General features: G+C 40.8%; 2 protein-coding genes across 3 annotated transcripts in view; both read left to right on the forward strand.

Annotated features, from left to right (window-relative positions):
- LOC116827052 (protein SSUH2 homolog) overlaps nucleotides 1-7,068 on the forward strand; it is a 21,665-nt gene extending 14,597 nt beyond the window's left edge. For both annotated transcript variants that reach the window (XM_032784205.2, XM_032784206.2), the window contains 5 exons: nucleotides 1,829-1,914; nucleotides 2,962-3,054; nucleotides 4,434-4,539; nucleotides 5,335-5,442; nucleotides 6,513-7,068. In XM_032784205.2, the coding sequence (XP_032640096.1) occupies nucleotides 1,829-1,914; nucleotides 2,962-3,054; nucleotides 4,434-4,539; nucleotides 5,335-5,442; nucleotides 6,513-6,653 (534 nt within the window). In that variant the 3' untranslated portion in view covers nucleotides 6,654-7,068. The remainder of the gene's footprint in view (nucleotides 1-1,828; nucleotides 1,915-2,961; nucleotides 3,055-4,433; nucleotides 4,540-5,334; nucleotides 5,443-6,512) is intronic.
- Nucleotides 7,069-16,372: 9,304 nt separating this feature from the next.
- On the forward strand, nucleotides 16,373-49,760 carry LOC116827051 (protein SSUH2 homolog). The gene is made up of 12 exons (XM_032784204.1): nucleotides 16,373-16,458; nucleotides 21,337-21,435; nucleotides 23,004-23,085; nucleotides 26,899-27,028; nucleotides 28,658-28,718; nucleotides 30,176-30,300; nucleotides 31,033-31,095; nucleotides 33,079-33,164; nucleotides 40,305-40,397; nucleotides 42,051-42,156; nucleotides 43,207-43,314; nucleotides 48,881-49,760. Exons 1-12 carry the CDS (start codon nucleotides 16,431-16,433, stop codon nucleotides 49,025-49,027), a joined length of 1,128 nt encoding a protein of 375 aa, XP_032640095.1. The 5' UTR covers nucleotides 16,373-16,430; the 3' UTR covers nucleotides 49,028-49,760.
- Nucleotides 49,761-72,089: the final 22,329 nt, after the last annotated feature.

Raw genomic sequence — 72,089 nt, forward strand, 5'->3', positions numbered from 1 at the left:
CTACTTCACCACCCTCTTGGTGAAATAGATTTTCCTAATATCCAGCCTAGATCTCCCCCAGTGCAACTTGAGACCATTGCTCCTTGTCTGTCATCTGCCACCACTGAGCACAGCCTAGCTCCATTCTCTTTGGAATCCCCCTTCAGGTAGTTGAAGGCTGCAATCAAATCCCTCCTCACTCTTCAGCCGAACCTGCGAATGTGGCAGGTAAACAAACTGGCCCGGCCTGCCAGGGGCTTTCCCTAAACAAGCGTCATCCCAGGTTTGGGAAATACTGGTCTAGATCACTCTGGACTCTATCTCTACTCTCCAACATATCTACCTCTCTCTGCAGCTTAGTATCATCTGTGAACTTGCTGAGGATGCAATCTATCCCATCATCCAGATCACTAATGATGCCGAGATATTGGTAACAGTTAAAGAGATCCTCAACTGAGGTGCTTCCTTTGTAAATATCATCTCAGTATTCAACCAACCACAAAAAGAAGGGCTGCCCATCTGTAGCCACTATAGATGTCAATATTAATTGTTTAGCACAAGTCCCCTCAAAAGTTTTCCCAGGCTCTCCTATACAAATTTAGGATGAGAAATTGGTAAAAAAAATGAATAGAAATTCTGTTCTGTGGTATATAGCTGTCACAGCAGTTGTTGGCAGGGAAGTTCCCTTTTCCAATAGCTAAACCATTGTCACTGTCAGAGACATATGGGGTTTTTATCGGAGGAGCTAGTTGGATGACTCAAAGAACAGGTAATAGGATGCTGAGCTTTTCATCAGTTTGTTCTGGCTCAGTTCATTAGTAATGAGAATTCATTGTGATACAATGGCTGTTCACATCTGATCTAGCACCAACTCTCATCCTGCTTGGCAGTTTCATCAAAGAGGCTAAAGGACTGCTTAAGAATGGTGACTCCATAACTGCTCACTCTCATAGGTCAGTCAATGTGAGTAATATGGCAGTGCTTCTACGCATGCAGTATCTGTAGACAAAGGACTTGAATCTCCAGAGGATGCAAATTATAGGAGAAAAACAGGTCCTGCAGGTGGCAAGGGCTACTTTTATGAGTATCAGCAAGACTAGATAACTGCAAGAGTACTAAAAAATCCCCAAAATGAGGAGTCCTTGTGGCACCTTAGAGACTAACAAACCTTTATGGTTAACAAGGATGGAAGAACAGGTCTTGCTGGAATCTCTTTAATTTGTAGTCCTAATTCTGGAATCTGCAGGTGCTACTCAATCATGTTCAGGTAAGCATTGCAAAATTTGAAACTGAACAGACTCTACTGCCGTCTTCAGACACAGAAAACGTGTTATGAAAAGTTTCTTGCTAATATATTAGCTTGTACAGACTATAAAATGGATCCAAGGATGTGCCTACCTCATTTTAACAGTGATATTAATGAAGTGATGTCACTTACATAAGCAGCAGCATTAAGTTGTCTGCAATTAAATACTCTGCTGGATATGGAATCCTTACTGGAATATTCTGCATTAGGGGATAAATTCATCCCTGTATAGAAATCCAGCATGAGGCCTATGCATTACTTTCATTCCATTTAAACCTTCAAAGCTAGGATTTGAGTGGGACTAGCATGGTGCACGGATCTTGTGTGGGTTCTTTGCACAGGGATGAATTTCATCGTAGGTGCCCTTGCTGCATGGTGCATGGGATGAAATATTTCCACTTAGGTTACCCCGTTCTGAGCTCTAGGTACTTCTTTGTACTTTTGTTGTTGAGAATGTGGACCTGACAAAATGAAAAGTGAGAAGATCAAATTCTTGTCAGAGAAAAACATCTTTTTCTTTTCTTTTCACCTTTTTAAATGTAGAGAATATGTACAGCTTGTAATGGGACTGGCTGGCAAGACTTATCCAATCAGAGTTGTTTATTTTGCTCAGGTTCAGGAAAGATACGGTAAGAAAATACCAGATGCAATTTGTATTTCTTTCACAGCTTTTGTTGACCAGATAGCTCTTTATTAGGATATCATTTCCTTCGTGCTCTTTGAAAATGGGGATGAGTGAAATGGAGCCAGCTGAATAAGAACTTAACCAAACTACAGATCCAATTCAATGCTCATTAAAGTCAATGGGAATCTTTCCATTTATAATAACAAACATTTGCACCTTACATTCAAAGCTTGCAAAGCAATTTGCAAACATTCACTAAGACTCCTGTACAGTGCGGTAGGTGTTATTAATCCCATTTTATGCTGGAGAGACTAAGACACAGAGAGGCAGTGGGCCTTGTCCTTCACTACCTTGCACCATTTAAACTAGTGGAAATGAATACAAAATGGGTGTAAAATGGTATTCTGTACCCACTTTCTGCAAGTTGTTATTCATTTATGATATCATTTTAGCACATAAGGGGATGCAACCGAGATCTGGAGACCCATTGTGCCTCACTCACACTGTAGTAACACATAGTAGGAGACGATCCCTGGGCTGAAAACCTTACAATTTAAAAAGTCAAGTCAGATGACTGTTTTTCCCACTCCTTAGTGTCACATTAGAACACACACATGCAAATGGGTGATGTCCAATTAATGAACCCATTGAAATCAGACAGCCCATTGAACCGATCCACTTTTCTGGATGAAAATGAGGGTAGGTCTACACGGGGGGGCGGGGAAGGGTGTCGACCTAAGATACACAACTTCAGAGCTGAAGTTGGCATATCTTCTGCCGATTTACCTGGCCATGAGGACAGTGACGAGTCAACTGCTGCCGCTCCCCCGTCAACTCTGCTTCTGCCTCTTACCACGATGGAGTGCCGGAGTCGACGGTAGAGCGATCGGGGATCGATTTTATTGCGTCTACATTAGACGTGATTAAATCAATCCCCGACAGATCGATCATTACCCGCCAATCTAGCGGGTAGTGTAGACGTACCCTGAGAGTGCTATAAAGAGGCTTGTATGTGTAAAGCGAGTGCATAAATGTTGTATTTCTTCCATAGTTGCTTAGACTGTCATGGTGGCGGTTGGCAGAATTGCATCCATTGCTCTGGAAAAGGCCTCTTGCTATATCATTCTGAACTTACAATCACTTGGTAAGTTGAAATCAAATGAACACAGGGGTTTGTTAGACAGGAGGGTATACAGTTGTTGGCCATTCTCAAGCATGCTGATGTTACAGAGACAGATCCTCAACTGGTGTAAATGAGGGTAGATCCACTGAGGTCATTCCTGTGAAATGCTGGGCCATGGTTAGGAGTACTGACTTCATTGGAACCAGTCTGATTTACACCTGCCAGTTATATGGCCCAACCATGAGATCAGGGCTCCTGGTGATAGTCACCTCATTTAACAGAAGTGTTAACACAATCCTTAGAAATTGATATTTTACCTGTGGATTTGAAAGAAGGAGTGGGATTGAAATCCAGCTTTCACCTCTAGGAAGTATTATTTTGTAAGTTTCAAAAGTCACTTGATTATCTACTTTTAGTTAGCAGTATAAGAAATGACATAATCACAGTCCATGCTGAATGCATCTGGCACACAAATATTCAGAGACCTGGAGTGTTCAACTAGATTACTAGAACTTTTGGATCAAATAGAAAACTAAGGTCCCGAGCATTAGTGCCTATTAAAACTCTTTCGGTATGGTTAGCCGGAGCACCTTAGCTCAATGCCCAGATAGAATTCTGAGTAAACTACATTTCACCTCACTAACATTTTCTTGTAGTGGACCTGATTCTTGTTTACGCTATGATCCCTTTACCTTGCTCTAGCAAGATGAAGGGGCCTTAAAGTGAGTGTACATGTAATGTACACACACTTGACAGTGCCCCTAAGGTGTAAAGGAACTTTAGTGTAAATGAGAGTCAGACCCATCATCTTCCCTTTAAATTCTGATCTGTTTAATGTTGCTGTGCCTTGCTTGAAGGGTGCCTCTCATACCCCACCAGTAGTTGAATTCCAGTCATGGAAGAAACCATCTCTATATATCTTAGGCCAAATGGAAGCCCTCATTGTTTGGAGTTTGCACAGTGGTACACATTAATCAATGCAAAGGCAGAATTAAGGTAGACCTGGGACTGGCTGTGGCCCTGGAAATCTCTTCTCAGACAGTTTATTCAGGCCAAGGAAAGTAGTAACCTGAAGGGGGTGGTAGGATCTGAGACGTGAGCTAAAACATGTGAGGCACATAACCAAAGCCCAGCCCAGAATGTCCTCTAGCTACAAAGGCTTGAACTTGACAGATTTTGTGGGAGATAAGAGCAGGTCACAAAAGTTACCCCGATGGTTCCCCTCTCAGCTGTGGCTTTTCCGCCATAATCCTGTGTGCTTCCCAAGGCATGATTTTGTCCCAGGGCTTGTAAAACATGTTGAACACTATGGAGTTTGGTTGTATACAGCTAATCATAGCAATCGTAACTTTTAAGGAAGAGAAATAGAAACCAACATGCTCCCCCCATTTTCCCAACAGGAAGAACAACGTGGCTGAATATGTTGTTGACAAGAATTTTGGGTTTCCTATTTATCACCTGCAGGAAGTCACCGGGAAGGAAATATTTAGCGATGAAAATCAAGTGGTAAATAATGACACTATTGTGTTAAAATTCTTGTATCTCGAATCCACTGAAACTGCAGAGCACACTGCCATGTTTATGAACTAGCTCTCTAAGTACCAAGTAATTTTAAAGGAACAAAGAAGTAAAATTAATAGCCATACATTTTATGATAAATGTATAATTTCTGTAGGAGGATTTCACTGCATGTTAGTAAAAAAATGTGACGGCAATTTTCCAATGACAGAACAACACAGTAGCAGCCATTGCTATAGCATCATGTTACAACATTGGCAACATGCTACAGTCCAGTTAAACACTGGTGATAGCTATCAATACTTGTGGATGAGCAATAAGAGAGACAGGCCTGAACCAGAACCCTGGATCTGAACTACTAGGAATTTGGGGAAAGTTTGCATCCATAGAGGGATTTTACATCTCTGGCCCATTTTTTGTCACAGCACAAGACAGGGAAAGGAGTTCTCCAGAGTGGTTATTGTGCCATCTGAGAATCTCACTATCCTGTGCTGATTTAGCCAGCTGTAGGCCTGCTTTTTGCCAGGGATGTGAGGTGCTGCAGGACAGTCCAGGATCTGTATTTAAAATTAGATTAAAACTGATTTATCCCTTGAAGCACTGACATTTTGCCAGCTGCCAGACAAATTGATGCTTAGGAGGGCGTCGGCATTGTGCATGCAGTCTGTACAATGGGATAAAATTAAAACATACCCAAGGGACTACAGTTCTTTACTAATGATCTTTAACTGCATTTTGAAGGGTGTATAAATATGTCCTTCGTAACTGTCTTTATTTTCACAGGTGTATCCTATAGTGAATTTCCCTGAGCCAACCATTGATAGGGATTCAGAATCATGCATTGCACAACACCAAATGCAGTTTTCCTCCAACAGTCGTATATTGAGACAGGTAAGTAAGATGCACCAAACAGATGTGAGCTCATTGCCCCAATAAATGGGAGGCAACTGGGGGAGAATATTGTCTTTCTACTGCTAAACTCCAGAATATGTAATTTACACTTGTAAACTGGTGAAACAACACAGCAAAATCACACAAGGTCAGCCAGTCAGTTCCCTTTACTCAAGGAGAACTGTGCACCGTAATCTCAGAAAACAAAAAACACTCCAAAAACATCAACATGCAAAATGTTCTCCCAGTTCGAGGACTCTTAACTTAAATCTACAGCCCCACATTCAGAGACCAACCTTCAGCCAACCAGGCTTTCTGTTCCTGTTCTGGAGCTGTTTTACTGCACCTCCCTGCAACACCTATGCGAATGCAAGTTGCTACTAATTTACCATCTGCCTGGGAGGTTGCATCTTGTCACGTGTTTACCAGATCTCTGTTGCACGATTCTGATCTGACTTTCACTGGGAGTAAATCTATCAAAATCAAATGACGATCCATCATGTAAAATCAATGTAAATGATGCAGTCAGTTCCCAAGATTTTTTTTTTTTTTTTAATAAAAGGAGAGTCAGATGGGAGAAGTAAGTTCAAAGAAGTTTGTTTTACAGCAACTTGGGGATGGAATAATTTAAGTGGTATAAACCTGTACAATGAAATCCACTACTTCTAAATATCCCGGTGTGAAAGAAAGGTGTAAATATTTTGCAATCAAAGGATACTTGGGAAAGGAACTGAAATCATTCCAAGAATTCACTTTCACCATATGAATTCTGAGATGAGTGAAACACTAGGCACAGATAGACTACACCAGTGTTTCTCAACCACTGATCCTTGGTCCAGTGCCAGTTCCTGAGATCTTCTGTGGGCTTTGGATCAGGCTCCTTAAACCAAATAAGAGCCCGGTTGTGATCCACTTGCTCATGCTGAGTAGCATTTTACCTGGGAAGTGAAAGGGGCTATTTGTGAATAAGGTGCACCTCAACGTAAGCCAGGGCAGCAGGATCTGACTCCTAAACTCTGCCCTTAGGATTATTATCAGATATAATCATATATTTCCTTTGTCTATTCCAGAAACAAACCATTGAGCTGATTCCACTCACCAAGGTGGAATATGAATGGAAAGGAAAAGTTTATTCTTTCTATGTCTTTGGAAATGAGAATAAAGTGTATACAGAGGACTACCCAGCAAAGTGCTGCTGTTCAGTCATGTGATTCACGGATAGGTCAGAAGTTCTGCTAAGAAACACACCATCGGGCAGCGCAGCACAGCGCAGCTAGAATTATTTATTCTCTTTAATAAACTGAGCACTCCTTCCTTTCCAACTTTCACTGGACAGCAGATCTAAAGATCTTCACTCCCAGCATTATCACAGAGGGTGATGGGTGTCTCTTTATCGGTGCAGTAATGATTTATGCGGGTCATACAGTGCTTAAATTAACCACCAGAACACCTCTCTCATGCACCCCTCACCATTCGCTCTATGTTTATGGAGACAAATAAATTGTGATAATGAAAATTGAACACTGCGAGCATATTATATGACAGATTTGAATTCCAAGCTTTTGGTTTTGTTCTCCGTAGCTTTGCATTGAGATATTTAGCTTGATAAATGTATCCTTTAAATTCCTATTTGTGATTTGCATATTCTAAATGATGGAAATATAAGCAGCTTCAGGTAGCTTTCTTACAGAGTTTGAAATGAAGGATTGTGATCTGTCATTTTGCAACTACACCAGTACTCTGCAATAGCTCTCAGGGTCAGGAGCAACAGGTGTGTGTGTTCCTTATCCATTGATAAGGACCTTCACAAGAAAGTGGGGGAAGAGATTGGTTCAGAGAGGGATAGGTAGTGATGTTAGCACACGTCCACTTGTAACATACACAAGGGCAATGCGGGGCTTTGTCTCCCTCATCGTGACTGAGCCACACAACAGCCATGAGTCTGCTTTGAACTGCTGGAGTTATTCCTCTAGCTCAACTGATAACATCTCATGCTTTCAGCTCCATAGGACTTGGGCTCAAACCACACTGTCAGCACAAGCAGGGTCAATTACAGAAGGATGTCAGGAGGCTCCTCACTAGGGTGGTCTGTTTAAAAAATTAGAATTTAGGACAGACCCTTACACTGGGGGACCCAGAAGGTTTCTGTTAGCCATCTATTTAAAGTGGGAGCTCCTCGCAGCAGGGAACATGAACTCCTCTGGGCCTGGGACAGCATCAGGCACATGACAGACACTGAATAAAATAAACACTGGAGCTGAGCTTTCTTGCTTGAGGATGATGAACCTCCCCCCACCCTGCCTGGGCTGTTCTGAATGAGTGGTGGAATAGCAACACTCTCTTCAAGCACTTCACAGACTGATTATAAATCAGACCTTTCTCCCTCACGTTCATATTTTCTATTAGATGTTACTTCCAAGCAGCCAATGAGGCTGCTGGCTACCTCCTGCTGAGGTGCAAACCATATAGTTATTGTTGTCATTGCCTGCATTGTTGTCATTGGCCAAGGTGTACAACAAGAGTAATTTCATTCCCTTGAGTGACAGCACTTTTCGGTAAGTAACATCAGACTCAGGCCCTAGAGCAGCACAACAAATGATTTGTCTTTGAAACCAACTCATGTGTGTAGTGAAATGTCATCCTTTTCAGACCCAAGATCTTTGTCAGGGATAGACAGAGAAAGGGGGCGGGGAGTAGGAAAAGTAAATGCCAACACTAAAGGCTACCAGATTAGTAACTATGATAGCACTCCAAAGCCATTGTAGTCTGTGTTGTTGTGTAACTGGGTACAGTTACTAGCGCAAGCTTACTGACACAAACAATTATAATGTGCAGTGTTGCTGTAGCTGTGTTGATCCCAGGATATTATAGGACAAGGTGGGTGAGGTCATATCTTTTTGTCCCAGATCTGAAGAAAAGCTCTATGTAAACTTGAAAGCTTGTCTCTCTCACCAACAGAAGCTGGGCCAATAAATGATATGACCTCACCACCTTGTCTTTATAAGCAATTCTACCACAGTCAAAACAAGGGTCAAACATTTAGCCAAGTGATTATAGCTCTCGTAGCAGACAAGTATGGAAAGACTAATTTGTATCCAAACCGAACCGATACAAATTATTCTCTCTGATTTGGGGTATTATTGCAGGGGATTCAGATTTAACCCAAACTGACACCAACTTGGCAAAAGGCTCATGCTGCACATTCCTTTCATGCAGTAAACTCAAAACAAAACTAGAGTGTATAAATCATAGAGCAGAGCTCCTTTCTCTGGTCAGCATAAGCCTCTGATGTCTCCCTCCATTGACAGTAAAACCCTTCTGTTAAGGTCTTGAGCCTAAACAGGCTCAGTGGTATCTAAGTGACTCCAGCTCATAGTACCTCTTTAATATGGAGATATACCTATCTCATGGAACTGGAAGGGGCCTTGAAAGGTCATTGAGTCTAGTCCCCTGCCTTCACAGCAGGACCAAGTGCCATCCCTGACAATTTTTGCCCCAGATCCCTCAAGGAGTGAGCTCACAACCCCAGATTTAGTAAGCCAATGCTCAAACCACTAAGCTATCCCTCCCCCAAAGGGTCCCTCTCTGAGCAACCACTGAACCTGGGCTGGAAATTAAAAACTTACACCCCAGACCCATCTGGTTTGGCAGGATCTTCTTCTAGCGACACCATTGGGGTGGAGTATGGCTTTGGACTTGGGGTCCCTTCAGGTGGGCAACATGAAGACCTACATACCCCTCATAGTAAGCTAGTCAATATTTTCTTATCAAATTGCTTTTTGACAGAAAATTGGATTTTTGACTAATTTTTTTGCAGAGTGTGTCTGTTTTCAGTGGAAATTTTTGTTTTTCGCTAAAATATTTTGGTCAAACCCCAAAGGGTTTGGGCCAAAAATGGGAGCTGTAGTGCTTTGTAGCAAGTGATAGTTTGCATCTCATGTCCTCATTCTACATGCTAGGGTTCTCCGCAGGATTACGTCTTCCCCACCAATAAGGGGACTCCTGTGTAACATAGAATCCCTGGCAATAGTGCACTGTGGGAGATGGTGTCCAGCTGCAGAGGCTGGTACACAGAGGGTAATGAGGACACAGAGCAAACTACAAATCCAACTCCCATTTTCAGCCAAAACTCAACAATTTCCATGGAAAATGTAACTGGAAATGGAATTTTTTTCATTTTCATCTAAAATTTCAGTGGGAAAAAAATTTAAGACTACCTCTACCTCACAGCCCTAATGTAAGCAATGGCAAAATCTTACTGATTATGTGATTGGCTTAGCACTGGGTAGACTAGACACTACATTTTAAATGGCTGAACACCCAGACTCTGTAAGGAATAAAACACTTGTGGGAAATATTTGGCAGGGGTTCTTTCCTTTCTGATGTGAATATGAATTCCTGCCAAACCCAAACATTCAAAATTCATGAGTTGCCCCCATAAAGAAATTTTAATAAATGAATAAATAGTTGTTGTTTTTTTAATTTGCCTTCAGGTTTTTTAACCTTTTGGGGGCACCTGGGTCATGTTTCCAAGCTTTTCTCTGCAACCATCGGGGCAGAAATGTTCATTAAAAAAATACAAGAAGAAAGCTGAGAATTGCACCTAAATGCATGTCTCCAGGAGCTGGGGCTTTACGTAAAACATCAAATATGACAAGACTTGCAATAAAATCTAAGTGTTGACAACCTTGCCATAGTATCTGAGCGGCTCATTCAATCATTCCTGCACCATACTTGCATTTATGAAACTCTTTACACAGCAGCTTTAGGCGGACACTGACGTTTCCCTGTTACTCCATGACAGCCGGAAAGATGGGTTGCTCGTGACTTAGAACTGTCAAAGTTAAAATAGACCTATTTAACCAGAAAAACAGATGTCTCCTAGCATCAAAGATAAATGTATTTGTTCCCGACTGAAGTTTGTATGCTCAGTCTTCTTTAATCATAGTACAGCAGGCATCCAAAACCTGTCACATTTATTTTTTGAACACAGCACAGAATGCTATAGTTCCCTGGGAGTGGCAAAGAACTCCGCTACCAGTGTGTTTCATTTTCTGCCTCAGTTAAATTTTCCACGGGCCAAGCAAACATGTATGTCTTTTTATAAAGAAAATTCCAAAGAGTTGTTAACAATTGAGGGTAGATTTTCAAAACATCACACAGAGGTTTTATAGCTATGTCTTCCATTGATGTTATTGATTTAATCCTGCACAAAACCTCTAAAATAGGAGGCAGTGTGTCCATTGGGTAGAGAATAGGACTTAAAGCTAGGAAACCAAGAGTCCTGCCTTTGCCACTGATTTGCTGCGTAAGCTTGATCAAGTAATTTTATCTTTCTATACCTTAATTTATCCTTCTGTACTTGGGGTGTTGGCCTATGAGATCCCCACATGAAGTATTTATTTAAAAGTATTATTTAAATATACATCCAGGAAGATCTTTTCCACTCCAAAAGTTCTGGGAGAAACATCAACTTATTCCAATCAGCGATGATGCAAACACATAGCATAAGGTATTGTATTTAATACTTCCCAGAACCATTGCTATTTCACAGATTGTTTTTTATTTACACCAGATTATCCTACTGAATGGAATCTAGCATTTTCCCTTGCTAATATTTACGATGTAATTCGTTGTTTTTGGGGAGAGTTGATAAGTTGATAACAATGTTATCACAATTTAACAGGCAGGAGTTATTTTGTTTTATTTACATTATACAATTCACATGCAATGAAGGGTGTGAGCATTTCTCAGTAGTCAGGTTTTGGATGGGCCGTGAAACTATGAGCCCTAATTCTACAGCTGACAACTGACAAAACTCATAAGGCCCAAACCAGAGTTTAATCAAAAATGTCTTAAAATAAAAAGGTCAGTTATAAAAGTGCATTCATTCCCCACCCTCAAATTCAATACCAGAAAACCTATAATGCCTCTAAAAATATGACTAGCTAACAGAAAATAATATCAGCTCAGCAGCTGGAAATAGCCAATGCCATGCAGCTACTATAGTTATAAGAGTGTCTCTTTTACATGTATCCCTAACAAAGAGAAATAACATGCTAGTTCCAGAGTTCCTAGATTGGGACGGAAGACCCAGTACAATATATATTCACACAGGTGTAGACAATAATTTTACTGATACCACTAATACACATAATTGTAAAATAAGCATCTTAAGAGTAAAGGAAAGGTCACTTCTCACATATGTCCTGTTAGCCTGAGACGAGATGGTGACTAGCTCATTTGCTATTTCTACCAAGGCTGGTCAAAAAATGTGGAAAAAAATCAGCGTTTTTTTTTTCAAAATGTCAGTTACAGAATTTGAAAAACTCAGCCCGTCCTACTCACTAGTAAAGGGAGGTAAGAGCTGTAATGGGAGTGAATTTAGCAAAATAGCACAAACTCAATGAGTGTCTCCAACCACTTCAGTTCATTCATTCTGATTTCTCTTCATTTGGTCTTGCTATCTTTTCCACCAGACCTTAGATCTTCTAGTCCCTGAAGCATTCTGGAACAAATACATTGTAATGGGAATTCTACTCAAGTCCCACCCAAAATTTAATTTCTGCCAACAACTGCAGAGTTTTTGAAAATTTCTACTGAAGTGACCAGCAGTAAAACAGTGACATTTAAATGCTTTTTTGAGGATTCAGCACCAACGTCCCATTGAGTTGGATGGAATTGCTCTCTCTCTCTTTCGTTCCATTTACTTTATAAAAGTAACAGTGCTAGAGGCTTCAGTTACAAACTGGTAAAACCGACCCAGTTAAACAACACAGTTTGGTTTGCAGTATAGATGGGGCCTATCTGTATTAACCACATTTCCAAACCATACTACCAGCCTACTCCATCTGAAGCTGCAATATGAGAGAAGGGTTGCACAATGTATAATCATTGCTATAAAAACCTCCACTTTCATAGGTAGTAAACTCACTCACACATTATAATAATTATAATAACCTTTAGGAGGACTCAGTGCCTCCATGCCTTGTCCCGCTTATATCAGACTGTTCCATAATCTGAAAAGATTAACTTCACCAAAGAAATCCTCAGACCCTCTGGCTTTCAGTTGGATGATGAAATACAGCAACCTGTCAATAAAGCATTGTAATCTGACTATGCCTCAATGTGATATAGCACAGACACAGTGGTGGAAAAGATCAGAGACCCCAGAAAAATGTGACCATCAAGTTCTATTAAGTTTTATTAAGACAATTAGACTTTTATTAAAATGGGTATGACTTAGATGGAAAGTGAACAGTTATGGTCAACACATCAGGACAGCCTTCAGGTCTTTTCACATAAAATGGAAGGGACAGATGCAGGAAAGGAAAAAACAGTTTAAGCATATTTAGATCCCGATCATGCAGATTGCTGACCCAGGGGCCCCAGTTATTTCAGTGGGGGTCCACCCATGCAGCTAACATTGGAAATTTTGGGCCTTAGAGTCTATTCTGGATGCTTGAAGCTTTGAGTTAAAGAGTAGAAGTTAACAGCAACATGAAGTCTAGCTCAATCATTGAGCAATTTATTTTAATCTTGAAGGTATTTAATGAATCACAGCTTCTCAAGTTGAAATTCAAGTGTAATGACAACGACACCTAGCACACCGACAGCATTTAATGAACATCAACAACTGTCGCTGGCAGTAGTAATGCTTAGCATTGAGGCTAATGGATCTATTCATTGCTATTAATACATACTATTCATTTATCCCTCTCAGAGGTGTGGCTCTATGCCACAATTTATTTCAATGTTTATCAACACTGTCCCATGGTGATTAGTATTTTTAGATATTTTTTAAAAAAATCTGATTTAAATAATAGCTAAAAATATTCCTAGCCAAGACTGTAAATGCTCTAAAAACTCCAGTAACAGCACAATTACATCTCAGTAGCATTAAACGATCAATTCAGACAGGAACTCAGCCAGCCAGACACTTACAGAGACTTCTTGCCACCCCTCAGTCGTTGAGGGGCCCATAGTCTCAGCCCTCTCCAAAAGCCCTATCAAAGAGATGTCATTGCTTAACAAATTCAGACTATTTTGGACTAAGAAGGAGAGTAAGATCCAGAGTCCTGGTGACCTCACTCAGAACACTCTGCTAGCCACCCCCCTCTGTTGAAAAGAGGGGGATTCAGCTCAAGTGTTCCTGGTGACTGCAGCTAGCAGTAGAATGTAAACTCTCTTCCTTGATGATCTCAGAGCAATGTCAGTATGGACCGAAATATATAAAGGTTTTGGAGCTATAATAGGGCCTCATTCCGAGTTACATTAAGGTCAGTTTATACAATTCTGACAGCATAAACCTGCCTTAAAGTAGGTGTAGGCAGCTCCCCGAATATCTCTTATGTAGGGAGCCTTTCTGGCTGGTGAAGTATTGGAGTAAAAGTTATACACCAGCTGTGCACCCAGGCCAGACAAAAGGCATGGATCAGGGCAGGCCAGTAGTGTGGCCAGAGAACACTACACTACAGGTATTCTGCACTTCTCACTGTTTATAATAGTGGTTCTCAAACTTTTGTACAGGTGACCCCTTTCACATAGCAACCCCCCCTTGTAAATTAAAAACACTTTTTAACATATTTAATACCATTATAAACACTGGAGGCAAAGTGGGGTTTGGGGTGGAGGCTGACAGCTTGCGACCCCCAGTAATAACCTTGTGACCCCCTGAGGGGTCCTGACCCCCAGTTTGAGAATCCCTGGTTTATAAGTTCCTCACTGATTCCCCATTGTTGCTGCTGCTGCTGCATTTGTTTTGCAGCAGCACCTAAGAGCCACAAACATAGACCAAGGCCTCATTATGCTTTGCACTGTACAAACACAGAACAAAAAGCCAAACCCTACCCCAGAGAGCACCCAATCTAAGTATAAGCATCATGCCTGCAATTTTGCTTGTCCATTATGCAGTCCATGCAAAAGGATATTTTCATGAAAAATTCATATCCTTTTTTTCTGTCAAAAATTTTCAGTGAAGTGTTGCCATCTGGAAAATGTTGACCAGGTCTATACAAGTTGAAAAAAGGGATGGAAAGAACTTTTTGCCCAAAAATATGTTGACATGGTGATGGATTAAAATGAAAACAAAAATCCAAAATTTGATCAGCTCTAGAGAAAGGCTCCTACAGCCTCTCTCTCTCTCACATGCTTCATACCTACATAAGGGATGTGCGATGGGATAGCCTAATTTTGGCAATTAATTGGTCTTTGACTATTAACAGTAAATATGCCCAATGGGCTGTGATGGGATACTAGAAAGGGTGGTATCTGAGTTACTACAGAGAATTCTTTCCTGGGTGTCTTGCTGGTGAGTCTTGCCCACATGCTCAGGGATTAGCTGATCGCCATATCTGAAGTCCGGAAGGAATTTTCCTCCAGGGCAGACTGGCAGAGGCCCTGTTTTTTTTTTTTGTTTTTTTTGGTCTCTCTCTACAGCGTGGGGCATGGGTCACTTGCTGGAGGATTCTCTGCACCTTGAAGTCTTTAAACCACAAGCTGAGGACTTCAATACCTCAGACATAGGTCAGAGGTTTGTTACAGGAGTGGGTGGGTGAAATTCTGTGGCCTGTGTTGTGCAGGAGGTCAGACTAGAAGACCATGATGGTCCCTTCTGAGTCTTTGAGTCTATAAGGATGACAGAGAATCAGGCCTCTAATGAATCAAATATTTGAATATCATTGGATATTAACCTTTTGGTCACATGACCTAATAAGTAAGTCACTGAAAAATTGGCTAGTAACAACATATCCTCCATTCATTTTTTTTAAACTTCACATTTTTTGTTATTCTATAAAATATAAACAATAATGAAACAAAACATATATAAATACACGCACAGGATGGAAATAGCATATAAATAAGAAAATTCAAGAACAGGTTTGTTTATGATAATCATCAACTACCTGACAAAAGTCTCTTGTTAACTGTTTTCCCAGACAGGCAATAGCTTTTTGTCCTTAACTGTATCAATCTGTTCCTAATATTTCAGCTCATAGAAATGATGGATAACATTAGAGAGCACACATATTACCAAAGCAATGCTGTCTGCATACAGTACAGTAAACTTAGTTTTTTTGGATGAAGGTTGAAGTTCAAATAGGAAGTATGTGTGTGGAACCAGAGAAGAAGAAAAGGGATGTAAGGTGCACAAGAAAGAACTGGGAAAGCTTAGCATAGCTTGGCACAGAATATTTATTAACTCATTTGGTATAGCTACAGTATTCACCAGGGAACACAAGTATCCTAATTTGAGTTGTAGTAATGTACAGGATTCACATATATACAAGTTTGGCTAAATGAAGAGCAATGAATGGAGGATTCTGATCATTGCTTAAGTCTGCCAAAGTCTCTGGTATCTAGCTGGCATGTATTTAGCCATCATAATCATACATGACAGCAGATAATACCTTACATCAGATACAAAGACTTCTAGTGAAAGCAAAATAGGGGAAAAGGGGAAAAAAAGACAAAGTCCCATAACATGAAGGTATTTGTTACATACATATAAAACAGTACATCTGTATTTTGGGTGATGAGTAAAATGAATAAAGCCCATGATCACATTAAACCTGTAATGAAAGAACTACTCTTCTCATGTTACTGGATGGATAAGAGGGACAGATGGGAATATGATGTGTAAGGGGACTTACATCTACTCTACAGACCCTTTATATCAGGCTAGCTGGCCTGAACGGCCCATCGAGTAATCTGACCCTGAGTGTTAGTCTTTCTAAACATTTTGTCCCCTCTTATGGGTTTTGCTTTGGGAGGAGAACGTGAAACTCATACATTTGTTTGGCTTTTATTTACATCACTCACTTTTGCGTCAGCTTTGACTTTAATTCTGACCTTTCAATTGTTTGTGAGGTGGGAGTGGCCTGAGGGGGTGGGCTTTAGCTACTATGAACACAGAATGCTCAGAAAACAATGCATTCCATGGTAGAAATTGGGATTAGAAAATCCTCTTTGCCTCCTGACCCTTGAAAATGGACCATGAACAGAATGAAGATGACAGTAAGTAAAACTAAAGGAAATATAGCCCAGAAAGGATTGTTTCTCTAACAGTTTGTTGTCCTATTTTGTTATAATGCATGCTTAAAAATAGTTATAGGCTTTTCTTTCAGGCCACGCACTGAACAATAGTATGTTTCCAGCACTGAAAAGGTTCACTGTAAATACATGCATAGTTCCTCCCATTGTCTGTGAAAATGTGACAACTGTCAATTCATTCCTTAAATACACCTCTCTGGACAGCTGAAGGTGTTCAGTGCAAATTTAGGTCCAGATCAAAAGTCCACTGAAATCAGTGGAAAACTCTGATTTCCTTCAAGGGATCAGGCCCTTAAAATCATCTTCCATAACTAGAATTCCATAGTAATTTTGCATCACAGTTTTGTTTTCAATAAACAGAGGACTTTTGAATTCTACTACAAAGCTGCATGGCAAGAATTGAATGGGGACATTTATATCTTCTAATAAAATGCTGTGCAATTAAGACATCTCTGATAAAAGATCTTTTATCTGAAATCTTTGTCTGCACCTTTTTAAAGAGATTATAATACAGTCCCAAGAGAGATATCCATTTCAAGGGGCCCCAGTGAGACACTGCCATCACTAATACTGCTGAAACGTCAGTGAGTACTGATGTTTAATTCGTGAATGATGGAAGTCTTGATGATTGTTCGGAGAAATAATGATGCTACATGAAATATTGTTAAATCAAGATAAAAAGGAGATATTAATCTCTATGCAAAAAGCTGAACTCCAGGTCTGCCTAACCGTGAAAGAGTTAAGAAATAGATGAAAGGATACAGAGTGAACTGGGTTTCAATGATGCTTTTCCTGGGTGTTGTAAGAAATAATTATATTTGAAGGCTATATTTTTCTAACGAGTGAGATTGGCTAGATGTTGTTCAAAAAGGGCTGAATCCAAAGTCATTGAAAACTATGGGAGTCTTGCCATTGACTTCAAAGGGCTTTAGATCAGACCCTGCAATAACAGATACTATTACATGTATCCATTAAAACAATTGCACCTCCAGAAAAAGGGCATCGTTATATGCAGATTGCAATTTAAAAAAAGAAAATGATCATCCCAATATATTATGAGTCATATAAATGCATTGACACTATTGACTTCTAGCTTTAAACCTTCCCTTTCTCATCAAAAGGAAAAAAATAATTTCTCAATACTTAATTCCTGCCAACTGTTGCCAAACTTTCCCATAAACATTCCTTTACATGTAGGGAAAGGACAACAGATTTAAACCAGCTGTAATACCAGAACTCTCTCAAACCATTTTTAAGCTTTGTGCAAATATCCCTTTCTCCATTTCCAGTAAAAATATATAAATGCTTTTGGTGTGCTAATTGGCATAAAAGAATGGTGGGGAAATAAGAGATGACAAAGTTCTGCTTATTTTATGATAGGGGAAAAATGTATTTGGCAATTTATTTTATATGTGCCCATCACTCATCCACTTGTATTTACATTGTGGATTCTTAACCAGGCAGTCCCAATCACTCTGAGCTTCCATACTGCTCAATGGAAAGGAAGGAGCATTGGTTTTGCAGTCTTGGTATAGACCTCCAAAGTCTGAAAAACAAATGACCGAGATATCACAGAAAGTATAAGAATGCAACAGTATAGGATAGGGGCGTACAATAGTTTTGCTTAGCCAGAAACTCAAACCCAAACTGGACCTGCACTGTTAGAGTTTTCTGGAAAAAAAAATCACACTCCTGTAACCTTAGTTTCATCATAAAATTATGGTGTTTCCATTAAGAAATCATTCTATTTTGATGACAGGTCAGGCAACCCTGCTTTTGAATTTGGGGTGGGCACAGTAGAAAGCATCTACTCAAAGAGGAGCTCCGCATTCTGGAAGTCCATCCATGCACACATGTGGTCTGTGGATGGAATTCTGGGATATGGGCACTTCCAAATTGGTGTCACCATGTGTTTCCATGCATTTCTGAAGTCAATGGGAATTTTGCCACTGACTTCAGTGGGCGAAGGATTAGATCTCTAACGTACAATACAAGAACATGCTGCAAACTGAGGCACAATTTATAAGTAACAACTTACACTCTCAATTTCTTGGCTTTGGTCAAAGTGCTTCTCAGTCTCATTGTTATTCTAAAGTACATGTGTTTATATATTATTGTGATATCTAGCAACAGGAACAAGTCTGTTGGTGATTTATATGCTCCAAATTCGGGATATTTATAACTCATCCATTTAAAATATTTGCACGGAGCTGGAATTTGGAACATATTCTCAGCTCAATTTTTGTTGTAAATAAGTTACTTAAAATTGCTAGGCTATTTTTAACTTTAGCCCATTAAAATAAATGTTTGGGTACTCTTGGGAACATGCAGAACAAGATTTTTTTTATAAGTACAATGTGATTTAGAAATAAAAAATATTGGCAGAGGTTGTGATGTAATGGTTAACAGGGTTCTAGGAGTAAGGACATTTGGGTTCTTGTGTCTGCACTGACAGTGCCCATGGGTAAACCACTGACTCTCAGTTTATGCCTCTATAAAATGTATATAATGCCCACCTACCACACAAGGGTGATGTCAGTCTTAATTAATGTTTATAAAGGATTCTTAGTTCTCTGAATGCGACAAATTTATAAAATTGACTGATTTCTTGTGGGTATCATAACCTAAGTGAGTTCCATTGCTACGTCATATGAGTTGGTGAATTGTGTTGGTTGTCACAGTTTAGTTCATAGTGGATGGCTGTTCAACTTGTTAGTGGGAATCTCAGCAGAAATATCGTGGAAATTGAACTTCTAGAGAGGCTGTGAGTGAGCAGGTATCAACTAATATGGGCCCTAATTCCTGGCTCTGTCACTGAGCTACTGTGTGGCCTCTGGCAAGTCATTTCAGCCTCTCGGAGCCTCTGTTTCCATACTCATCCTTTGTCTGTCTTGTAGCTGGAAAGCTCCTTGGGGCAAGCATTGTCTGTAAGTATCTATTTGTACAGAATCTAGCACAGTGAGGTTTGAAAATCCATTGGGGCTCCAGTCACTACTGTAACATTAATAATTCTCATAGCATCTAGAGGTGAACCCTCCAGATCATGGGTCATAGACAGGTGTAGATTCTCCAGTTCTTTTTTTTCAGCAGATAATTTCTTTTAAACACAGAGATGGGGCAAAACTGGAAGTATTTATCCAACACCTTTCCCTATCTCTGGACATTGGAAGTGCAGATAAAATGGGACCTAGATCAGAACTATCAAACTATCCCTTGATTTTAAATTTTCAAAACCAAACTCTGACTCAAGAGACTTTAGAAATGCATAATAGACTAATTTACCGTAATCTGTGAATTAATCGACTCGTCTCTCTAGAGATGCTTTGCTCATTGCCTTAAATAAAATAACTTTGAATTTGTTCTGGACATGACCAAAATAATTATCCTGAAAGCAACATATGGATTTTTTTTTAAAAGAAAGTGTTCTATAGTGTTTATCACTCAACATCAGGCTGATATCTTCACTCCTTCAGTACAAGGACAACCTTGTCTTCTGCACAGGAAAGGTGACATTTCTACTGAAGCATATCGTTTCTTATTTTCATAGGTAAAATAATGAAGTGGTTAATTTAGGCTCTCTGAAGAATTAAGAATGGTCTCAGAGGAAAAGTCAAGTAAATCAAATTGATGGATGTCTGCACTGAGCCATTCTTTCTGTCATTTGAATTGTACATTGTTAGCAGATGACATTTCCTGGCTTTTCCACGTGCTTCTTTGTTTTTTTTAATTAACTGAATTTGCTTCCTGGTGCAAAGCTCTCTAATATGATGGGAAAGGTCACTGGATGGAGGGCTAGTTAATACGAGAGATGGTACTCCTGATTCTTCATGCAGAAACAAATTGTTATAGCTCAGGAAGAGGAGTATTTTTAGAGCAGCACATAAAGAAACAAAACAACTGATGTCCCAAGATTAGGATTAAAATAGTTAAAAGTGTGGCGAAATTTTATAGAAGCCACTGCTAGTTACCAGCGTTATTATTACTAAAAACAAAGGGTGAGATTTCTAATATAACTAGGGGGTTGGACACCCAGCTTTCATTAGCTTTAATGAGTCTAAATCCCTTAGGCAATTTGAAATTCTCATTCATGTTTTCTTATCCAATTACTAAATACAGAAGTTCAACCTCTGGAAAACTGTTATTTACAGTAATACTTCTGTAAGGCCCGAATTCTGCATGCTCATGTTTAACAGCACACGTATGAATAGTCCCATTAAAGTAATGTGTGTATAAAGCTAAGCATGTGCAGAAGTATCTGCAGAATCAGAACCTAAATTCTAATATCTGATATCAGGTACAAGTTTCTTTTTTTGCTTAAAAAGTGATGAGCCTTTAGTTTGTGAAGTGTTTAAATTACGATAAAATATTATCAGTAAATCACATCAGTAATATATTCATCTTTTTCATTATAACCAACAGGACAAATACTTCATGAGTAGAAATGATTTTGTTTGTATTCAATATCTTTCATCTGAGGATCTGAAAGCATTTCCATTAAGGTACCAATGCTGAGAAGGCAAGCATGATTGTAGCCCATTTACAAGTGGGGGAATTAAGGCCCAGTTAAACAACTTGGCCAAAGATTCATTGGAATAGAACCCAGGATTCCTGCCCCAGCTCTAACAATTAGGTTACATCAGTTACATTTCTGCAAATGTGTACTGAGAATTGCTCCATCCCCAGCCTGGAGGCTGAGCTCGCAGGAGGCAGGGTTTGCTGTGATCTCTCCATTTTTACCTTTATCATCTCCCTTTGCCCTATTTCCCTCCCCAGTAAAATTATAGCACAGTAAGTGATTATTCCATTTAATTGATCACTCTATGTTCCTTATTTCTATACTAGCAATCCTGGATCTGGAATCGGAGCCTGAAAGTCCACTAGCACCCCCTGAAGATCTTCTGGAACAACTAGACGGCTATGAATGGACTCTGCGAGGTGGGGGTATATGTGAAGCATGGACAGTTTCTCTTTTATTACAGTCTGTATATGAATTTGTTTCTGTGAAAGTGAGAGATTAATTGCCCCTGTTTTATCCAAGCAAGAGCCATGCAAGCTCCCTCATCACTCTTTCCTATAAGTCTCTATTCTGGTGTGAAAACATTTGCTACTGTGGTCCCAGGCCACTCTTGAGCAGAGGCAGCTGTTCATGCCAACATGCGAGGCAACTTTGTCAAGTATGAGAGTGGGACTTGGATGAGATCAGTGCACTAATGTTCACTAGGAAATCCCTAGAGAAAGGTGCAAGAACACACTCTGCCACCTATCTATCCCACAGTGTTAAATATTTCTGGATTGTGGTTAAATACTGTACCCGGTCCCACTACAAGATGTTGCTGTTAGTGCTGGGGTGCACCGGTCCCATAAACACTTGGTAGCATGCTGGGTGTCTCCAAGGCTTCAAGGATTAGGTTCTTTAGGCTCAGTGGGTTCCTCAAAACTTTTGCATGCTTTGAGTCACAGAAGATTTATTTACTAGGCCTGTCATCAGAAAGATGTGCAAACATCCTAGGCACAATTGCTTTCAGTATTACAACAACAACGAAAAGGCTAAACCCAGCACAGGTGAATAAACAGTAATAAGGACCCCATGAAAACCCTGCACACTGTCTTCCCTGCAAGCTACTGCACTGTATCCATCCTCCTGCTGGTCCTCTGCATCTCTGTCCAGCTGTCAGGCCATCTAGTTCCACCTCCCAGGCTACCTCCATCCACTGCCAGCTCCCAGGCTACTGTGTTTGGCCTGCTGCTGCTGCTACTGACAACAGCCTCCATCTCCCTCCTGAGCCTAGCCCATTTCACCTCTGGTTGTATTTCTCTTTCGCAGGCTTGGGAGGCTATGGAGTCCTCAGCTGGATGTTGAGCTAGGGGTTAACAGTGCCCAGTAATGAACTAGTAAATCTATTACAGTGTATCCAATATTTCTGGATTATGAGGCTACGGGAACGCCACTCGAATTAATGGAGTTTGCTGACGTGGATGAAGTTCAATTGCTACATCAACTCTCAAAAACCACAGAGAAAAGACTGACAAAACTCAAACTGAAACTTTTTTTCTTAAAGTGATCAACATTCATCATTCTCCTCAATTATTTTCATTTTTGATTCCTCTGCCCTGCTGGGTTTTGGCCAGGTCCAAAACCAGAATTGTCAAAGCTCCAAAAGAAAATGCCCTTCCCTCCCAAACTCTGGCCTATCGGAAAATAGAAAGGTTTAGAAACCTCATGAGAATGTCTATTTAGGAGATTCTGGGCCAGATTCTCAGCTGGCATAAGTTAGAGTTGTTCCACAGAAACCACTGGAGGTTTGATGATTGACACCATCTGAGGATATAATCCATCCACCCTACTTTGCAGATTTTGGATAGGCCTCCAGACTCCTGAGACCTTATCTAAATTCCTCTCTTTTTGGAGGTTCCGCCATTACTAATTCATAACAACAGACAACCTCTGTAAAGTAAAAGATTTTGCTGTTAAATTTAGACTAATTCCACATTTTGATTGTTTCCCTTAGGAGGAAAAAACCTGCCACCACCTGCAGACTTACTGAGAAAGCTCAGTGAACAGAGAGACAGGCCCATATTTCCAGAACACAGGTGAGATCCTTGCCTTTGCTGCTGTATTTGCTTAACATGACTTAGGACCCTAGCCTGCTGCCCCAGGAATATTATTTTGATGATTATTAATATTACAATGGCACCTAGATCACAACCAAGATCAAAACCCCATTGTGCTAGGTGCTGGGCAAAGATATAACGAGAGAGAGTCCCTGCCCTTCCAATCTCTATAGACAAGTCAAACAAAGGGAAAACATTCTTCTCCTCATTTTACAGAAAAATGAAATGATTTGCTTAAGGCCAGACAGGAAGCAGAGCCAGACACTGACCTGAGTCCCCACCGATGCCTTAGTTACAAGGCCATTCCTCCTCTTTAGCAGATCTATTAACTTCATTGGGACTACTCACATGTGAATGGACCAACTCACATGAGTGGGGGATGCACATCATCATCATAGCAATGTCCCTCTGTCACGTTCATTGGCCAAACCAGACAGTCTCTACGCAAAAAAATAAATGGACACAAATCTGACATCAGAAATCATAACATTCAGAAACCAGTAGAACACTTCAATCTCTCTGGTCACTCAATAACAGACCTCAAAGTGGCAATTCTTCAACCAAAAAACCCTTCAAAAACAGACTCCAACGTGAAGCTGCAGAACAGGAATTCATTTGCAAACTAGAAACCATCAGATTAGGCCTGAATAAAGACTGGGAGTGGCTGAGTTAGGGTGACCAGATAAGCATAAGTCCCAATTCTGAACCTTAGCGTCCAAAATGTGGGTGCCTGCATGAACCCTCCAAGCTTAATTACCAGCTTGGACCTGATAGCGCTGCCACCAGACAGAAATCAGTGCCTGCCTCACTCTGGTCTCCCCAAACCTTCCCTGGGGGACCCCAAGACTCAGATGCCCTGAGTCTCACAACAAAGGGAAATAACCCACTTCCCTTCTCCCTCTTTACCTTCCCCCAGATTTTCCCGCCCTGGGTACACTAGGAGATTTCCCTGCTTCCATTCCTTGAAACACAAACCCAGAGAGATTAAGTGTCTCTCCCCCTCACCCAGAGGCTATGCAAATTCAAGCTTAGTCAATCTAACACAAAGGGATTTCCCCCTCCCTTCGTTCCTTAGCCTTAACCAGAGAAAAACTCAAACAAGTCTTAAAAAGAAAGCTTTATATAAAAAGAAAGAAAAAGACATAAAAATGGTCTCTGTATCAAGATGACAATATACAGGGTCAATTGCTTAAAAGAAAACATGAATAAACAGCCTTATTCAAAAAGAAATACAATTTAAAACATTTCAGCAACTACACACATGTAAATACAAAAAAACCAATAGAAGCCTATTTTTTTTCTACCTTTGTACTCACAACTTGGAAACTGAAGATTAGAAGCTTGAAGATAGAAAAGATCCTCTCTCATAGCTGAGAGTCAGACAAAGACACAGACCCAAACATTCCCTCCCTCAGCTTTGAAAAATCCGGTTTCCTGATTGGTCCTCTGGTCAGGTGTTTGGTTCCCTTTGTTAACCCTTTACAGGTAAAAGAAACATTAACCCTTAGCTATCTGTTTATGACAGAGTGGTTGTCCTGCGTCCCGACTGATCTTTGGTCGGGACACAATTTGTCCCGATATTTCACTCCGCGGCGGACAACCCCCCATGTGTCCTGATATTTTCTTCATCTCATCCGGTCACCCTAGGTTGGGTCATTAAAAAACCTAAACTTAATTTCCCCAATACTAATTTCTCCCTATTGTTACTCACACCTTCTTGTCAACTGTGTGTAATGGGCCACTCTCTTGCCACTTCAGAAGTTATTTCTCCTCCCTTGGTATCCTGCTGTTAATTGATTTATCTCGTTAGACTGACCTAACACTTGGTAAAGCAAACCCCATCCTTTCATGTATTTACACCTGCTCCTGTATCTTTTACTTCATATATCTGATGAAGTGAGTTCTAGCCCATGAAAGCTTATGCCCAAATAAATTTGTTAGTCTCTAAGGTGCCACAAGGACTCCTCATTTTTTTGCTGATACAGACTCACACGGCTACCACTGAAATCTATCAACATTTTTCTTGTGCAACTTAGGTGGCACTTTGGGCTAGCCCTCAGCTCAGGGGTGAATTTTACCTTTAATGTGCAGCCCCAGGTATTGAACTCAGCACCTTCCATCTTTGCCTCTGCCCTCACCCTTTTAAAACAATCTTCCATTTGCCAGTAAAGTAGAAAAGCAAAGTACAAATGATAAAGCACCATTTTAATGAACTGCAGTATAGTATAATGATTGGAGGGAGCCTCAAAAAGGATTTAGACAAGGTGTACAGTGGGATTAAACTTCTCAGTCTTTATGAGAGGGAAGGGCATTAGGACCTGCCTGAATGTCTTTTTAAACACAACCTGGTAATGACAGAAAGGGTAATAAAGAAACATAGGAGCTGTGAGTTGATAGTTATCTGCTAAACACTCATTAAATCAAACATCTGAGCCAAATAAAAAGGGATCTAGAGGCTCAGGAATATTTGCTAAGAGCAGATGTGTTTTAAATTTCCTTTGGATAGCATGAACACAAGGATGATTTATTAGCCCCCTAGTCTCTAATGAGAGTGTCATGGGATGTTTCAGACATCCACGTTATTGATCGGAAGGCCTGCAGGGGTGATTTATCCTGTCAAGAATTATCTGGCTAATAGCCTATAAAATGGTTGTTTGCGCTCTCTGATAACTGCCTGTAGCATCATATTATTTGTAGGATTTGTGATATTAGCTCTTCCTTTTTATTGAAAAGGGGCTTCTTAATATAAGTTGTCACAATCCTGACAGCAAAGATTCTTAAAGAATATTGTCTAGGGCCCTAACAAATCCTTAGCAAAACTTACTTTACCTGGGAGGATTCAGTCATCATTGCCTCCTAAGAAAAGAATTGCTTACTTAAGCATTCCGCAAACAGCAAATGCTGAGCTGATCCCCTCTATTAGCATCCACTCTACAGTATTTCGATACATCTTTGCGAGAGCATTTTTACATTAGAGAAATGTACCAAATATAGAAAAGGAGAACATACAGTATTACAAGGGGGGCATGGAGGCTCCAGTCCTCCACCTTCGCAGTCAGTGAGAGTATTACCATTGACTGCCAAAGGCAGTAGGAGCAGGGCTTTAAAATCAGTTATTACCATTGCGACTGCTAGCATGTTATTCATATTCTATTTCAGCTGTGTATGTCGGTATGCTAGTTATATTGTCTACTGCATCCTTGCATTTCTAGGAGGCTGCTGTCTGCAGAGGCAGTTGCCACTCAGAGCAGAGCTATTGCAGCATGTTACAGAGGACACGTATTATGCTCTCTTCATGTGCCCATTAGTCTTTTTGTTGTTGCCATTTCTATTAACCTGAAATAAAAAAAATCCAGACTCAAGATATGGCTACTCTTCATGTATAAAATTATACGTAGTCTCTAAGTGTGTATAGAGATCGGACAGGAAAGATGTTTATATTTTGGTTTGGATCTGGTGAAATCACAGGCTGGGTTTTGATTTTGCGAATTTGTTTTAGATCTGGCATCTTTTTTATCCCAACCAGCAGAGTTTAAGGTAGAGGTTCAAACTTTTGGGTTAGACCCATTTTTCTAATAATGAGTAAAGTGAGATCTTCTTCGTTTTGCAGGTAATTTAAAAATACATTTGTCTTTTATTTGTTTGTAATTAAAAAGATGCTGAGGCCAGCAGTGATTAGTGTCAAAGACTGGGCTTCTCTCCCTGGCAGTGAGTTAAATGTGCTAAATAGACATGGCTGTTTCTTTAAAAGGTTAAAAATGGAGAGTTTATCATTTGAATGTTAATCCTTAGGATTCCCACAATGACAGAAGACATGGCCAGGAATGCCTTCCTCAGCTTTGTCAATTCCAAATGCTGCTATGGCAATAAAGCTGCTGGAGAACTGGTCATTCAGGATTTGAGACAGAAGACTGTATACAGAGTGAGTATATTCAGATCTGAAACTGAAAAAAAGGAGTGCTTGGGCGATGTTTGGCCAAGTTGCTTCAATAATTTTCCGGTTGTCAAGTGATACTGGTCCATGAAGAATCATCTATTTATTAAATAAAATGACTTTAATTCATTTGTCTTGAAATGGAATTCTATAGCTCAAATAAATATTTTCCAAGGAAAACCCACCTTACTATTATTTACAACCTTCTACAAGTCCATCTTTCTCTATAGTACGAGCATCTGCAATACCTAAATGCTACAAAATTTCTGAAAGATTTTCTCCTCCCTTCTGAATTATGGAATTTGTCTGTGGCATCAGACGCCTAAAATTGCTGCCTTTCCCCGGGCAAAACTGGAGGTATATGCTAACCTGCACTTGGTTTACTCACACAAACACAGGGAACAAAATGTAATCCTAAATGTACTCTACCAGAGTTATTCACTCAAATATATAATTCAGCTGAAAACTGACTGATCTAGGTTCTTTATGTCATCCCCATCACAAATTTATTAAAGTGAGCTCAAGATAAGCTCTCCCTCTCACTTTCTCTCCTTTTTCCATTCTGTAAAAAAGTTCTTTTGGATACGTTCTTTTATGTTTTTTTAAAATATTTTGTGCTGCGCCAAAAATGCCAGTTTGCCATTGAACTGAGCATTAATGAGTTTCAGAATGCAGATGCCCCCTGTTATTATACACAATGGATCACTCAACTTTCTAATACATATACAATGGGACAAGTATAGCTGTTAAATAGAACAAAAATGTTATGCTGCTGCAGGAAGTTCTAATATATAATTGAGCACTTCTCGCTTCAAAGGTTTTAAAAAGAGAAATATAAGACAACAAATACCACAATAGACAAAACTCTTTGTGTTCTCAATGGAGTTCATTGAATAACTCACTAAAATAATATTTACTGCCAGCCTAGCCCTTTTTTCTGTTCACACAAGACTTATGAGGTGCGAGGTCATTAGTAACTTGGAAGTATTCATTAAATATTCAGAATCAAGAATTTCTAGCCTATGGCCTATTAGTTCTTCATTTGTGAACACAACATCAGTTGTGTTGAGTGATAGTTCATCCAAGTCACATGGTATTGTTTCTGTTCCCCAGTGGGTTTTCTGAAGCCTTTCAGACTAGACTATAAATGACAACTGATGAATAGAAAATCATAAATACTGCACCTTTTGTAGGAAATTTCAAACAAATAACCATTTATACGAAGCTGTTCAACTTTTGGGATTCACAAACTTTCTAGCAGTTATCTGAACAATCCTGAGTAAACAAGCAACAGAATCCCATGAATAAAACACTTTCCATTTGTATTTGCTAGTCTACGTCTTTAAATAAAGAAATAAATAGTTGATGGAGCTCTATCTTTGAGTCAAATGATTTAGTGAATGTCCTTGCCGACTTTTTCCCGCAACTTATTGTGAAAACTTGAAATGGAAAAAGTTCTCCAGTATGATTTAGTTGGTGTTGGTCCTGCTTTGACCAGGGGATTGGACTAGATGACTTCTGGAGATTTCTTCCAACCCTAATATTCTATGATCCTATGACGGCTTAATACAATTTCTCTTAATGATAATTGATTGCATGATTATTTCTCTTTTCTAGTATAGATTGGAGACCTATCATGAATCAAGGCAAAGTGAATGGACTTTTCAACCTTTTACTAGTGAGTAGCTGCCAAATAACCAATCTGAAATGAGACAAACAGGAAATGCTTGAATAACTGAGGCTGTGTGTATACTTGGAGCTAGGAGTGTGATTTCCAGCTCATACTCATGCTAACTCTCATTGAACTATTGCACTGAAAGTAATAGCATAGCCAAGGTGGCATGGGCAGCAGAGAGAGCTGACATGTGCTAGCCACCCCGAATAAGTACCCATGTGGTCTGAGAGAATATGTGATTTATTCAAGGTCATAGATGAAGTCAACATGACTAGAACATTCTTTCTCTTTCACTAGACCACCTTACACAGGACCATCCTCTGCTAGTACCTGTAAGATATGGATCTAAAATGAAGAGTTTGGATGAGGAAATGGATCAGATCTCTCTCCAAGCTTAGGAGAAGGATAGTCAGACCTGGGATTTTGTTTTGCACCCATCTATAATAGGGTACATATTATACACACTGAAAAATCATACTCTGTTCAGAGACCCCATGTAATGCCTGAATATTGTAGCAGGTGAATAGGAAGCTGTCTCAGCTCTGCTATTCACTGCTTAGATCATTAACTTAATTTTAACATTTAAAATTATTTTATTTCAATTTAAAGTCAGATTTAATTCATTTTTTTTGCACAGGTTCTCTCAACTGTCTACAGTACTTAAAGACTTGGGACTTTAAACCAAGAAAATAAGCTTTACCTGACTACTTTAAAAAGGGTTTTGTCAGATTACAGTATGTGTGATAAAAAAATTAAAAAAAATTAATGAGTAAAAAGAGAGCTGCCTGTGAGAAGTCAAGGACACAATGAGGTCTGTCTTGCAAAGGTGAGGTGTGATGGGTTTCTAAGAGAAGTAATACATTCTGGCTGAAGTGATTGGCATGACCTATTATATGAAGCAGCTGAGGGACTTTGAAGAGAGCATTGTGGATGCAAGACTTTCCTTTATAGACTTAGGTTCATTTTATTCCCATTTTGTGAGGATTTTGTTAAGGGTCTTGGAAGCCGGTGACATTATTTCCATTAGAAAAAGCAGATTGCCTCTATAGTAATAACTTCCTGCAAAGTGTGATATACCATGGTGCTTGTGAAAGATTTTAAATTGACAGCCCTAGAGAGTGAAGTTCTTTTATTTATCCAGAAGAAAGGTACAGCAGAGATAACAGTCCCTTGCACTCCTTGAACAATGTGCCTGAACTCTGACTAGGATGGGCCTTGGACTCCGTGAAAGGCAGTTGAAGGAGTCAGTAAGAAAGTCTACACCAGAGAAAGAGTAGGCAGTTCAGTCTGCATCCTTTGCTGAGAATGCCAACAAGAGCACCCTGTGGTGCACTGCCAGTTGTGGGGCTTGTTGGTGTTCCATTGGGAAGTGGTTGGAGAACACCAGACTCATTTCCAATAACATATACAGCAGGGCAATGTTCGACCAAGGTTTATACAAGGTTTTCTTCCTGATGCAGATAATTTGGTAGATGGACCACAAAATGGCGCTTCTCCTCGGCCATGGGATATTAAGGTCCAGGCGCCGCCAACGTTTCAAGATGATACAAAGAAGTTCCGAGTACCTCACTCTTCATTAGTCAAGGTAATTCAGTCTGTGGATCACTTAAAATCAAGGGCAAAGTGTGTTATTAATTAGGACACATTCATTTAGATGAGCCTTCCGAAGGTCTAATTATTATGGTTGTGGAGGGCAGAGTTCTCAATACATTTTAGTGTTAGTTTTGTAATTTTATCTTATGGATTTCATATGAAAATAATGTCTGTATGTGCTTGCTCGCATACACACACACACACTCTCTCTAAATATGTGGGCAAATAGGTATAATGTATTTTTGACTATCTTTTTTGTCTAGCTGTTTGGGTACAAATTTTGCTCTAAGTTTTATACGAAATGGTGCAGGGTGATTTTTTTCCCTCTCTCTCGCTGTCTTATTAATAATGACAAAAACTGACAGAAGTTTTTCCAGTATTTTTTCATGACATCTTCCTCCTCTTTTGACCACCTCCAAGGGTAGTTTAATTTTTTGTAAGTAAAATTTTGATTAAAAAAAAGAAATTTCAGCAAAAGTATGCACAGAAAATATTTTCCATTTTTCAGGTAGGTCTAATTAGAAATTCTGCTCCGTTAAATAATATACTATTGATGGTTCCTTTAGTAGTCTTTTAAAGCAGGTTTTACTCTATTTGATGCTATCTGATTGGGAGTAAAATGCCATCACTAAAGTATTTTTGATGTAAAATGATTGTGTAATCCTATGTTAATGTTTCTGAAATATCTTGGTAGCTTTATACATGAGCAATATTTTGATTTCAGGCATGCCACAAATGCCAGGGTCGTGGCCGACACAAATGCAGTGCTTGCCATGGTGCAGGCAGGGTAAGTAGCAGTTATGACTTCTTCAAGACGGTCCCCAATTCCATACTTTTCATTTGGGTGCTTCACTCACAGATATCTTATCTAGCATTTAATATAGTGGTACTGCACTTATAAATGGGGAGGATTCAGGATGAGTGTAGGGGTGGTAAATCAGCAGGATAATGTTGTTTACTTCCAAACTTTGCATAGTAAAGGCCTGATCCTGCATTCTTTGTACACCCAAACTTCCTATTGACATCAAGGTATCCACATGTACAGAATCTGGATTGTGAACTTTATGAATGAAAAGAATCCTATTTGGAAATTCACTCCAGTAGGTAGATAACCTCAGGAGTTATAATAACTTACTCCTCTCTAGCCAATGGATTACACTGGTTTGTCTGAGAGTAGATTTCACTCTGCATGCAATCAAACTAGTATGAATCCTAAACATACAATACAGTAAATCCATCAACACATTTGCTCAGACTGTAGTTTTGAAATTTGTCAATGGATATGAATCCCCCAATCCAGCAAGCCATATGCTTAACTTTAAGTGTAAGAGTAATCTGACTGAGTAGTTCCCAGCTGTGCATTTGGCCTCCTCTTTCTAATGTGATCATCCTGCATGAAAGGTCCCAGCAACAAAAACATATTCTTGTTCACAGTACTCAGAGCATACTGTTTAGCTAAATCTAGTCCGATTTTACAAAAATGTGTCTGCAAAGCAGCTTGCTAGTCATTACATACACCAATGTATGTGCAAAAATGTGTATATAATATAAAATACTTTTAATCTCATTCCAATCTCATTTATACCAGTGGTAAATTTGACCAATAGACACCTATTCAGCCCACTTTCACAGGCACTGAGATTTAATCAATCTTCTATTTTCCACTTTATTGTTGTCAAGGCGATTCTCCACTCTGGCACTTCGAGTGCAGAAGGTGGGGGCCTGCAAGAATTTTAAAAATTAATACTGGCCATTTAGGGCTTGTATTAAACTCCCAAGGTCACAGCTTCTCTCTGACCTTGGATGGGTAGATGCTGCCACCAATCAAGTGCAAAAAACCAAACCAAACCAAAAACCCCTTGAGAACTCAGGAAGGAACACTTGAGAATTCCTTCCCCTGGGGTACCTTCAAGCCCTTTCACTCCCTTCCCGGGAAGAGCTGAGAAAAAACCCCAAAGGAAATCAGCTGTTCCCACCAGCTAATTAAACAACATATGCACAAACCTCTTAGGGACACAAAAATCGAATCCTGTTCTTAAAAAAAGGTAAATTTTATTAAACCACAAAAGAAAGGACATTTGGAACTTAGGCTTTTTGCTAGATCTTAAAAGAAACAATTACAAAAATTAAGCATCAAGATAACTCGCTTAAGGTTCAGCTTAAAGGTTACAAGCAAAACAAAAGCATCAGGGGTTAGCACAGAGGAGTCCACAAGCCAATAAAAAAAATAAAAGAAATAACCCTAATCGCGTCTTCCTAGATATTCCCTAATTTACTTACATTTCTGGGGTTTCAGATAAGCAATCTTTAGGTATGATCTGATGGTTTTTCACACTTGGCTTAAAGCTTCTCACAGCATAACTGCTCCCTGTTCCTCTCTTCCCGGAAAACACACACACACAGACAAAGGAAAGTTTTTTTCCAATTTAAAAAAATTCTAACCCTCTCATTGGCTCTTTTGGTCAGGTGCCCACTCCTTTCCTTTTACCTGTGGGCTTGTTAACCCTTTACAGGTAAAGCAAGTAGAGAGCCACCACCAAGCAGGATTCCATAGCCAACTGGCTGGCTGGGTGTCCACAAAAGGGAGCTATCCCCCCTCTGATTTATCACATTGCGCAAAGCACATACCTAACATAACTTCTTTTTTGCTGAAACCTGACTGAGCAGGGTTGTGGTTAGAAAGCATAAAGATAGTATGCAAGACAAATCTGAAACATGGTTGTTTCTAGTGTCAGGGAGGGCATATTTTATTTCTCTGGTGCATTTTTAGATGAGATGTGTTACGTGCAGTGGGGCCAGACACAGGAAAAAACAGCAAAAGCGATGCAAGATCCGTTCAGGAACTGGACGTAAAAGGTAAGGTGGGCTCATTGGCATTTTGCCACCATGGCTCCATTTAGATTATTTTCTAGAATAATTTGATTTATTAAGAAAAAAAAATCTAATCCTCATTTGTGCACAGAGAGGCAGATCCTCTACGTGGATGAGTTGCACTGTATGTAAGAGAGCAGTATGATAGCTCAGAGCTGCAGTATGAACCTGGAGAAAAGCCTGTTAAGAGTCTTTGGGTTAAGTTTAGAGGTGAGAGCAACAAGGTGTCATGGTGGGCATCTGCTATAGACCACCAGACCCGGAGGATGAGGTAGATGAGGCTTTCTTCAGACAACTAACAATTTTCCAAATCACAGGCCCAGGTTCTCATGAGGGACTTCAGTCACCCTGACATTTGCTGGGAGAGCAATACAGCAGTGCATAGATAATCCAGGATTTTTTGGAGAGTGTTGGGGACAACTTTCTGGTGCAAGTGCTGGAAAAACCAACTAGGGGCGGTGCTCCTCATGACCTGATGCTCACAAACAGGGAAGAATTGGTAGGGGCAGGGCCAGCTCTACCATTTTTTCTGCCCCAAGCAAAAAACAAAACAAAAAAAAGCCGCCCAGAATGTGCTGCCCCAAGAATGGATGGAATGCCACTCCTTAGCATGTGCCGCCCCAGGCACATGCTTCCTCCATTGGTTCCTGGGATCGGCCCTGGGTAGGGGAAGTAGAAGTGAGTGGCAACCTGGGCAGTAGTGACCATGAGATGGTCGAGTTCAGGATCCTGACAAAAGGAAGAAAGGAGAGCAGCAGAATATGGACTGTGGACTTCAGAAAAGCCGACTTTGACTCCCTCAGGGAACTGATGGGCAGGATCCCCTGGGAGGCTAATATGAGGGGGAAAGGAATTCAGAAAAGATGGCTGTATTTTAAAGAAGCCTTATTGAGGGTGCAGGACCAAACCATCTCAATATGCAGAAAGAATAGCAAATATGGCAAGTGACCAGCTTAGCTTGACACAGAAATCTTTGGTGGTCTTAAACACAAAAAGGAAGCTTACAAGAAGTGAAAACTTGGACAGATGATTAGGGAAGAGTATAAAGATATTGCTCGAGTATGTAGGGATATAATCAAGAAGGCCAAAGCACAATTGGAGTTGCAGCTAGCAAGGGATGTGAAGGATAACAAGAAGGGTTTATACAGGTGTGATAGCAACAAGAAGGTGGTCAGGGAAAGTGTGGGACCCTTACTGAATGGGGAAGGCAACCCAGTGAGAGATGATGTAGAAAAAGCTGAAGTGCTCAATGCTTTTTTTGCCTCGGTCTTCACAGACAAGGTCAGCTCCCAGACTGCTGCACTGGGCAGCACAGTATGCGGAGGAGGTGACTAGACCTCAGTGGTGAAAGAACACATTAAGGACTATTTAGAATAGCTGGACATGCACAAGTTCGTGGGGCCGGATGCAATGCATCCGAGGGTGCTGACGGAGTGAGCTGATGTGATTGCAGAGCCATTATCTTTGAAAACTTGTGGTGATCAGAGGAGGTTCCAGATGACTGGAAAAAGGCAAATATAGTGCCCATCTTTAAAAAAGAGAAGAAGGAGAAACTGGGGAACTACAGACTGGGTAGCCTCACCCCTGTCTTTGGAAAAATCATGGAGCAGGTCCTTAAGGAATACATTTTGAAGCATTTGGAGGAGTGGAAGGTGATCAGAAACAGTCAACATGGATACATCTGACCAACCTGATTGCCTTCTATAATGAGATAACTGGCTCTGTAGATATGGGGAAAGCGGTGGACATGATATACCTTGACTTTAGCAAAGCTTTCGATAAGGTCTCCCATAGTATTCTTGCCAGAAAGTTAAAGAAATATGGGCTGGATGAATGGACTATAAGGTGAATAGGAAACTGGCTAGATCATCAGGCTCAATGGGTAGTGATTAACCTCTCAATGTCTATTTGGCAGCTGGTATCAAGTACCATGCTCCAGGGGTCAGTCCTGGGACCAGTTTTGTTCAACATCTTCATTGATGATCTGGATGATGGGATGGATTGCACCCTCAGCAAGTTTGCAGATGACACTAAACTAGGGGGGAGAGGTAGATACGCTAGAAGATAAGGATAGGGTCCAGAGTGACCTAGACAAATTGGAGGATTGGGCCAAAAGAAATCTGACGAGGTTCAACAAGGACAAGTGTAGAGTCATACAATTAGAATGGAAGAATCCCATGCACTGCTACAGGTTGAGGACTGACAGGATGAGTGGCAGTTCTGCAGAAAAGTACCTGGGGATTAAGGTGGACAAGAAACTGGATATGAGTCAACAGTGTGCCCTTGTTGCTGAGAAGGCTAATGACATATTAGGCTCAATTAGTAGGAGTATTGCCAGCAGATTGAGGGAAATGATTATTTCCATCTATTAGGCACTGGTGAGGCCACATCTGGAGTATTGCATCAAGTTTTGGGACTCCCACTACAGAAAGGATGTGGACAAATTGGAGAGAGTGAAGTGGAGGGCAATGAAAATGATTAGGGGGATGGGCACATGACTTATGAGGAGAGGCTGAGGGAACTGGGCTTATTTAGTCTGCAGAAGAGAAGAGTTGGGGGGGATTTGATAGCAGTCTTCAACTACCTGCAGGGGGGGTCCAAAGGGGATGGAGCTAGGCTGTTCAGTGGTGGCAGATGACAGAACAAGGAGAAATGATCTCAAGTTGCAGTGGGAGAGGTCTAGGTTGGATATTAGGGAAAAAAAACTATTTCACTAGGATGTTGGTGAAGCACTGGAATAGGTTACCTAGTGAAGTGGTGGAATCTCCATCCTTAGAGATTTTTAAGGCCCGGCTTGACAAAACGCTGGCTGCGATGGTTTAGTTGTGGTTGGACTAGATGACCTCCTGAGGTCTCTTCCAACGCATATCTTCTATGATTCTATGATCATTACCTGGGATAATTTTCACCAGCTGAGGAACTGGCCCAGGATATTTTTGGTCATGGTTGAGGCACATTAAAGGGGCAAAGTCAGGAACCTTATGACCAGTTTTCCTAGTCAGTAGGACTCCACCTGTGCTCTTCAGTGTAGGACCAGTGCCTAAATGACTTCATTCTCCAAGCTTTGCAGTCTTCTATGTCACCATCATGAAGATCTCTTAAAAAATATTAAATTCAAGGTAAACTGGAAATTGTTTCTTTTTTAATTTGTTAGAAAGTCCTTTTTTCCTCCCCTGAATTTTAAGAGATAATTTATGACAATATGCTTATACCTATACAATACCGCCAACCTCAAAAGTTCAGAGATCAGGAGTCACACCCCAAGAATCATGGAGCTGACTTAAAAATCATGATTATTTTTTTTTAAATAATAAATTTGGCATTCTGTTTGTTCATCTTCTGGTTTTTGAGCCTTTAGTTAGGGTTACTATATTTGAACCACGAGATCTTGCATGATCTAAAAAATAAAAAGGAGTCAAATGGAAACTAGGACAGATTACAAAGGATGAATATAGGCAAACAACGCAGGAATGCAGGGGCAAGATTAGAAAGGCAAAGGCACAAAATGAGCTCAAACGAGCCACACGAATAAAGGGAAACAAGAAGACTTTTATCAATACATTAGAAACAAGAGGAAGACCAAGGACAGGGTAGGCCCACTGCTCAGTGAAGAGGGAGAAACAGTAACAGGAAACCTGGAAATGGCAGAGATGCTTAATGACTTCTTTGTTTCGGTCTTCACCGAGAAGTCTGAAGGAGTGCCTAACATAGTAAATGCTAAGGGAAGGGGGTAGGTTTAGTAGATAAAGTTAAAAATCACTTAGAAAAGTTAGATGCCTGCAAGTCATCAGGGCTTGATGAAATGCATCCTAGAATACTCAAGAAGCTAATAGTGGAGGCATCTGAGCCTCTAGCTATTATCTTTGGGAAAATCATGGGAGACAGGAGAGATTCCAGAAGACTGGAAAAGGGCAAATATAGTGCCCATCTATAAAAAGGGAAATAAAAACAACCCAGGAACTACAGACCAGTTAGTTTAACTTCTATGCCAGGGAAGAAATGGAGCAAGTCATTAAGGAAATCATCTGCAAACACTTGGAAGGTGGTAAGGTGATAGGTAATAGCCACAATGGATTTGTAAAGAATAAATGTCAAACCAATCTGATAGCTTTCTTTGATAGGATAACGAGTCTTGTGGATAAGGGAGAAGAGGTGGATGTGGTATACCTAGACTTTAGTAAGGCATTTGATATGGGTCTCGCATGTGATATTCTTATCAATAAACTAGGCAAATACAACTTAGGATGGGGCTAACTATAAGAGTGGGTGCATAACTGGCTGGATAACCATACTCAGAGAGTAGTTATTGATGATTCCCAATCCTGCTGGAAAAGTGTAACAAATAGGGTTCCGCAGGGTCTGTTTTGGGACTGGCACTGTTCATATCTTCATCAACAACTTAGATATTGGCATAGAAAGTATGCTTATAGTTTGCAGATTGATATCAAACTGGGAGAGATTGCAACTGCTTTGGAGGATAGGGTCATATTTCAATAATGATTGGACAAATTGAAAGAATGGTCTCAGGTAACAGGATGAAGTTTAACAAAGACAAATGCGACAGTCTCCACTTGAGAAGGACAGTAAGTTTTCACACATTACCAGAATGGGAAGACGACTGTCTGAAGGAGATATGCAGAAAGGGGTTATATGTGGACCACAAGCTGAATATGAGTCAACAGTGTGTGCTGTTGCAAAAAGCAAACATGATTCTGAGGATTGCCATAAATGTGTGTTTGTGAGCAAGGAGACAAGAAGTCTTCTTCACTTAACTCTGCACTGGTTAGACGTAGCTGAGTATTGTGTTCCAGTTCTGGGCACCGATATCAAGAAAGATGTAGGAGAAATTGGAGGGGTCCAGAGAGAGCAAATAATGTATTAAAGGTCTTGAGAACATTACCTATGAAGGCAAAAGAGCTGAAAGAATTGAGTTTGTTTTGTTTGACAGAGAAGACTGAGAGGGGACATGATAGCAGTTTTCAGGTATCTAAAAGGGTTGTGCATAGGAGGAAGAGAAAACTTGTTCACCTTAGCCTCTAATGATAGAACAAGAACATGGGCTTAAACTGCAGCAAGGGTGGTTTAGGTTGGACTTTAGGAAATGTTCTAACTATCAGGGTAGTTAACACTGGAATAACTGCCTAGGGCGGTTGTGGAATCTTCATCTCTGGAGATTTAAGAGTAGGTTAGCATAAATGTCTAGGGATGGTCTAGACAGTATTTGGCCTGCCATGAGGGCGGGACTGGACTCAATGACCTCTCGAGTCCTTCGTCCTGAATCTATGATCTATGACATTGAAAAAAAAGAGGACACTGCACAGGGGCCTTGGCCCTGCCCCAACCTGCCTCTTCCCACCCCCATTCACCCCTTCCCAAAGTCCCCACCCCAACTCCACCCCCTCCCTTCCCCATTGGACCCCTTCTCCAAATCCCCGCCCTGGCCCCATCTCCTCCCCTGAGCGCACCACATTCCCCCTCATCCTCCCTCCCTCCCAGCCTCATGAAATAGCCACCTCCTCACCTGCTCCAACGTTCCCAACTCCTGCTGCTTTCCAGCCCATGCGCCCCTGGCTGGGCACTTCTCCCATGCAGCAGCAGCCAGAGCCAGGGGGGCGGGAAGTTGCTCCGAGCCCCGGGCCTGCCCCCAAGCTGGGCATCCCAGCCCCAACGCGCTCCCACCTGCGAGGCTGCATCCCAGCTGCGGGCTCCCTCTCTGGTCAGGCTGGAGCAGAGAAATGCTGCACATCGCTGGGGCGGGGGGCTCCTTGTGTGGCCAGAGTGGAAGGGAGAGACTGAGGCTCTGCCAGAGCCATGGGGGATGCTCGGAGGAGGGAGAAGTGGCTGCAGGTCTCCCTCACCCACAGCTGGCTGCAGAAACACCACCGCTCCTAGCTGTGGGGCGTAGGGTTGCAGCAGCACTGGGGAGTGTGTGTGCAATCTGCAGGCTGCAGCAAGCTAACACCCCAAGAGGAGAGAGGGGCAGTGAGTAGAGTTATCATATGTCTATATGTTCCAGATGTTATTATATATTTAAAAAATCCTCCCGGGCGGCTAAAAAGCCGGACATGTCTGGGAAAATACGGACATATGGTAACCCTACTTTAGTCTGCAACCAGAGAAACTTATTTTAAAAATCCAAAACAAACCAGAAAGAAGAAACCTAAGATTCTCATACGTGGAGGACATGGAGACACCAAATACCGTAAGGCTTCTGGTAACGTCATGACGGTTGGCAGTACTGCCCTCAGCTTTTACCAGACACAGTACGAATGCTTAAACAAGGAAGAGAGAATGGACCCAAGCGATTCTAATAGCCCTGTGGCACTGATCCAAAAGTCCACTGAAGCTAGTGGAAAGAGTCTCATTGTCTTCTGTGGGCTTTGCTTCAGGGCTTACGTTTCTACAGAACACTGTTTAGGTTTAACAGTGTTTAGAGCGAGTGCAGCTTGGAGAATTATTGCCCTGTTGCCTTTCCAAACACCAAACTTAACAGGTTTTAAAATGATCTTTAAGTGACATACCAAAAAAGCCACTGTGCTAAACTGTTTTGCTTATTTGGCTCCATTAGGTTTAAAATAACAGATATGGTATTGCGGATAATCGTGGCAGTAATTGTAAAGCATGAATCCACTGGGGCTAATGAAGGCTTGAAGAGCTTCAATGAATCAGTTATTAACTGCTGCTTATCTGAGTTGTGTTGAGGCAATCAAAATATTCCATGCATAAGCGTATGCCTCCTGCATCTGTTAGCGGCAGAGATATCAGTGACTGGAAAGGGACACTCAGCCTTCTACAATTGTGTAGGGGAACGGTTATTATCCTTAATTAGATGCACAAATTATTTCTTTGACTAATTCCACATTTACAAACAGTCTTTGTGGCGGTATTAGTCATTCAGTTTATACAATAAATACAAATCCCTTGCCTCACAGAGTAATGAAAGAAGTACACCCACTGCATATAATTTTGTTAACCTCTTTACTGCCTTACAGAGATGGGCTCAAAAAAGAAACAAACCAAACAACACTGAAAACATTGCAGGGGCTGAGCCTCCAGATTCCTCGAACGTTAAACTTGAACCATTTAACTGCTATGGACACAAACCTTTATTTTTACCTCTAAAAGGTGCAGCACCTGTTCTGGACGGGGGAACAAAACCTGTATGACATGCCAGGGAGAGAAAAGGCTCTTACATTTCATACAGCTTATAATAACCTGGTAAGTAGAGTGGGTAGAATGTTGTAGTTATTATATGCAGTACAGCAATGCTTTGAATTTCCAACCAAGATTGGGCCTCATTATGCAAGATAGGTAATAAGAGCTAGACACAGATTAAAAAAAATATTTATCACAATTTTATAGATAGGGAACTGAGGTGCACAGGCTCAGCTCCAACTCTCATTGAAGTCAGTGGGAGTCTTTTCATTGATTTTTGTGGGAGATGGATTGGGTCCAGAGAGAGACATGACTTACCCAAGGTCACAAAGGAAGTCTGTGACAGAGTCAGAAATGGAACCGAGGAACTCTGGAGTTCCTTTCCAGCACTTGAACCAAAAGATTAGTTTTTCTGCCTGTAATCAGAGGCATCTCACAGTTGGAAGCATCTCTTTTGTGCAGAAAGTGGAATGAATTATTGAGTCTGAGTTAATGTTAGGTTACCAGCCAGAGCAGAATGGATGACATTAGCACTTTGCTATTAACACTTGTTATTTGAGTGGCTCAGTGCCAGTAGTGACATCTGAGTCTAGCAGCTGAACCCCACGTACCAGGGTTTATGCTACAGAAAAAAGCTGGTTCCCTCTGTTATGGCTCCAGTGTTAGCACTTCTAATTTGGGTGCTTTGGAGCCAGAAGTAACAGAAGGGTCTAACAGCATCTCAGGTTGTGAGCTTTGGTTAAAAGCCACACATTTCCTGCTGACCCACATCCCAAAATACTTTCTAACAGATGCCCAAGCTCCATCGCTTTAAGAACTTTGCTTCTCAAAAATTCATTTCAGTTCATCCCTGGAACAACCTTTAAATCAGAAATTGCCAAGTGGTGCCGATGGTTTTTATGAAACGCATACCAGATTACTAAAGAAAAGGACTGGCACTACACATTTATTTGGCACAAGATGCAACATAGCCAACAGATGGAAACAAATTTGGATCACACTACCATTCTGGGCACTGATCCTGAGATAGGAAGCTCTATTTTCTCATCACTAAATCCTCAAGACATGTAGTCCTTCAGGCAACTGAGTGACATAGTAAGGCATGTTATAATATTGTATACACATGAGATACACGTATGTCTACTCTTGGATCTGGCTGCCACTTCCTGCAGCTCCCTCACTGGGAACAGTGAACCGCGGCCACTGGGAGGTGAGGACAGCCATACCTGTCAATGGTCAATGTAAACAAACTATCTTGCAGCCCGCCAGCAGATTACCCTGACGGGCCACGCGCAGCCTGCCCACCACTGATATACAGTATATCCAATAGCATTGTATAACTTCCTTTTGAAGTCATCCTTACTTAGTAATCAAGCCTTTATCTTGCAAGCCGGAGGGCAAAATAATTAATTATAACAGAAACCATGGCTTCTGAAGGAGGATATACGGCTGAACCTGCAATAGTAACACAATAGGTTTAGTTATCTTGAAAACTGTAAGGTAGCCTGTTAACCATGAAGTCCTAGTTTCAGGATCTTTTAATGCAAGAGTCATCCATGCCATAAAAACAACATTGGAGGTTGTTAAGAAAAGAGATTGTTGCAGAAGAGCACAAAGGTTGTGAAGAGTGAATATTGCCTTAAATCAGGAAGCATTAGAACCTTTCTCAGGTGTTTAGAGTAATATAAATAACCTATGATGCTTTTTCTCTCCCAGGAAGAACAAAGTGTTTGAATTTGTTTCTGAGCACCAGCTGAACTTTCCAGAAGAGCTGCTCAGTAAAGTCAATGGAGAGAATGTATTTAAAGATGAGAATGTTCTGGTGAGTAAATCTTAGGGATGGAGGAAATTAGTGATTGTTCCTACCTCACACTCATTTCTGGACTTTCTTCCACTTTACCACAAGTCAGCTTTAGTACATAGTGGACTTGAGTTAAAATAACTACCAGATCAGCAAACAACTAACTAACTGTCAATTAGATTAATTCTTTATATTATTTATTTGTATTGTGTCAGCCATGCCCAAGGGCTCCATTGTGCTAGGCACAGTTCAAACACGTAACTGAACAAAGTCCCTGCCCCCAAATGCTTACAGTTTAATAAACCCTGTCATGTCAGTAGTAAAGATCCTGCAATCAAAATTTAGTTCAGGGGTGTGTGAGGCAGAATAGAATCCAGTTCACTATCTCAGAGCTGTATTGCCTCTGCAGTCCTAAGCATACATCATTCACAGGTGTAAAGGAAACATTTATGTTCATGACGTAGATGGATAGAGGAAGAGAGAGATATTTTTTTAAAATGTGTCTCTTCAAAGCTCCAGGGATATGAAACAAATCATTCTGGAAAAAAAAATCCATTCAGATTTCCATTTGGCTGATTGACCAGGTCCGTGATCCTTCCCAATGCACAGAACCAGTACTTCTTCCATAAATCATCAACACACTGAGACAAAGCCTTGGTGAGACAATGAGGCTTTGCAAAAAGTCTTCAAAGTCCAGAAGACTGGTGGGATTCTGTTGGAACAAGACGGGAGTGAGTTCCATAATGGAAATCCTTTCTATGGAATTACCAGCTTGGCACTGGAATCTGGGGCTTATCAATTAGAGAACATTGGCTGCTCTCAGCTGCTGTGGTACTGTATGAGAAGATGCCATCTTTACACAGTCTCTTTTCCAGCCACAATTACATTCTGAGGTCTGTAATGTTATGGTAAAATGGATATAAATCTGTATCCATGATTTCACTATTTAAGGACATTCAATATGTTTTCATTGTGCTGTAGCTGGCTCCTTGCATGAGTTGACAGAATGACAAACCAGATAGTTCATGCCACGCAGGTTGGGTTTTTATTCCTTTTCTTTTTAAATTTCAGGTGTATCCCATCATTGACTTCCCTATACCAGAGATTTCCCTAGCTTCACAGAGAGCCATCACAGAGCATAACGCAGCATTTGCCACATCATCACGCATTCTACAGCAGGTAAGCGGGGAAGCCATGTGTAAAAGGTATGGGGATCAGCCAAGGCTGTGGAATTTAGTGCTTGATCCAACACGCACTGACAGCAGTTGGAATCAAAGAATCAGGTTCTTAGCCAGTAACCCATATTGTAGGTCCCACTTACAAGATTGGAGTCTGTGTCCTGAAATGCAGAGATGCTGAAAAGGACTTAGGGGTAATGGTACATAACCAATTGAACCAACTGAACACAAGCTCCCAGTGTGATGCTGTAACTAAGAGAAAAAATGTGATCTTTGGATGTATACGCTGGGGAAAATCAACTTGGTATGTGGTATTACCTCCTGATAATTTTGGACTGTGTTTATTTCATTAGATTTATTCATGGAATTGATTAAAACCAGTGATGGAGGAGGAGGATGTTAGATGTTAATTACTAGGTTAGTCATTTAAGAGCAATATTATTTTTGAGCAGATGTAAAGCATGATATCTTTAAAAATCAGAGTGAAATCCCAGGGGAAATAATGGCTCTTGGTTCTAAAGACAAGAGAAAACTTTTTCTCCCTTTCCAAACAAAGTCACTGCAAATAAATTCTTTATTCCCCTGGATTAATATCCTAGCAGCTAATTTTGCATAACCATTATGTTCCATCAAGTCACATCTATTGCCTTCATTAGGTTGCAAATGCTAAATGATAGCTGGTACATACTGATTTTTCCCTCTGGAAAGAGAAAAATGCCACCTCAAAAAAGAAAAGTAAATTAAGAGACCAAAATAAGCTAAAGGGGCAATGGTTTGATTTTCCATATGGTCTGTCAATCTAAAATCAGCTCTTTGGCAAGCTCGTGCTTTCCAAATTAATTGAAGGTGATAATCTCCACTTCTCACTATCAAAAGCAGTTTGTTCACTAGATTGGGACACACCATCCAAATGCCTCCTCTAGCTGCCTGGGAAAGCAGGTGTCGAGAAGCTCTTCCAGTGCCAAATCTCCCAGACCATGTGTTGTTTACTTAGGTCTGGGCTGCGTCCTGCCGGCCCATTCCATTATTACTTAATCTACCATAGCTATTGCATTCTTCTCTGCCTTTTCAGTTTATACTAAACTAGATTCCAGTTGTATTAGCTTTGCTTCAGCACTGGATGGCAGTGTCTTTTCATAACAAATGCTACCGGTGGAGATGTACATCTTTGCAAGGCTGAATGGAACTAAAGAGAATTATGTTTATTTAGGTCTGGTCTGTGTCCTGCCGGCCCATTCCTCATTACTTAATTCTTTGCACCCGCCACTTGCTCTTGGCTAAAGTTCTACCACTTTTCTACACCTTTTACTGCATATTTGTTTGGCTGGCATTCCAGCCTTTTATGAAGTCGGCCATATGATGGAGGTAAATATTGTGCCCATAAACATTCCGTAGGCTCAGCGTGACAACAGTCTGGCAGCTTTTGCTTGCTTCATTTAGTTGTGTTTAGAACACTGACTTTGTGTGTAATTGTAACACATCAGGGTGGACAACTGAGGATAATTACTTACTGAGAGCAGGAGATTATTAGTTAATCTACCATAGCTATTGCATTCTTCTCTGCCTTTTTAGTTTATACTAAACTAGATTCCAGTTGCATTAGCTTTGCTTCAGCACTGGATGGCAGTGTCTTTTCATAACAAATGCTACTGGTGGAGATGTACATCTTTGCAAGGCTGAATGGAACTAAAGAGAATTATGTAGTTAAATGGTTTGACTGAATGCGTGCTTTCAAAACACCACAGACTAGTGAACAGCCATTTAGCTCAAGGTGTTAGCAAACAGGCATGTAACCTGAGGTGTTAGCTTCCTGTGCAGACTTTTTTCTGGCATGGTCACTCATTGAAATATTTGGACTTGATTAGTTATTTCTAGCTGTTGAAACATATTCGTTAAAATGTCCCCCAACAGCATTTTTTCCCAGGTAACTCACTAATTGGCATGTGTGATTTATCTGCAGCTTTCTGCACAGAGCCTGAAAATGTTTTACATGGTGTGAGTGGGTTGGGATTACTATACCCATTTCACAGATGTGCAAACTGATGCACAGAATTGTTACGTGAACTGCCCAAGGCCATGCAGCTAGTTGGGATGAGTCAGCTCAACAGTGATGAGTCTGCAGGGGCCAGCGTGGCAAATCTGCTAATGGTGATTCTGTGACTGCATTTTCACTTCTGCTGGGGTGTGAGGGAGGGAGTGATAGGGCCATCAGAAGATGCAGTTGGGCAGAGTGTGGGCAGAGTCAAGGTGTCTTTGGCCCTGGGAAGAGTGTGGCATTGAAGGCATTGAGGTGCAACAGGGAACCCACTAGTGATAGAGTCTTAGCAGTTGAAGTACCTACAGTGCTTATCTCAGCTGTGGTACAACTGGTGTCCTACCAGGGACTGCATTAGATGAAGTTTGGTATCATGACGCCCCAAAAGACTGACATTCACACAGTTACTGACTGAGCCATGAATAGAATCCAGGAGTCCCAGCTCCCTGTTCTAGCCACTGGACCGCACTGTCTCCTAAACCTCTTTCACTCTTTGTGATAATCCCTAGGCCTAGATTTCTATATGCTCCAAAGACAACTGATGAACTTGTCCTTGCCTTTCTCAATGCTACTTCTTTACTGACATGCTAACCCCCCAGGAAGATGCTAGTCCTTCAAGACGAACACCAAGTCTTTGCTGCCATTGTCTTTGAACTACTGTGGAAATGTTTTGTGAGGCCAACATTTGAAGGGGACACAACCAATCTGCATTGGTGACACTTTATGCTATAAAAGGCACCAAACTCCTAGAAGATGCTTTGTTTTTGTGAGTCACAATCTTCTTGAGTTCCAGCAGAAGTGAAATGTACCCAAACATATTCTTGAGGCCCTTATAAGGGGTACAAGAATTTTGCGTTTCCTAAGAATTCTTCCATTAGGGGAAGAGAGTGGCATGGAATTTATGGCAGTTCTATATTTCTGCCCCCAGACCCTGTGTGCCTCTTCTTGCTACAAGGGGCTCTCCATGGGCCAGTACACTAAGAATCCACCCTCCAAAAAAATCAGGTTGCAAAGAGGGAAAGGTGGGTGGATTAATGCTAACAAGGTCAGCATTAAACTTCACAAGAACTCTGCTGGGTTGTACATTGGTAAGTACTATGCTGGGTTGTATGTAGGGCTGGGAAATAGGATACCGTCTGTGCAGCATGTCCCTTGTTTGCCTCCTCCCCATCCACATGTCTGGAAGCCTGCAGAGCCCTTGTCTCTTTTGGGTAAGAGAAAGAGAGAACAGTGTTACTGAGACTTGCTTCCTCCTTCCAAGCCATGAGGGTAGGGATCCTATAAACACCTCCTACTTACAGTCTATATAGCCTAGACAAGAGAAAGGAAGTATTATCTCTATGTCAATGAACTGAGGCACAGTTTGCGTGACTTGGTAAGGTCACATAGGAAGTCTGTGGCAGAGCCACAATGTGAGTCCCTTAGCCCAGCACCTTAACTCAGAAGGATGATCTTTTGGCTATCTTGGGTACTTATATAGGCCCCATCTCCATAGTGTCTGAGCACCTCACACTCTTTAATGGATTTATCCTTACAACATCCCTGTAAGGCAGTGGTATTATCCCCATTGTACAGATGGGAGACTGAGGCACTGGGAGACTCAGTGACTTGCCCAAGGTCTGTAGCAAAGCACAGAATTAAACCCAGGTATCCTGAGTTCCAGGCTAATGCACTAACTATTGGCACATCCTGCTTCTTTCTTTTACAAAAGATATGAGAAAAGAAAATCTGCCACTAAGGGCACTCTAAAGCCTCCCCGCCCTGCAAGGGGAGAACGTATTCCAATAAGACACACGCTGCATAGTAAAACATACTAGTTTATCTTAGCCAAAAGGCTGATCCTGTAGTATAATGTTCCCCTCCCTCGTTCAGAATAGGTGCTATCTAGGACAACTGTGTAGTAATGGCTGATTCTTTAGTGTCTTTTACTGTAGAATATTTTATAGAAAGAACAAAAGTAGCTAGATTAAAAGGGAAGGTTTAAAAAGTTTAGTTGTTTTCTTCCCACGCTGCCAGGGTAGAAATGCTCCTAACAATCTTTATTTGAGAGCAGGGGGATGGGGCTACATGGAATGGGGGCTGAAAAGAATCTGTAACTGTAGTTTAATGGACCAAACTATGCCTCCTCTAGGCAATCTCATTGTCTAAAAGCTTGTAATCTGTGGCTCTGATTATGCTGCTGCTTATTGTCCATATACTTCACTTAGTCTTAGTACTCTTCCCACATGGGCAGTTCCGCAGACATTTTTTCTTAGACCTGAGAAGAGACTGTCTGAGGATATTCACACTGTGTGCTGGAGATTAGACTTCTCTACTCTTACCCTAATCTTCCCTCTCTCCAAAAACCAACCACTATCGACAACCCCCCACCCCTCAAACCAGGAAATGACTCACAGTATTTGTCTGTGCATCAGATCTGTTAAAACATACTAGCCCCAACTCCCAGATAACCAAAAGAACCCAGCAAAGTTTTTATACAGAGTAAACCCTTCACAGAAATCCAGACAGAGAGCCCTGCTCACCCAAAACTAAACTAACTCTGTCAAGGTCACTTTTGTAGACTATAGGCCTTGCTGCTACCCTCCTCCTCAGCCGTCCTGGTTATTGACCCAAGGGATCTCTTTATAAATGAATCTGGTTGTTAGGTTAATAAGGGACTCACACCTGGGCCCTGACTGACCAATGAAGAGCTCTAATTAGCTCTGTCAGTATCCTTCAGGGTGGGGGACCCAGTTTAGACATTAACTACCTGATTGCTGGCTTTGATGCAGACCTAGTTTCTGAAGCAATAAACATGTCTTTAATTTCCTTTAATCTGAAACTTTCCTGGAAGCTAAGGACTCATCCATCTACAAGTACGCAAATACTTTTGTAACACGATTGACCTGCTTATCTGCCCTGGTTACAGCAAGCACAGATGACTTGTACCCTCATGGCTTTTAACCAGAAAACTGTATGTCCACTGTTTACACATCTACTCATACAAAGCTGCTGTACCATGTAGCTATCCCATAGTGCCTTGCAGGGGCAGAGAGAGGGAATTGCATCTACAGGACATGTACCAGCAACATATGAGGCAATGCTTTCTGGGTTGTGTTACCACACACAGAGCTGTGACAATACAGGACTGGCTAACCTGTTTACACAGTGAAAGTGTCACATTTACACAGCAAAATAATACTGTCATAACATGGTTATAGGAAGACAACTACATGGTGGCCTGGACTAGGCACACAGTTAGCCCTCCGGATTACTGAGTATTAACCATGTCTTGTTTTTGAACCAAATCAAAAATGTCACAAAGTGATTATAAACTCACTGCAATGTTCTAGTGTGCATAAGGCTGAAAGCTCCAAACACACGTGATAGTTTGCTGAAGAAGGGGGAGAGCATTTGACAACTGACGTGGTGGTTGAAGGCATCTCTCTCTATGGGATGTCAGGTGTTTCTTTCTTCCTCTTCAGATGTGGCAAAACATGGGGAGTCAGCCTTACGTAATTAAGGCTTTTCACTTGCTTTTTTCTTTTCTTAGCGCCAGACTATTGAGCTGATCCCCATCACAGAAGTTCATTATCTGTACGCAGGGAAGACGTACCTGTACTATATCTATGGACTAGAAAACAAGGTGTATGCACTGGACTACCCAGAGAGGTACTGCTGTGGCTGCACCATCATATGATGGCAGTGGAATGTTTCCAGAGTCCTTCAGTGTGAAACAGACAATAGCTGCACTTAAAATGGCAATATTAACGTCCCGTGGATGCACCGTCAGCAGGGTCAGCACCAGAGGAAGAAACAGCATGGCAGGACCTGGGTATTTTCCTCACTGTGTCATCTGGCCCCACTCAGGGTACAGCTGGAAGACATGATGGTAATAACTCCTGAGTCCTGTTTACTCTGCAGCTTTATCTAGTGCTACTACCCATGGAACTGCATGGACCTAAAATTTCCAGTGTAGATGAAGTCAATGGAAGAAGAAAACAAACCTCACCAGGAGAGAGAATAAGGAACGTAACTCACATACTCACCAGTGCTATTAGCAGCTCAAAGCCTGATTCAGCCTCATTAGGGTCAACGGAAAGATCAGGCCTTCATAAAAGTATTTCCACCTGAGGATGTTTTGTTTGTTTATTGTTGTAATGGTTCACCATTAAAATGTTACATATTTTTCAACCTTTTTTTACATTCAAAGTTATGCTACTTATGATTGATGCGTTCTCTTCTTTATTCTTTTCTTTTCTTTGTTAGGATTTCCCTGAGCTACTACATATAACCCATAGTAACAGATAACATATTTCTATATATATTAAATTATTAAATCTATTTTATTTTAAAATACCAACTGGAGTTTGCCTGACGTGATAATACTTGTATGGAAAGTATCAGATAAGAATAAACAGTATTTTCAGGCACCCTGTACATTGTGTGTGATGTTCTTGGCAGCTGGAGAGGAGGTGAAGGATACCAGGCCTGTGGGCAGGTCAAAGCGGAATTGTTTATTTAATTGTATGTATTTGTAGGGTGGAATTTTTAATTTTGTTCCCACTGAAGTCAATGCTGAAACTCTCAGCCATTAAAGATTATTGCTCTTCCTGAGAAACCAACACATGCTCCCATGGGTAGCAGAAAAGACGTATTACTCAAATCCTGATGCAATTCCTGTAATCCTGTGAGGATTTGGAATGAGGGGTCAATTTCACCACCTGTTTGTGCCAATGGTTAATTTCTCTCCCCATCCCTAACACCAGACTTTAGGATTCAAGTTTTTTAGAATAAGGGGTGGTTTGGGCCAACACTTTTTACAAAACAATCATTCCATATGCGACCTCTCAGTCCCCATTCTCAAAGGAAATCTGCACAACACCTTCAAAAAACAAGCTGGGGAGCTTAATTCATAACTTTGCTAGACACTAAAGATCATGGTCTTAATAAGACACTGGATTTATGACTTATTACAATAATCTGTAACCCACTCTTTTTGTCTTATGACTGCAGACATATTAACAGGCCACTTCATCTTGAATTATCCCTTCGAATATATGTTAACTCCTTACCCTAAACAATTTATTCTATCTTGTATTTAGCTGTGACACTCTCAGTACCTTCCGCAGACTGGGAGAAGAGCTCTGTGTAGCTCGAAAGCTTGTCTCTCTCTCACCAACAGAAGTTGGTCCAGTAAAAGATATTACATGACCCACCTCGTCTCTCCTGAATTTTAAGGCAATTTCATAATTTTGGAGCCTGACTCCTGGTTTTCAAATAGTTGGAGTTGGCAGTACTGAGTACATTGCTGAGTGGTAATAACAGATAGACATAAGTATCAAACAATACAGTTTGTGCCTCTGATTATTCTTAAGGTCTCCTTTTGTTTCTGGTATAGACAGAAAAGGAGTCCAGTGGCACCTTAAAGACTAACAGATTTATTTGGGCATAAGCTTTCATGGGTAAAAATCCTCACTTCTTCAGATGCATGGAGTGAAAGTTACAGATGCAGGCTTTATATAAAGACACATGAAGAGAAGCTTATTCACGAAAGCTTATGCCCAAATAAATCTGTTAGTCTTTAAGGTGCCACCGGACTCCTTGTTTTTGTGGATACAGGCTAACACGGCTACCCCCGATACTTGGTGTAGACAAGTAATTCAGCAAGGGCAGCATAGAAATGTTTGTGGTTTTAGCAAGTTAAGATCCATAAACTGGGTCTGATTCTCCCCTGCCTTGTACCTTGCATTCTCATTTACAGTTCTGCAAAGCAGGTGTAAATACTTATCCAATCAGAATAGTAGCTTTTTATCCTGTGTAAGTGTAAATGACCACAAAAGAAGAAAGGCAAGGGAGAATCTGTGCCTTCAGTTTGCACATAGCACTCACAAGGTCACATGGGAGCAGGTTAGCCACGGTGCTTGGCTTGAATTTTGTTAGACTAAAAAATAAAAAACATAAATATTGGGTTGATGGACCATTTTTCAAAATTCTTTTCACTCCTCTAAATTTAGCAGAATCCACTGCCTTTGAAAGTAATGTTACAGGAGAAGAATTAGTTTCTACAGGAGGTCTAATATGATTTCTAGAAGAACAAGAAGCATCCCATTGGTAATCTACTGTAACACACAGAGGATGAGAGCCAGGAAAGGTACACGCCCTTATAGTTTTGCCCACCAGAGGGAAGCAAATGCAATCAGAAACGTAGTTTTTTCCTGGCATCCTATTTTTCATCAACTTTGTTTGCATGGATTCTGGACCGCATGATTTCTGGACTTCTGCTAACAAGTACACAGTAGAATTTAGCTCTGGCATTTGTTCTTAAGACAAACAATTAGGCTCACAGATTCAGTCAGCTGCCATTTGTCTACAGATTCCTGTATTATGGCTTAAATCCATATTGCTTTGGGTGGTCTTTTATATTGGTCTAAGCTACAGCATTTGGAATTAGATTTTGAAGCCCTCAAATTTATGGCAAGATATTGTGATCTAGGGCTTTGATTCAGGTGCATTTCTAAAATCACTGAAAAACTGCTAAGAAGAATGCACTTAAAAATAATATTTGACTTTTCTTTTGCCTCGCCACAGTCTCTCCCTCAACTTTCCTGGTGTCAGATATGATAATGTAAAACATACCAAGCTACATTTCCAAGAAAAGAAGAGCATTTCAAAGGGCTGCTTCTGAAGCTTCCTCTAGGCTTCTCTCCCCACTTCACAGATGCCTTTACAAAGCACAGTTTGAAGCAACTTATTCTCCTCCCTATCTCATGTCTTTCTCACTCAGTAGCTCTGATACACACACTCTATCCCAGTGGTAGGTCTTGCCTGAAACACATCAAGCAAACTCTTGTGTGCATTTACTATGTACAAAGTGCTATAGCAGTGCCAGAGCTATCAATTCCTTTAATTTCTTTTCTTTTTTTTTTTTTAATACACCAAAGGTGAGTTCATTTCCCCAAGATGAGAAACTACTCATATTCACAAACCAGAAAGAACTCCTCAGCTCAGGCAAGTGCTTAGGGGCATTTGTGCCCTTGTAGTCAGGCTGCAGACAGCTACTGCAGCATAGGAGGAGGACACCTGGGCTCCACCTTCTGTTTTGTACCACTGCATAGAATTTGCTGGGTGTGAACCCACTGATCATGCCCTTAACAGGAGCAAACATTTGTACTCCACTGGGTTCCATGGCCAGACTACATCTCCCATAATTCATACAGAGTCATGTGACTCCCATGATGCACTACACAGGCAGATGAGAGGGAATTTGCGTTGTATTATGGGATACCTAGTCTACCAGAGAGCCTGACCCCAGGAGAGAATGTGGGTCAAACTACAAGGTCCATGACGCAATGTACTGATAAGGAAATTCAGTTTAAAGTTTTGTTGAAATGACTTGAAATAAATCATTTCAGGTCAGTTCAACAAAATGAGATATTCTGAATTGAATTTACCCAAATGAAATGTTTCATTTAGCTTTTCCCCATCAGAAGATCAAAACATTTTGGAAACATTGAAATTTCCCTATGAAAAATGTCAGTTTTGTGGAGACCACATTTTCCATTGGAAAATCATTCCAATGAAAAATTCTCAACCAATTCTCTACATAAAATTCTCAACCAATTTTCTATATAAAACCTGATCATTATCTGAAACTTTCAACTGAGGCCTCCCTCATAGTCAATGTTCCCATGTTCTCTCTTCTTTCTTCTACAGCTTAAACATTTTCCTCCCCACATTTGGACAAACCTGAATGCAACTTAGGTTTCTGTTTTGCTTTTATCACATAAAATATTGACATCATTCATCTGTCCTTCATCACTGAGAGATCCTAGCAGGCTGTGTTTGACCCATCTATCATATATAGAAAATCTAATAGAAAGGCTTTACAAGGTAGAACTAATGCCAATTCCATATTCAAAATTGCTTAGCTTTGACCTCCAGGTGGAGATCTAAGCCATTTTGAAACACAGCCATGGTCTTATTAAAGTTTTTGACGTCAAACAACATGAGAAAGGTTCAGTGCTATTCAGAAGTCATTTGTTCTTTGAGAAATGTTTTGGCATGTTGCCAGAATCAGCATGAGTGTCCGAGGGAAGCAAAATAAGTTAGTTAATATTTTCCCTCACTCCATCTCCCCAGAATCTTTGCATGGAGTCTTGGCTGCACAAAATGTACCTGCACAGAAACCAAAGATCCAAGGGTTTTTGCCTAGCATCATGCAGGCTACACTGGGAGGAAATTCACAAGAATGAAAAAAAAACTAACCGGGTCAAGGGCAAACACATTTTTGCTCATAAACGGAGTCATCAATGGTCATGTGCTCCCAGTTGGAATACAGCTCAATATCTCTTTTTTTTATTAAACCAGACTCATAGAAATAAAAGATGGAAAAGATCCATTGTCACCTAATCGAGCTCCCAGCCAGACTAGGATAACTCAAAGTGCAATAAAACTCATGTTTGCTATTTTCCTTGTAATCTTCAGTGACTCATGTAGCCTAGCAGTTATATTAACCACATTTCTGTTATCTCTAGCACATGTTCTATCCCACCCCTCTTCCTGTGTAATTTTCCAAACCATCTTTTTTTTTTTAAATGCCCCTTGCAGGCAGGACCCATGTCACTATGACTTCTCCAGTCCAAGAGACCCTACATATCTACCTCCATAACCCCTGCAAAAGTTGCTCCTTCATTTATAGCCAACTTTACACTTCTGGTAGGGTCCAGTCATAGTCTCCGCCCCCATTATGCAGGAGATTAAGAGATCAAGAATGCAATTTAATTCAGCCAAGGTATCCCTACACAGCAATCGGTGCTTCAGCAAAGCCCTTCTTTTTGCCACCGTTTTTAACAGGGCAAACAAAGAACAGACAAACCTTTGCACATGAACCAAGTGGACCAATTTTGCACCAGTTAGCCATATAAAGGGCATCATTTGTGTCAGTCACTGATTGCAGCAAAAAGTTATGGGTGAAGAATTGTGCACACAAAAATATGGGACAGGGTTGGAATCCCTTATAAAAGATTCGATTAACAAGTTACTATGTACAAAAAGTCCTCATTTTGGTTACTGTGTTTCTTACAACAGGACAACAATTTGTTTCCTATTTGCCTTGTATACATTCTCTAAGGCATATTAGAGACCAAGCTTTTTTGAAACGGTTAAAAAAAGAAGAGAAACATATTGTAAACTCTAGACACCATCTACCATTAATTATTCTTTGCACCTTTGTGAATTTCATTGCGTTTGCAGCTGGGCAACAAAACCCATCAACAAATCTTAAGCTTATGGAGACATCAACATATAAAAGGATATTATTTGGTGCACATACAGAAGGTAAATAGAAAGAAAGAAGAAAGAAAGAAAGATCCCTGATGTTACACAATTACAGCACTCTGAGCTGGAAAGGGTAGGTCTAAGACAACAATTGTTACGGAAGTTATGCCATCACATTCAGCCTTTTCAATAGAGCATTGACACATGCTGCTTTAGATAGCAAGGCTTATATACAATTGTTGGAGTTTAATGTGATGTCAGCACTGCTGGATACTTAGAGCATCGTACACGTTTAACTCATTAACAGGAATTGTTTTAATAATCTGACTCGACTGTTTAGAAAAGCGCAAAATACATCCAACTTAAAAGCCAACTTCTTTCCTTTGTCTCAAGAGGAAATGAAGCAGATGAGCCATAATATACACAGTGGCTGCTGATGCACAGCCTGCAGTTTGAATGGAGTACAATATAACACTATAATATAAGCTGATTTTCAGAGGCAGGATTGAATGTCTGGTTTTTACTTGTAACGTGTTATTCATTTTAAGTTGCTTTCACAATCACTTGGAAAAGCTCGTGGATGGTCATTGTACTAGTGTTCCAACAGGCTAAGTGCCCTACCCACAGGACCACACTGCCCCTCATATCTTAAAATATAAGGTTAGCATTTAGAAACCCTGGACAATCAGAACGTTCTATTTTGGATGAGCAGCGGTAACAAAGTATTTACTGAAAGGGACGACAAATGGATATTCAGGGCTGCCCATGGTTATATAGGGCTCTCTACAGACTTTGAGGGAAACCCTTTTACCCATCACAGCATTATGTAAATAATATCTTCTTCTGACCCTGCTGCCACTGAGGAGCCCCAGGGAATTGGGGTTGCTTCACACTGCAGTGACTGAGTGGCCTCATCCCTATTTCATATTAAAGCAGAAGGGTTCATAGTAGACTGAGCCACTACTAGTGGATTTGTGGGACTGCACGGCCTTCTGCATTATGGGAAACCGGTTTTTATTTTTGATTGGTCTTGGTAAAACACATTTCTCCTTAAATTGGCCCATATATCTGCTACGTTTGAGTGCAAATTGTATGAACAGCTCTTTTTCTGCACCGTTTCATTCAGCAAAGCCATGAAAGCCTGTTTCCTCAACAACCAGAGCTTCAGAATGTCACTGTGCTGAAATCCAGTAACCACATATGGCCTAATTTTCCTCTCAGTTGCACTAGTGCAGGGAGAGCAAGATTACAGTCTACAAGTAAGAGTTAACGTAGGGGGGAGCAAGCTAGACCACAGCTCCCCCTTCTATCCTAAAAAGCAGAGAGAACCCCCCAACATCCCCTGCCAGAGTTGTTTGGGCTATTGGTGCTCCCTGATAGCTCCTTTCCCATTTGTCTGGAGAGAACTCTCCATCCTATCTCAATCTCTGTTAATCACTAGTTACTAGTATTCAAAGGGTCCAACTGCAAAGGAGGGAGGGGTTGTGTTAGTCACCTGTAGAATTAATCTATGTAATTAAGAGGAGGAAAGTGTAGCAGAAGCCCACGGAAACTTTGTGGCAATGAGAGCTATTAGGTAGTGGATTCTAAGGGAAGTGGCAAAAATGCCACAAGCAGAGACATTTAAAACATGACTTGGCAAAGCACAAGAAAATGTGCTTTAGGGAATGGTGAGTGGAGATGGGTGAAATGACCAAGTCTTTTTTCCTGTATCTAAAATGTCAACAATTCCAGGAAATTTACTGCACAAAACTTCATCTGATTTGTGCTTACAGCAGCTGTCCCTTTACTACAGACGTGTGTCTCCTTCTAACTACTTCAGGGATCAGCACCCTTTGGCACGCGGCCTATCAGGGAAATCCACAGCTGGGCCGGGATGGTTTGTTTACCTGCAGCATTTGAAGGTTCGGCCAATCGCAGCTGCCACTGGCCATGGTTTGCTGTTTCAGGCCAGTGGGGGCTGTGGGAAGCGGTGTGGGCCGAGGGATGTTCTTGATTTTGCTTCACTGATTTTATAATCTGAGAGTTTGCAGGCAATAACCGCAACTTAAAAATGTAATATATCCATCTATTCAAGTCAGTGAGTGAGAACTAGTTGCATCTGGTATGCACATTTCTCCATGAATTATTATTAGACCCACACACATCCAGTGTGGTACTCACTGTGCCTTTAGAATATAAGTTTCTTAGGACAAGGACCTGTTGCTTATCTGCACATTCCCTTTGTTGTATAATGTTGTGCACATATATGGCATTACATCAATATATATTAATAACTTAGTCATAACATATTGCCTTCCTCTGCTGGTGCAAAGTAGCCTGTAAGTCAGGTGAGCTGGTTATAGAAAGAGGATCCCTAAAATTTCTGTTCCACCAACTTGGCTGTAAAATAGCCCCCTTCCCCTAGACAGGCATTTTTTAATTTTCTTCTTCTGCCCCGTGTATCCAAAGTAGGAGGATCTGTTTGCATTACAGTTAACCAGTTTTCTTACCACTTCTCGGGGATAAAATAATAAGAATTGAAATATTTTTAAGACATTGATGTAATGGGGACCACTCACTCATTGACTTTAATAGAGTTATGCTTGATTACACCAGCTGAGGTGACCCTGACCCTTGTGTAATATTCCTGGTCAATTCCTCTTGGATAGTAAAATATGGTATATAGTAGCAGGAGTTGAGTGATGATGAAAAATCATAAAGCCATTATATTAGACCACAAAAAGGCTTTATTTTTTCTGCATAATGATAGAGCTGAAATCTTTTCAAGTTTTAAAAAACCATCTATTTAAAAAATAATTTAAAATTCCAACTGTATCTTTGCCTGAATTGTAGAGTGTCATTAAATGTTAATAAAACCTTATGTCTCAGTCACGGCAGCATGTAATTTAATGATTATTCTGCTTTTATGCTGTTTATGATGAAAGCAGCAAACTCTGCCCTGCAAGTCTATTAATAAGATTTTTAATTTTGAAGTACTGAAATACACATTTCATAGACCATTGATTCCCGTTGCCCAAGTCTTCGCAGCTTTATATAAAAAAGTTTAAATCTTTTAATAGCACACCTCTTAATTATGATTTCATCTAGTAAATATGCTGTGACTGCTCTTTCAATGCATGTCCTTCTGCTCTTGGTGACAGAAAAGTGCAAAATTGTAAAAGATAGGAAGGTGCTGGAGGATTTGCTGCACCTTGAGGTCTTTAAACCATGATTTGAGGACTTCAATAGCTTAGACATAGGTTAGGGGTTTGTTCCAGGAGTGGGTGGGTGAGATTCTGTGGCCTGCATTGTGCAGGAGGTCAGACTAGATGACCATAATGATCCCTTCTGACTTTAAGTCTATGAATCTATGAAAGACTATAAATTCTCTCAAGTTGTTTGGCTTGGATTTCTATTGTCAGCTCTCCCTCCTGTGTCTCTTAGCTCTTGAAGCAAAATATTGTTGAAAGCCTGAAGAAATACTTCTTCGAGGCTGAGGTTTTCGGGGAGGGGAGATAAGTTTCATTTGTCACATAAGTGACTATCATTGCAGGTAATTTTTCTCCCAGAATTTTATCACCTTATTGGTGTCTTAAACTGTTCCACAGTGCATACACACACACACTTTTCTGCAAAGCTGTATCAGAGTTAACCTTAATATTTAACCAAAGCCTTAAGGAGAAATTGGAGAGGGTCTGTGAATCAGGGATGGCTAGTACCTTTGCTGTGCCATTCATTAGGACTGGTGTCGGGAGATACTGCCCTACCTGATCCTGTTTACCCCCTCCTCCAGTGTGAGCATCACAGGGATAAGTCAGTATAGCTGCTGGAAAGAAAAAAAGAGCCTAGTCTTCAACAATACGTACAATACTTAAACAGTATTAACACAATAGTGGAAAGAGCAGAATAAGTCATATATAGTTGGACTTTCAAAAAGCCTCTGACAAAGCCCCTTACAAGATACTTTTAAGGAAACTGAGCAGTCCTGGAGTGAGAGATGAAGTTCTATTCTGGATTAGAAACTGTCCCAGAGACAGCAAGCAGACTACGACTAACTGGTTGATCTTAACATCAGCAAGGGTTAACAATGGTTCTATAAAATCGGAAGTACTAGGGTTCATACTAGGACGGTTTGACATCTTTATTAACTGGCCTGGAAAGGAGTGCGACCAGTGTGCTAGCAGGGTGTTTGAAACAGAGACCCATTAATGGAAATATACAACTTACTGTATATATTCCAATATTTACATCACACCCAGTGCTCTAGAGTCTGGGTACACTTCACTTGGCTTTAGTTTAAAAGCAGTAACATTTCTCTAGTACAGGAAAAACCACCGTCACCACCACCATTGATGCACCCAGCCTCCAATACTCCAACTATGCAGGGCCAAGACAGGGAAATCCCAAGAGAGATACCAGAATCTGCAGTGGGTGAATAGCCTGGACAAAAGAGGGGAATCGTTCCTGAGCATGGCAGGGATTGCACACAAGGGAGTGAATTCCAGAAACAAGGGTGTGATGCTGGAATGCTCTCCCCTTTACTCCCTACCTTTACACGCTTGAATGAAGTGTGGTGAGGGGAGAGAGCTAGAAGGAGTCTCTCCAGTAGCTGGGAAGATAGGCCACTGTAAAAGTAAAACAGTATTTTGATTTTCCCAGGTAGATGACTGGCAGCCAATGCACAGAATGGCTTCAAACTGCTCTTGCTATATACACCTTCTAAGAAAGGAAAAGCCACACATTCAGCATGAGCTGGAAAGCCTGAGTGGCTCCCACATTGCAATCAGAGAGTGGGAGAGGTAATGAGAGTGTGGTTAGCTATGGCAAAGTCTGCATTGGAGATGAAAGGACATAACTGGCGATCCACCAGAAGTTGAAAAGAGTGTGGTTTTGGCGACTGTAGCAATTTGGGAACCTATGACCGGGGATGAGTGTAGTGAAGTATGGAGATTACAGCTCCCTTTGATGAGAGACAGACAGATGCGTTCAATTGAGGATGTGGCCAGTTCTTGCACCAATCAGTATCACCACCATCTAATCTAGACTCATCTTAAGTCTTGCTGGCTTTTATCCATGTCTCTATCTCTGGCAGACATTGGGTGAGCAAGGAAATGGCTCCGTCTGGGTCTGATGAAAAAGAGTTTCATGTTTCCTCCCCCCCACCCCTTAAAGATGTCTTAGATTCCTCCACATGTTTCTACTGCCTTTTTTTTCTTTTAAATCATTTCCCTTCTATGTGTTGGAGGAAGATCATTACTGCAAGTAGAAAAGCTAAAAATATATATATCAAAAAGCCTCTGTGGAAAACATTTTCACAGAAGAAACTCTCTAGTGCATTGATCTATCCATCTATCTAGCTCTGAAATTCTTCACATACTGACCTCCTGACCCAGCTCATTTTTGTGGAGAAAACTTCCCTGAATAAGGCTTTTTTTTCCTTCCAAATTCTAGTTTGGTTTTGTTAGAAGTCTAACAGTTAATAAGAGTAAGGGTTTTTGCATTCTCACCATTGTCATATCCATTTGTGTTTTAATCACAATTCAAAACCCCATTTTAGGACATATTTTCACTAAAATGTTGCCATATTTGGCTTTTTCCTTGCTGAGATTCCGGTTACATCATCCACAAAGTAGCTGATTCAAATAAATATTGCATTAGTTAATCGCTAGTATTTTTCTACAGAAAAAAATCCTAAACGGAAGAGTTCTCATCAGATTAGAATTTATCCCAAAATCTGGAGAGCATGAGGATGTGCATGCGGTTTCTTTAATTTTCTTGCAGAAACACAGGAAGGAAGGAGGGAGGCAGAAGTTTTTCAATGAAGCAGAGAGACATTCAGAGCAGATTTCAAGTACATGAATTAGAAGTTAGAATTAGAAATTAGAAGTTAGTTTTAATCTAGTTCTGTGAGGTCCATCATACATGTTTTTAAGGGCCCATTTCTAAGTACATATTGAGACATTTGTGTCTGTGTGTGTTATTTGCATTGGAACCCATGGTCATCTCCTGATTTACACCAGAGGAACTAACACCAATGATATCACTGGGCTCTACTACTTTATACTGGGGATTCCTGACTATTACAGTCCTGTTCAATAGGACTGATGGTTAGTGCACCAAATGTAAATGCTGGAGTTGCAACCAACTTTTCTCATCCACTAGCTTTTCTCTGTTCTCTCTGCATGCCCTGAAGGTCCTCAAAAGATCAAGCAATATTTACTGTTGACAAGATGAAAAAATAGTTGGCAGTTCTGAGGTAAATCGCATGTGCTGCTTACCACTGTCCAAACACAAAGTATCTTTTGAGCCTGGAATAATAATAGGCCAATTTCACTGTTTATACAAGGACATATGTTCTGAAAGAAAAAACCCCCCACAATGCCAGCCTACAGAATTTTACTAATAAAATTTTAAATGATTTATTTTTTTAAATAATTCCCATAAATGTTTTCAGGTGTCAGAATTAAACAGCTTTTTTTCTGCCTTTGTCATGAAATTATGTAGTGTAGCTTTCCCCTTTCTTCTCATACTCTCAAACTATCCATAATTGTAACATATTCACTCAGTTTGTTTTTCTTTCCTGTCACCAACAGCTGGATGATGGATGACTACCAGGTGTGAAAACTGTACAACACCTAGACTAATGTGCTAATAGTCAATTATTAGCCACTGCGATAAGACTTTCTCCAGTTTTGGCATATGCGGGCTTTTTTCAGATGATCCATAATTCCATTAGTGACAGATATCCTACTGAATGCAAGTAGTGTCTGTCACAGGTATAGCAATTTCCTGCAGTAGGCTTGGAACACCTTGTTGAATTAAGTTTAAGTATGTTTGGGGTCCATTGCATTAAATTAATGGTTTATATATTATTGTGGGCTGGGATTGTACATAATCTCTCACCCCAGAGGGGATGGAATGTGAACCCTGGGAAGTGTTATGAACAACTTCAAGAAGTTATTCTGGGGAATCTCTAAGGGGAGATGAATACCAATTCCCCGCCCCCTGTTATGCAAAACCCCAGCCTTTTGAAGCTATGCCCCGAGGAAAGGGCCGTGAACGACAGATTACCTGTTCCTGGAGTCTCAAAGTCCAAGGCCCAAGCTGTATAAAGGAAAGATCAACCTACTCATAGTGGGGCTAGTTCTGAGCTAAGGTTGTTATGAACTTATAATGACAGAAGCCCTTGGTGAGGCTCGAAGGATGACTCATACCAGCACCCTTGTTGGAGTTAGGAAGCCTATTAGCATGCATGTATGTGCTTGCTTAGAAAGAGCTGTGTGGTAACTTGTGTCTGCTGGCAATTACAGCTATTCATAGCCTTCCAAGAGAAATTAAAGTGCAGATGCTGGTCTATTTAGGCAGTCTGGCTTGCTGGGGATATCACAGTGTAGGCAGGGAACTGAGGAACTTGGAAAAAACAGGGTCAGGAGGATGCAAGACCTGGGTCTCTATCTAAGAAAGATGATGGCTGAGGAGCCTGCAGCCTAGAGTGAGTGCCCTTGGTAGATCATGGTAAACCAGGTGCAGTTATTGGAATTGTGACAGTCTCCATCTGAACAAACTGCAGATGAAGACTCTACTTCAGCAAAATCTTTAAGTATGACCTGAACTTTAACCATATATTTATATACTTTTCTGAAACAGGGGCTAAATTTTGCATAGCAACCATTAGACAGCCAAATGGATTAGTTTTGTTTTGACCCCTTCACACATAAATTATGCTATAAATATGCAAAGACCCAAAATGGGCACCTAAAAACATGTACATTCAAATTGATGCCTGAATGTGACGGGGCAGGACTCACTCCTGCAGCGCCTCCTGCTGGTCATCTTAGGGAATTAGCTCTTTCCAGCACAGAGCACCCTCTGCAGGCTGGTGTCCCACTGCCACTGGGCCTCCATGCCCCTCCGAGACCCTGGTGCCCCATTATCGGGGGTGCTACCCTTGTCCTTTAACCCCTCACCAGTCTCTATGGGTCTCTCCTTTCTAAGAACGCCCCCCACAACCCTCTAATCCCCACCTTACCTCAGTCTGGGCTACTGCCAGTCATTGCCAAGCCCCTGCTGCCTGGGGCAGACTGCGGTGTAAAAGCCACGCATCATAGGCAAGGGGATTCGGACCTGCTGCCTTCCTCTGCTTCCCAGTACCTCTATGGGCCTTGAACCAGGCCCTGCAGCCTGACGAGTTGCCAGCCTGGAGCTCCCCTGCTCCTCTGGCCTTTCCCAGCCCTGCTTCACTTCCAGTACCCTTCTGCAGACAGCCAGGCCCTGCTCCCTCCCAGCCTAGAAAGAGGGTCTTTTGGGCCTCTGGCTCACAGCCTTTTTATACAGGCCAACTGTGGCCTGATTGGGGTGTGGTCCAGCTGCTGCTGCTTCCCCAATCAGCCCAGCTTAGCGGCTCTCAGCCTCAACCTTCTCTGGCGTGGTCCAGCTGCTGCTGCTTCCCCAATCAGCCCAGCTTAGCGGCTCTCAGCCACAACCTTCTCCCAGGGCTGACTTTAACTCTTTCTCCACTGCTGTGGGGGAGCCACCCCACTACACTGAAAGTTTAAAATTGCCATGTCAGAGGTTCACCATTCAGCTCTGCAAAAATCTCCACTTACTTGAACCCCCAGTATAGAAAATCCCATTCCATGATCCAATTGTAAAAGTAAGAATTGAGTAAAATCAAATTGGCCATTTTTGAGTTACCAGAGAAATGTGCCAAGCATATAGCTCCAAAAGAGCTCATTTGTTGTTTTTTTTTAAAAGAGAACTTGCCCATTGATGACACCTCAGTACAACCTCATTTCTTTGCTATGCTTAAAAACATAAATTAATCATTTTGCTTAAAATAGAAACAAAGTATTTTATACAATAAAACTAATAAGGAATGTTTCATATGAGGTCTTAGTGGCCAATAGCTAGGAAGTAAACAGACTCTACCCAGACCAGTCTTCCACTATGTCAAGATTTGAGATATCTAGGTGTAACTGGACCCTGTATATGTTGATCAATTCTCTTTTTTCTTCAGTTGCTGTTGTTTTGTGAGTTGCTTTCCAGCTACGGTTTTGAATATATATATATAGGATATAGGTGCTGATCGTGCTCCTGGATTCCATTTGGGTGAGCTAGAATGGAGACAAGTCAATTAATCTCAGCAGGAGTACTGTTACCTGGGGTTCTTTCAACTCAAAGCTCTTGGTAACTTTTACTCTGTGTGAGATAGTGTCAGGAAAAAAATCAGGAGAGACACGGCCGTCCAACTGATAGATGGCTGGCACAAACAGGACAACACAAGAGTGCTTTCACTTAAAGATAAACTTTACTTATTCTCAAGCACTTACACACGTCTGCAACAAGTTAGTAAAACACCCTCAACCCTTGATAATTACCAAAGCTGAGTGTGGCTCTCGAGCAGGCTTCCGGTGGCCAAATCTTCTGTCTGCCGGTGGGGACCGCAAGATATATCCACAGGGAGAGTCCAAAAGAGTCCCCAAATGAGTCCAACTATCTCAAGCTTTCCCTCCCTTATTTATGCATTAGTAATAGAATGACTTGTCCCTTAAAGAAAACTTGTTAAGCAAGCAGTTCCAATGGGCAAGCAAGAGGCTCCTTCTGATTACTGAGTAACCGAGTGTGGGTTTTTCCAGAGTTTTCAGCCTTGAGACCCCAATAGACATTCCTGGGGCACGTCCTGCTTTTTTAAAATGCACGTATCAGCAACTTCAACACAATTCTTATAAGGAAGGGCATGGGTCAAGCTGCCCTTTCTGTGGCACCCCAAAACTCCCCCCCCTCCTGCCTTTGTCAAGCTGAGACTGCTGAATGGCCAATTTACAGCTTGCTGACTAGGCTGGCTTTAACAATAAGCCATAGTGGTTTCAGACACTTTACTGGTTTGCCAACATCTCCACATAGAGTACAAGAGTCTGAACATGAGGATCCAGTTGCAGGATGGGGGCCACAGTCTGTGTCTTTGTACACACACATCGAATGAGTGTCAACTTTACAAAGGACATAGAATCTAGCTTTTATCTGAGCCTTGCACGGATCCTGTTTGGGATGTTTGGGCTGTAACCTAATACAAATTGTAAACTAGAACATGGAATGAGCGGTCCCTTGTGGCTAAAAGAAGGAGACAGAACACCTAAGGTTACCCGTCAGAAAAAGAATACCTACTTACCTCAAAGAGTATGTTTTGAGGCCTAATCAATATAGACAAAGCATCAAGATGTAAGTGCAATTGTACCTTAAGATTGTCAGAGGAAAGGTAATAACATTTAGCCATACATATATTTGTTTGTTTCAATAAATACGTAATTGATTATATAAATCTTAATAAATAAATTTGAACCACACATTTAAAATCAAATGCATCACAGGACACTCACAACAATGTTCATCTTTACAATAAATTGACTTTCCCAATAGGGCCTGATCCAAGGTCCATTAGAAGGGACTTCCAAAGGGAATCTTTACACTCACTTTAATGGGCTTTACTTTAGGCCCTATATTAATTCTTTGCAAGTAATTATTTTCACATTTCCAAATGGGTTGCAAGGACCACTGGACATTGTATTTTCTCCCTGGTCATTCCTCCTGTGACCTGTGCAGTCACAGCATAACAATGTCCTTTTTATACAGGGGTGGAGCTGGCCTAATCCCACCAAGAAAAATAACCAAAGAAAGATAAAACACATTTTTCCAAGGTAACCCATTGAGACTTTTTTCCCCTGAGAATCCTGTGAGTGGAAAGCACATAAAACAGCCATATTCTAGACAATATTTATAAATTAATTCCTAGTAAATCTCCATTGACTTCAGGGGAATTACACCCTGGTTAAATTTCACCCTTTGCATTTATTTTTAACACGTTCAGAAAGGCAAGCTAATATTCATCCCATCCCTTCTCACAAAAACAACTCACAGGAAGGAAAAGAAACCCCACACCTTTGCGAAATTGTGTCAATTTCAACATGTGGAAATCTTGATGCTTTATCCCCTCTGAGAAAGCATATTTCTTGGGGCATGTCTACACTTGAAACACTACAGTGGCAATGCTGTGCCATTGTAGTGCTTCACTGCAGACAGTACCTACGCTGACAGGAGGGGTTCCACCTCCCTTGGTAGATGGAAGAATTAACTGTGTGGATTTTTCACACTCATGAGCAATGTAGTTAAGCAGACTTAATTTTCTAGTCTAGACCAGGCCTAAGTCAATGTTTCTCATAGCTCATAAGAAAAGAGGCAGCAATGATTCTGCAGGCAATTATTTTTAACCCACAGCTTTTAGAATTAATGCTGGCTACATTAGTGTCCTGTATATACCATAGGTGAGTTAGGTTTTCTCCACATCACTTGGCAGGACCATGTCAGTAGAAGCTGTTTTTTTTAAAAAATAAAAAAAATAAAACTGTTTAATAAATGATTTCCTAATGTAGGGAGCGAACTGTAGAGCTGACTGGGGCCAGATATTTGTTGTGGACACTTGGGTTATCCACTTTTGAAAAAGTGCTAAGATAAAACTGTTGCCATCTACTCATACAGTCAATGAACACAGGCAGAAAGCAGCTGGCATCAACATCTCATCCACTATAGTAGAAACATGCTTATGCATCATTTTCTCAGTGAGGGATTAAAACAAGATGCTTAACACAGTTCAGTATTTATGATACAAGTATTTAGAGTCCCATTGGTTTTGAGTTCAAACCCTCAAGCCTGTTAGCAAAATATTAGTCTTAAGCTTGTAGTGTGTGTAGAGTCCTAGATATTTGAAACTGGCTTATCTGAAGGTTTCTGCTTCTGTGGAAAGAAACAGATATGATCAAGCACTCAGTGGTAAAATCAATAAGTGTTTTCTCTTGCACCTGCTAAGCAAAAAAGAAACAATATAACTGAGTATTACATATTCTGCAAAGAAAACACAATTTTGTGGTTTCCTGTAGTTGAAATGAAACCATGTATTATCAGGTTTTTTGAGCCATCTTCTTTAGTTTCCCAGGACAGATGAAATTTTTAGTTGCAAAAGCTATGCCTGGAAGCTTGTATTCTTATCAGCGTCAAAAGCATACAATAGCAGATAAGTGATTTTATGGTTAGCTCTGTGGTTTTTGCTACAGTGTTGCCCTTTTGATAGAAAAAGCTATTAGTATAGGGCAACATCCAGAGGGAGATTTTGTGGTTATCTGTGTAGCTTCTTGTTTCAGTAGGCAGGCAAATGTTTCTTGGTCTTTATTTCATTTCCTTTTGCATCTGTAATGATTATGAAGTGGTTATCGTAACTCTTATCACTGCTTTGTACAAGGATTTAAAAAGACATTTATCAATTTAGACAGAGAGAACATTTGAAAGAAATTGAATTTCACCTCACTTAGGATTAGGGAGGTAACAAACTTGGTGAGAGGCTCAAACAAAACAAAATTAGGAGACACAATAACTAGAACTTGTTGAAATATGTCAACCAAAAAGCTTTCCCATTAGAAAATATGATTTTATTGGAATCAATATTTTCTCATGGGAAAATGGTGACACTGGCAAAAATGTTCAATTTTCCAGTGTGAAAATTCTAAATGAAAATCTGACTTTCCAATGGAAATTTGGAAACTAAATTACAATTTCAACTACATGTAACTTAAAATACTTTGTTTTGATACTCCAGTACCAAAGCATTTTATTTTTTTCCATTTTGATTTTTAGATGCTTAGGAGTTTTTTCCTCTCCCTTTGTGCTCCTCTCATTTCTCCCCCAATCCCCACAGTATAAAGTTGGAAAACAATACAGAAGTGTGAAAAAGTGAGGCAAACCCATATCTGATCTGCTCCAATAATAACACAATTGTGCAGGATTGTCACTTCTAGAAGCTATTTACATTCAAAATACAGTATATTATGTGAACAGCAAAGGCAGCCCAATAGTTAAAAGGAGATACGAAAAGCCTAGGCTCATGTTCCCAAATGTGTGACTACACAAGTTACTTTCATGCCAAGTCCAGTATATAGTGCAAATTAGGTTGGCATGAGCAAATACTCAATTTTCATGTGTCTACCAGGCAGTTCACTGGATGCACACACATTTTTGGAACAAATCTTTGATTCAAAAACACATATCCAGTTTCTTTCTTTTCATTTGTTTTTAATTCTCAAAACAATAATAGCATCCAGATGTTCTGACAAAGGCCAGTGGTCCATGTCATTCATACACTCCAACCTGTGCTTGAATGAATTAAATGAAAGATCCCTTTGGGAGTGGACAAAAGTTACCAGAATCTTTACATACTGTCATCCAGCCACCCTGTAGCTGTAAGAGATTAGAGCATGATGAGGTTTGAATGCTAATCCCATGACATGGGGACTGCTAGACACAAATGGCAGCCACAAAATTGGAGTCCATTTAAAAATATCAGTGCATCTGTACAATAAGTGGTAGTGGCAATTATTTTACTAGGCACTGTCAGTAGTTTCACATTTCCTTTGATCTCAGTCCCTCTCATTTCGAGTTCTATCAAAAAACAGTACAAAATTGGTGATGAATTGGCACTGAAATGAGATGTGGCTTGTACGCTTGCAGACGATATCAAGGAAAGATCTATACAGCGTATGAAATAAAAGTGAGAAATCCTATTTTACTATAATTCACTTGATGGAAAAAATATTCTTGGGGTTAAAATAAACTGCACATAAAAGACGTCGGGATTGTTTTCTTCCTCTGAGAGACATGCTTTAAAAAATAACCTCCCTTAAAACTAATATAAACTGAGGGAGCTACACTCCAGATGAGCAAGACTTGGCAGGTTGAAAATTCTGATTTATGCCGTAGATCATAGGGCCCCATCATTATTAGCACTGATTTATTAGGAAGCACTGAAAGTAAAAGTAAAAAAAAACAAACCCCAAGTCATAAAGTTCGCAAGTTTATCCTGAACTGTGATATCCTTGTTGATGGTAATGAGGTCCAGCATTGTTTCTCATGCAGTCCAAAAAAACAAAACAAAACAAAACAAAACAAAACAAAAAAACTCTAGTAGGAACTACACCCACGTATGCCTGGGCTGAATTTGTCTCATAAATTATGTAAGATAATAGGACAAAATGAAATTCATTGTAGGCTGCAAACTGCAGGCAGTATTCATAAACACTCATTAGAATTCCTAATAGCTATTCAGTTCAGCCAAGATATGACTTGATTAGGTGCATAAGTATCTTCATAGGGAGAAAATACCAGGTAGCAAAGGACTCTTTAATTTAATGGAGAAAGGCATAACAAGACCCAATGGCTGGAAACTGAAGCCAGACACATTCCAATTAGAAATAAGACACACATTTCCAGCAGTGAGAGTGAATAACTATTGGGACAAACTAGCAATGGAAGTGGTGGATTCTCCATCTCTCCAGGTCTCCCAATCAAGATTGGGAGAGCCCGGAGTGGATACAAAATTTATATCCGTGGATGCAGATATCCATGGATATAAAGCGGATATCAGTGGAGCTGGAGGGCTGTTTTCACAGCTGTGAAAGCAGGAGCATGCCAGGCCACCACTTGCAGGAGCCAGTGCCCCACCAAGGCAGCTCCTCTGGCGTGGCTGTAATGCCCCCAGCTCTGCCCACTGGGGTGGGAACTAGGCTCACCAGCAGCTGTCCCTGGTCACATTAGTGTGTGCATGTGGCTTGCTCGCTCCCAAACAGGAGTCAGTCCCTTCCACACAGAGGTGTGCCTGAGTCCTCTAAATAGTGCCTGTAGTTCAGAATTCCAAGAGAACATTCTGACAGCTGGGGACCTCAAAAGAGGTCAGGAAAAGCTACAATCATTCCCTCTACAATTAGTGCAAGGTGAGTTTCTTGTAGAATCTCCTTCCACAGGGCTGAGTCTTCTGTGGCTGGGCATCCCAGCTTCAGGATCATTTTGCACAAGCAGTGCAAGTGGAAAACACCCTAAACACTGGGAGAGAATATGGGTCATTGGGTTTCTATAACAATTACAATACGTGTATCAATTGTAAAACCCAAAGCCTTCTTTGCAGATACTTCATTAACAAAACAAGGGCTATGTTTGTCAGAAACATTGTTCATTACAAATAATTCATGCAACAGTAAGAATAGAAAGAAGACTCTACAACAATGTGACTATTACAACTGGTTGTAATCTTCTGTCAAAATGCATCTTCCACAATAGCAAAATGTTCTGCAGGAAAATTGAAACAAATATTTTGATTCAACTTGGGGCATATCAACTCAAATAAAAATATTTTGTTTTGTTAAACCCAATGAAAATGCTTAATTTTGGGTCAGTTCAACATTAATGCATGCTCACATGAGCCCATTATGTCTCCTGGGACTTGTAGTTTGCGTGTTTCACATCCCCGGTCCCTTCTATGAGTCAGGTAGGCTCCCTGGCTGGACTACGCTTCCATCATGCACCACTGTCACTCTCTGGTTGAGCCACCATGGTGCATTGTGGAAGATGTAGTCTGGTTGAGGAGCCCACAGAGAATGGTGTCATGAAGCACAAACTACAATTCCCATGAAGCACTGTTGCAGCAAAGGGATATGCAGATTAATATTCAACCAAGTTGAAATGGAGAACTTTAATTCAGAAGTGGTGGTAAAATGAAATTTTCCAACATTTCCAAATAGATTTTTTTCTAAATGTTCCATTGTGAACAGTAAAAAAGATATTTTAGAGTTTTGTCCTGATTTGGAATTAACATATATTTAGAAATAGTGGAACTGCCCACTGGACAGAGATTCCAATTTTCTACCAGGTCTAACGATAAAGTAATATTCTCAACTGTAACTCAAATTTGCACCATTTTTTCTTGTTCAGTAAAGAGAATACTCTGCAACAGAGAGCATTACGTTTGTGATTGTACATCATTTTCAGATCACAATCATGTTTAGAGGAAGATGGCTTTTGCCATTGAAATTACTGCTCCTCTGTGAAACACTGCTGGTTGGATACCACAAGAAAAGAGTCTCTGGAAGAAGAGGGACAAGCATCTAGGGATAGTCATTAACCCCTACATCTTCTCTTTTTTATATTCCTTGTTTGGTGTGGACTGAGGATCTGATACAAAGACTTTCCACTAACTTCAGTGGGTTTTGGATCAGGCTGTGAATGCTCAAGAAAGGGGTTGGCTGGCAGCCCTAAAGTGTGTAATGCCCTTTTATTCAAAGAACAAGTCCAGTGCAGGCAGCAATATTGCAATATTTCTCGTATTGCACAATGCTCTCTCCTTTCCACTCCATAAGCTTCAACCCTGAGTTGGAGAAGCCATCTTTAGAAGTCAGAAGCTTCAGTCCTCATGGTCCATTCAATCCTTAGTGGTGGTGGTTTCTATGATGTGGACAGAACTCTGTTGATGGAATTAAGGTGGGTTGACATCTATCGAATATCTGTGTTTTCTAAACGGGACAAAGCCAGCAGAAAATTAATAAACTCTTTCATTAGAACATTGGGATAGAGTACTAGAAAATATGACACAAGGCCAATCTTCTGATGATCTGGAATGGACTCAATGTCTTAGTTCTTTTTCCTCTATGATTTTTATGATTATGATTTAACAGCATGAGTCTTATTGTCTAAAACCCTGTTCAGCTCTTTGGAAATGTCTGGATGCTCACCTTATCATAGGCCCAACTGGGGGGCAATTGTTTCCTGTTACAACAAAATGCATCTGTTTAAGGGATTCTGATTTATCTCCTTCATCTCTACCACAATCAGCTGATATTTTACCAACCCATTGTCCTGCACTTGGAAACAGATGGTGTGGGCCCAAGAAAATGACCACATTCAAATAACAACCTTATGTGTTAATGTCAACCTTCCTATTATAGTTGCATTTTTCAGGTCTCCATCTCAGTTAGTTCACTGTCTTTACTACACTGCAGTTTATTCATAGACAAAGGACTCTTCCGTTAGAGCTGGGCACAGAAGTGACCTCTTGAGGAGTCCATGACTGGATAAAAGTCAGTGTTTGGTACTGCAGAAGAATCAGAGAGGCCAGTGCAGAACAGGGAAGAAAATTGGCAGCTTGTGACCTCCGGAAGAAGAGAGAGGAGAACCCATGTATCTTCAATGCAGATAGAGGTAAGAAACCATTTTCAGGTTGTCTGCACAGGTACTATGGTGGAGAATGGTTTGGAAGAGTCATCTGAGGGAAGGGATCAGAGGAGACCCCATCGACCGGAAGGCATAGAATGCATTGTCCTAGGAATGGGGGTTCCATGAGCATCACTCCTAAGGGTAAGAGATGGGTGGTGGTGGTCAGGGACTCTCTCTCCAAAGGGGGATGGAGTCATCCATCTGCCGTCCAGACCGAGAGACTTGAGAAGTGTGCTGCTTGCCTGGAGCTAGAATTCAGGATGTGATGGAATCTCTGCTGAGACTGATCAAGCCTCGGACCTCTACCCCTTCCTACTTCTTGACATGGACACCAATGATACTGCCAAGAATGACCTTGAGCGAGTCACTGCAGACTATGTGGCTCCGGGAAGAAGGATAAAGGAGTTTGAGACACAAGT

Source organism: Chelonoidis abingdonii, chromosome 17 (genome assembly GCF_003597395.2).
Source record: "Chelonoidis abingdonii isolate Lonesome George chromosome 17, CheloAbing_2.0, whole genome shotgun sequence".
NCBI classification, from domain to species: domain Eukaryota; kingdom Metazoa; phylum Chordata; order Testudines; family Testudinidae; genus Chelonoidis; species Chelonoidis abingdonii.

Excerpts from the sequence above, each read along its gene's own strand:
- LOC116827051 (XM_032784204.1), top strand. The coding sequence starts at position 16,431 with ATGGACCATGAACAGAATGAAGATGACA. Across the intron at positions 21,436-23,003 it reads ATGGACTCTGCGAGGTGGGG|GAGGAAAAAACCTGCCACCA; the intron begins GTATATGTGAAG and ends TGTTTCCCTTAG. Across the intron at positions 27,029-28,657 it reads GACAGAAGACTGTATACAGA|TATAGATTGGAGACCTATCA; the intron begins GTGAGTATATTC and ends TCTCTTTTCTAG.